The sequence below is a fragment of the Harpia harpyja genome, chromosome 6 (assembly GCF_026419915.1).
Source record: "Harpia harpyja isolate bHarHar1 chromosome 6, bHarHar1 primary haplotype, whole genome shotgun sequence".
NCBI lineage: Eukaryota > Metazoa > Chordata > Aves > Accipitriformes > Accipitridae > Harpia > Harpia harpyja.
Window position 1 is genome coordinate 10,366,754 of NC_068945.1, and position 54,949 is coordinate 10,421,702.

At 43.6% G+C, this 54,949-nt stretch overlaps 1 protein-coding gene and 2 long non-coding RNA genes across 3 annotated transcripts; all 3 read right to left on the reverse strand.

Annotated features, from left to right (window-relative positions):
- Positions 1–432: 432 nt before the first annotated feature.
- LDHB (lactate dehydrogenase B) lies at positions 433–12,381 on the reverse strand. Its single transcript, XM_052788797.1, has 8 exons — positions 12,252–12,381; positions 11,211–11,342; positions 7,052–7,169; positions 6,357–6,530; positions 3,978–4,151; positions 2,575–2,692; positions 1,558–1,681; positions 433–783 (listed from the first exon to the last, which is right to left on the reverse strand). Exons 2-8 carry the CDS (start codon positions 11,334–11,336, stop codon positions 616–618), a joined length of 1,002 nt encoding a protein of 333 aa, XP_052644757.1. The 5' UTR covers positions 11,337–11,342; positions 12,252–12,381; the 3' UTR covers positions 433–615.
- A 444-nt stretch (positions 12,382–12,825) lies between these two features.
- LOC128142630 (uncharacterized) lies at positions 12,826–28,861 on the reverse strand. Its single transcript, XR_008235460.1, has 5 exons — positions 28,588–28,861; positions 26,948–27,075; positions 16,586–16,661; positions 16,306–16,483; positions 12,826–15,068 (listed from the first exon to the last, which is right to left on the reverse strand). It is a non-coding gene; the product is annotated as an uncharacterized LOC128142630 (long non-coding RNA).
- Positions 28,862–36,972: 8,111 nt separating this feature from the next.
- LOC128142631 (uncharacterized) lies at positions 36,973–41,774 on the reverse strand. The gene is made up of 2 exons (XR_008235461.1): positions 40,579–41,774; positions 36,973–37,860 (listed from the first exon to the last, which is right to left on the reverse strand). It is a non-coding gene; the product is annotated as an uncharacterized LOC128142631 (long non-coding RNA).
- Between the last annotated feature and the right edge of the window lie 13,175 nt (positions 41,775–54,949).

The following is a 54,949-nucleotide window of genomic DNA, read 5'->3' on the forward strand; positions in this document are numbered from 1 at the left end:
ATGAAAACTAGATACCAATAACAGGCAAAGAATTGAATCCAGAAGAGAGAAGGATCTACAGAACCCTTTTTCTAGGCCAGTGGCATACAGAATCTTAATGCTGGCATATTTTTGGCAGGCGGCCCAGAGGCAGATCCCCATTCCATTTCCTCTACCCATCAGTAAAAAATAGCAAGTACTGTATCAGAAAGAAGTCTGGGAATGAGCAACACTTAGTCAGCATCTGGATTGAAACTAAGTCATACAATCTTACTGGAAGCCTTTTTTGTATTAGTGAAATCCCACCACAGGCAATTACTACATTGTTTGTAACCTTTTAAAAGGACATGTGCATCTATGCTTCCATGTAGTCTGTGGCAAACATTAAAGGAGAATGCTAGACTAAGCTAGATAAATTAAATACTGAAAATAAGTCACTAGGACAACAAAACATGCCTGAAAGTTGCTTTATTTGTTCATAAGGTCTGTGCGTTACAGCAAGCGTAAGTTTAGCTACTGTGGACAAAGCTCAGTCTGGAAGAGCATTAATGTTAACCGTAGAGATGTATAGTGAGTAGAGCCCACATTTGCACACAACACGCTGTTTTTCTATGGCTGGAATCTAACATTCATGAATTACAGATCTTTGAGATCTTTCTGGATGTTCCACAATGTATCCGCACTCTTCTTCAGCTGAGCCACCTCATCATCCTTCAGCTTTTGGTTGATGACACTTGTCAATCCAGAGGCACTTAGGACAGCAGGAAGGCTCAAGAAGACATCATTCTCAATGCCATACATGCCCTGCCACAAACAAAACAGATCACTCGGACATGAACCCATCACCCTAGCTGTGCTTTTAGTTTACATAGTAGGAAGCCTTCTGAGAGTAGAGCTCAAGACTATCATTTCACAACCTGCAGAAAATTTTCAGTCACAATGTATTTGAGAAAATAAAAAGTACAGAGCTGTTCTGGACCAAGTGATTGGCAATACTGAGATGACTGATTTCAGAAACCCCACCTCCAAACCCCTCACTTTTATTTATATACAGCAAGTAGCTGACAAAATTCAAAAACATAGGATATGGGCAGGTTTTTTCCTATATAGAGGGAGCAGTAAGTTCAGCCTACTCAGAGTCCTTGATGCACCAGAGGTTATACAGCTGGTACAGACTACATGCAGCCAGTTACACCAGCAATAAAAGGACACAGCTCTCTTCCCTAGCACCTTTGCTAGGCACTAGTTCATGGAATCACAGCTGGGCCTCCATAAAGTTTTCCATTTTTGCACTGAAACTTCCTTTTAATGAATCTGCATGCCATGCATTGTAAACTTTACGCAAAAGGTAGTACAACATTGCATAGAGTAAAGAGAACTTAGTTTCAGCTCCATACTTGCAAGGAGTGTAGGCTAAGAGGTCATACTAGAAAAAAATTGCAATAGTAAGCTCCCATTTTAAATTCAAGGTAGTATTTTACAAAGCTTCCTTTGTTCAGCACCTTGCTAACTGAGACTATTTAACTTTTCCATAACAACAAAATGGACTAGAGCATCCAGTTAGCCACCACTTCTTACCTTTACCAGTGTTGAGACTGAGTGAACCCGGCACAAGTTCTTCAGCATGGTCTCACAGAGGTCAGCAACACTAAGGCCAATAGCCCAGTTTGTGTATCCCTTAAGTCTGATTACCTCATAGGCACTAAGGAAATATTGAAATACAGTTGCATTAAGATGTCTTCAAGACACTGTGTGAATGCTAAGTCTTAAGGTGAGTGAATGTTTCCCATTGAAAAAAATCTGAAACACCTGTGACATTGTAAGTTTTGGAATTAAAACATCAAAGTAAGAGAGTTACATATTTCAGCATTAGAGAATAAAGTCTACAGTATCCCACATGTGCAACAAAGAAGCCCTATTGTTCTCCCAGGATTAGCTGAAAAGAAATATAGTTTCCATCTATGAACAGGTTTTAGTGTTAAGTAGAAAAACAGACACCTACAACTGAAGTTCTCTATTCAAGTCAGTGGCACAATCATTCTGAGTGCATTTGGAATAGGTAAACAGAGTCAAAGCCATGCATTACCTACACACACACCCTAATTTTTTTAACCAACATCTGTGTACACTTTATACCAGTATAGTCCTTGTTTCACAAGTGAGACAAGTGATTTAGCAACATGTATAATTACCTCTAGACAAGTTTCCCTAAATTAATGAACAAGTTTTCCCAAATCAACTCCAATGCTCTGCTCACAGAAACATACTACCTTTTCTTAGAGTCTTGTGCCCTTTGAACAAAGTTAACCATTTAAGAAGCTACTTGTGAGAAAGCAAGTGCACACAGCTCTAAGCACTGCAGTACTAAAGTGGGTATGTTATGCAATAGCTTGTCTCGCTGCAGGATAATAAAGCTTACCAACTGAAATCCCACATCTTGGTGTTTAAGCCAGCAGTTCCACTTACTCATGCAACCCTCTAAATAAAAGGGCATGAAAGCTGCAGCAGAATGGACAGGCAGTGAGAAGGAGGCAGCGTGCAGACTAGCTATTTTCAGCATCACATATATCGACCTTATTCCTCAAGTCATTGTACCTTTCAACCACTTGCTTGTGGAGATCCTTCCAGTTCTCACCATCTTTGTCACTTCCCATAGCAGGATTCAGCTCCTGGAGAGGAACACCTGCCACATTAACTCCGCTCCAAACAGCCACTGTAACAGAGAGAGGACGTAAGTTTCCATAGCACTTAGCAACTCCCCCTCCACTTTTCCTATCCAAGATAACTGGAAACAAAGTACTAATAGCCAGAACTACAATAATGTTTGAGGCAGATGTAAAGTTTTCATTTAACTACAGTTAATTCTGAGAACTCTGGGGGACAAATATGAGACTACTTCAACAAGTCAATCACAACACATGAACAACAGAAGTTTCAGTCCTTGGAGGGTGTAGACAGCTACTTTTGAAGTCAGAAACCTCAAGTTCTAGCAAAAGGGCACATCTTAGCTGTTCAACCTTTTAAAAATAATTTTACTCAAAAATTGCAGCAAGTATGTATTTGCTGTCCCACTGATCAGTATTAGAGTTAGCCTTCAAGAATTATACTCTTATTTCCCTAACAGGGTAGCAATATGCAAACTTAGAATATCAAGAGAGGAATTTGCACATCTCCATATGGGAAGCTTACAGGCAGACTCACTCTCAGCTCCTGTGAAATAACTAGGAATTCTTAGTTACTTCAAGCAAAAGCAACTGTAACACTGAAGCAAGATGAACTCTGTGTATGCTCAGCCAAGCTCTGCTTTCATTACAATGTAGGGCTGGCTTCAGTAAATACTGTTGTTGATCAGACACTGTACTTTGATCAAATGCAATGGGACATTGAAGGGGTGGCTCCCTTAGAAATACACAGCACTAAAATATAAAACAGTACGAATCTACATAGATATTCTGCTGCATCATTTCAGACTTGAAATAAGTGAACTGAATTAAGGCAAATAAGCTTCTTTGATTTCACATGGGTTTAAAACCGTCTTCTCTTTTAAATAGCATGGAGAAAAGTCACAAAAAGGGATAATTTTGTTAGCCTGAATCTGTATTCCTAGCTTTTTCTACTACTTGCAACAAGCTCTGTCATTGACCTAACAAGAGCTAATACTGCTTTCAGAGGAAAGCTGTGCTACAGGCTATGTTATGATACTCCAAAAACCGAGGATAAACAAAAATAGTAAGCTGTAGCCTTCAGGACACAACTTTAGCCAACAAAATTGGCCTTTTCAGTTCAGGGTTTAATCATACAGCCACAATCACTTTTATTAAAAATGTGTAGCCACATTTCCTGGACTTGTCTCAACTCTAATCTTCATAAAAATACAGCAAAGTACTAGTTACTTGAGCTCAGCTGCATCTGTTCTTTCAGATTTTTGTAACACCCTTTAGGCCTCAACCTCTAACACTGTATTGCTTATTCCCAGGGAGGTCAGAACTGCTTCTTACCACTAGAATCACCATGTTCTCCCAAGATCCAGCCATGGCAGCTGGTTGGGTGGATACCAAGTCTCTCAGCCATCAGATAGCGAAATCTAGCTGTGTCTAGATTGCAGCCACTTCCAATCACACGGTGTTTTGGCAGGCCACTCAGCTTCCATGTGACATAGGTTAATATATCCACTGAAAAGAAAAACACACACAGTAAATGAGACAATTCACATACACCAAGAATGCTGCAACAATTACTTTACTGCAAGTAAGAGGGCAATCAGGACAACTCAAAACACAGTTACGCTCATTGGTCGAAGTATTTTAGGTCTGACTGTTTGGGGGATTAAAATGAATACACTGCTTGAAATTTAGGACCCATCAAGCTACTGTTCAAAGAAAATTGAGGAAGGTCTTTGGAGATTAGTATCCTACCAGCTAAAGTTGGAGGCACTTTGTCACAGCTAAACCCCTGGGGCATCCAGAATTGAGACTGAACTCATGTGGCTAAAAGATCCAAGCAATTTCCTGAAGTCATGTTACCTTCCACTTTATCATCACAATAAGAGGTAAAGCAATTCACAGTGAAACGTGTTTGAGATTTACATACTCTATTTCTAGTTGGTAACTACTGCAGTTTAATTTCTTGAACAGTCCTGCATTAAGCAGTTTCTACATTGATTGCCTCTGTAGCATGAAAAGCCAGATAAGCAATATGCTTTAGCTGCATGTGGCTCTAAAACTAGTTTTAGAAAAACACAAACCTAGGTTGGGTCAGAGAGAGAGGGGGATGTGAGCAAAGAGAAAAACCTCTAATCCACAGCTCAAAGCAACAATAATAAACAGGCTGCAATAATTAATTATGGCTCAAAAAACTCTTGAAAGCCAGACAGTTCTCAGGAGGGAGTATATTTGTGTATATAGATCTGAAATACAACATTTGCTCTACTCAAGCACCAACAGCATGTCATCTCAGTAGCATTCACACCTTGCTGTTACAAGTGGCATGCTGATCAGGCATACATAGCTTCCCTATAGCTTGTTGGGGCAGTTCCTGCCAGGATCACAATAATCTGTACAGACTACAGAGCACCTCCCTATCAAACAGTTACAATTGCTCCAGACAGTCTGGCTTTCAAGTCAGGTGCAGAGACACACATGCAGACTTTGAGCTCTGCTTTGTAATCCCATCATTCACCTACAGTAGGGTCTTCCACAGGACAGGCTGTGGATAGTGCTATCTGAGCTAGAGCCCAGACAGATCTGGGGAAGTTAAACAGGGAAGGACATCAAGGTCACACATGCAGTGGACACCCCAGAAGTCCCTTCTAATGGGCTCACAATAACTTCCACTATATAAAACTAGTGGACAAAACTCCACACATTTTGAGAAAACAAAGCATTATAAAAATAGTTCTGAAAAAGCAACATGCAATTCTGCTCCTGCAGCTGCTCTACCAGAAAGAATTCTATAGTTTGAATTCAGCCTTGCTAGAACAAGAACAATTTGATCTTTGGCTCAGTTGGATATTTAGATAAGTGTTTAAAATTGCCATAAGTTATTGTACTTGCACAGTAGCCACTGCTCAGTAGACTAGTGTTCAGTAGTACTAATTGTACACCAGCTAATTACTCAACCACCAGCTGAATTGCTAGCTTTACATGCACCATTTTGACTCTGCCAAGTTATCTTTAAAAGCAGCATCACTTCATTGCTAGCGTTCTGTAGTAATGGCTTTACTCAGATGTTGAATCAAGCAAAGACAGCCCTACAGAGACACCCTACAAAGCATATGAGGATGTTTACAGTCAGCTTTAGACATCCAAATATCCAAGCTGTCCCAGTGCTGACATGCTTGCAAGTGAGTACAGAAATATGCGTAATCATTTATAACTAAGTCTTCTCTAATCTAACTGAACTATGAAGTACAGTTAACCTTTCCCCCACCATAGGCTTCAGCATGCAAACTCTTTTTCCTTATAATACAGCCAGGACTATAGGGTAAGTTCTTAATCCTTAAAAATAGGCCATATCACATCCAGACACAAAAGAAAGTTATAATTTACAAACAATTTAAAAGCAAAACAGATGTCTCCTTTAGAGACAAAAATTTTAAACTACCTACTGCTTAAGCCAAAGTATGTATGTAAAGAACTGAAGTATTTACCATGAGGTATGCTTCTAAAACACAGACACCATGAGAAGTTCTGAATAGAGAGCATCGGAAAATACAGAATATGTGTTTGTATTCTGCTGTTAGCAACTACCTGGCAGATGTCCACACAAAGCTATTAATTTTCTTTCAACATTCAATGTGTACTTGAGAAGACTGATAAAATAAAACACTAGTTCTCTGACAAATAGAATTTAAGTGTTCTAGGAAAAGATTGCCTTACCTGGGTTGGAAACCACCAGAATGGTGCAGTTGGGGCTGTATTTGATGATCTGAGGAATGATGAATTTGAAGACATTCACATTCCTCTGAACCAGGTTGAGACGACTCTCCCCCTCTTGCTGACGAACTCCTGCAGTTACTACCACAATCTTGGAGTTGGCTGTGACAGCATAGTCTACAACAGAGCATGGGGGAGAAAATATAGAATGTGTTAAATAGTTATCACTAATTTCAACAGCATTGTGTTCATACAGGTATTATGAGTAGCTTCTCCACTGTGCACACATTCAAATGCAAAAAACATGAGACATCAATATTAAAGCCAGCACCATCTCTTAACATTGTCCTGGTATATCAGTACATGCGTCTTAAGAGTACATTCAACCCCTCTGAATCTCATTTCTACTATCCAAATAACAATACTATTTCTTCTACATCAGAGGTATTAGAGTTTCATTAAAATCAATTTTAGTCAAGCAGCTCAAAACTGTAAAGTGGCCATTAGAAATGTAAGAGAAAGCCCAGACTGAGAGCCACTCCCATTGTTATGGTGTTCATCCGAACTCTCATCCCAGTTCATATACTTTAACTTTTCAATGCCAAACCCTTGGAGTTCTTTAGCATTACACAACTAATGCTCCACTATTAAGCAAACTCACAGAATATCAGTATTAAGTAAAAGAAACTGAGGTTCACCTTTGTCTGCCACAATCTTATGAGTATGAAGGAACAAGCTCCCATGCTGTAGATCCATCATTTCTCCTTTTAGTTTGTCTTCCAAAACATCAACCAGAGCAAGCTCATCACAAAGACCCTGAAAACAACAAAATTTGAAGGAGTCAATGAAGCAGTTAACTTGCATTTTAAAGTTACCCCTGAGTTGAGCTATATTATATTTTAAAGTAACATGTTACACATCCGAAAGCCTCTCTTCTCCAAAGGTAAACCAGCAGGACCGCACTATCTCGGTGTTCTGATATATCTCACAGTAACACAGCCAGAGGCTACTACACCACAGGTTCATGAAACTCATTCAGACTTTCCAGAAAAGGTATTATTTGTGGGGAGTTTGAGGGCAGGCACAGCTAAACCTTTGATAACAAAGCACTTAATGATGTAGTTATTATCTTAAGAAAAAAGTTGCATCTTTCAGAGTTGTAACAAACCTTCTAAATCTATCCAGCAAATAGGCCTGTTTTAAATATTTAAATACCTAAAAGAACACACCTCAATTATCAAATAATTATTCTCTTATACCATTCCTTCAACCAGTTCATTTCACAAAAATATAGAATAGGAACAGACTCATTTTTCTCAATACTAAAAACAGTATCAAGAGAAAACAGATTCTTTACCTAATTTTTCTCTACTAGAGCTGCTACGTTATATTTACTTTGCAGAACAGATTTAGCCATGTATGCTTGTTGTCCAGCCAGGTTAAGTTGGGATCTAATGCCATATAGTCTCAGAACAGGAAAACAGTGAAATACAGGGGTGGAGGAAAAAGGCATTCTGCTCTAATGCAAGATTTTACTGCCTTTTGACATAAGTGTTTACTACCCTTGTAAATTTTACTATACTTAAAGGCTTACCATTCAGTAAATTCTACTGAGATTCAAATTACTTTTATTTTCCTAGGTATCTACACCATAGTTAAGCCATTCTTATGCTATTGAAAATATTACTGCAAGCGAGCTTCGTTTACTTTTATATAAAAGGTAATGATCATTATTTCACATGGAAATATTAATTATTAGCATCAACTAAACTACTTTAAACATGCAACAATACACACCATTTTCCTGTGGAAAGATGTATTTAGCAGCAGGCTTATTAAATTTTTTCATTTCATAGTTTAAAATAATGTCAAGAGTTTACTTCTTTTCTGCATTGCTTCCTTTCACAGCTGATTTGATCAACTGCTGAAGGAAAACCTTAAGAATCTCTGCTCTCAAAATAGTCTGCAGGGTGAAAATTAAAGTCTCAGTTATTTAAACATTATGAAGAAGTATCCTTTACTGAAGTCACTGGTGTTAAACTAAGAAGTTACTGTAATCAGAATTTGAAAAAAGAATGCGTTCACATGTGTGATTATGGATAGATTTATACACTCACAGTCTGACAGTATGGGACTTTCAGCCTAGACCTTGCAACCAGTATTCACCAGACTCAGCAAGTTCAAGGAGCCAGTTCTCACTGAAACAGAAGAGCACCTGGAATATCTCCAGTGACTAATTTCATGAATTTGCATTTGTGTTGCCTAGAGGAGAATTCAGCTCATTATTAGCACACACAGGAATGAAGTCTACACAATCACCAAATGCAGCTTAAAATATTCTCATTGAAAACAGCTGACTTGTGACTGTGGGGATGTTTCCATTTCTAAAACAGTATGGCAACATCAGTGACTTGTCTCTAACAGAGGGAGCTAAAAATAACCAACATGGACATTTTAGTGTCATTCAGATTTATACATTAAATACTACACCAGTAAACTGAAATTAGTATTATCCAACCGTTTTAATTTTATAAAATTTAAAGCCATTTAAAACTCAACTGCATCTACATAGTAAAGTATAGGAAAATAAGTAAAAAATTTTATGCCATGGTTTAACAAAAAGATATCTTGGGGAGCCAACCATCTTGCGCTAGTCAAAACCACATTGTATTGGTCAACAGCCAGCTGAATACAAGCCAGCAGTGTGCCCAGGTGGCCAAGGCGGCCAACGGCATCCTGGCCTGTATCAGAAATAGTGTGGCCAGCAGGAGCAGGGAAGTGATCATCCCTTTGTACTCTGTCACTGGCGAGGCCGCACCTCAAGTACCATGTTCAGTTTTGGGCCCCTCACAAGACAGACATGGAGGTGCTGGAGCGTGTCCAAAGAAGAGCAACAAAGCTGGTGAAGGGCCTGGAGCACAAGTCTTATGAGGAGCGGCTGAGGGAACTGGGGTTGTTTAGCCTGGAGAAAAGGAGGCTGAGGGGAGACCTTATCGCTCTCTACAACTACCTGAAAGGAGGTTGTAGCAAGGTGGGGGTCAGTCTCTCCTCCCAAGTAAGAAGCAACAGGACAAGAGGAAATGGCCTCAAGTTGCACTGGGGAGGTTTAGATTGGATATTAGGAAAAATTTATTCACCAAAAGGTCTGTCAAGTGTTGTAACAGGCTGCCCAGGGAAGTGGTTGAGTCACCATCCCTGGAGGTATTTAAAAGACATGTAGATATTGTGCTTAGGGACGTGGTTTAGTGGTGGACTTCACAGTGCTAGGTTAACAGTTGGACTTCGTGATCTTAAAGGTCTTTTCCAACCTAAACAATTCTATGATTCTAATTCAGTGACAAGAATCAGATGGTTTTGTTACAGAAGTGTTTTATACTGCTGCTTATACTTGTGAGAGTAAGAGAGCAGAAGCCTGGTTGAAATAAACTCCACCATGCCATAATCCCAGCTTGAAAAATTTAAAACCAGTTTTTACTCTGGGTTTGGTGCATAGAACTCATTAACAGTAAAACTTTGTGCCTAGATTTCTGAAAGCACAATTTGATCCTGCTTAGAGAAGTGTATTAAACAGATGAATGCTAGATTGTCATGACATTTGTGGTAACTTCACCTGGCTCCCTCACTGCCAGCCTTACAGGTTACAGTACTCCTTCAAAATAATGAGTTCAGACCATGAGAGGCAAACACTTGCTTAAAAAATTTAAATATAAAGCCCCACAATGAACTGTTATCATTTTTCCATTAAATTTCCCCTTCAGTTATATAGTTTTAAAAACTATTTGTTACTTTCAGATCAGTACTGTGGTCTTTTCTTACTATCAGTTTTTCCTTGCTCACAAGGCTCATGAATATCAGCAAGCAAAAACCCTTAGAAGTTTTTTTTAATTATTAAAACCCCAGCACTTTAAAAACATGCATCCTCAAGGTAATAGGTAGAATAAGATTATCTCCAAATAAAATACAGCTGGTTTAGTAGTACATGCAAGATTTTTGATCTCACTGTGAGCTACCTGATTTAGTATCTGCCCCTGCAAGTGGATAGGGCATATCTGTTAATGTCGTCTTTTAAAAAAAGATCTGCAGCTCCCACTTGTCTTTTAAAAAACAGCAGGAGAGGAATCAAATTTAACTAATTCACAATATTCTCCAAAAACAAAGTGCAAAGTACAGGAGATCCTTATTGCATAATAAGCCTTTGCTCAAAGACTGCAACATGAAATTTGCCAAAACCCCCAGAAACCAGTAACAGGAAAAGTCAGAATAACCTCAAGTCCAGCCCTCTATTTTTAGTTTCTGGAAAACTACCTAAACCTCTCTGAAAACAATAAAGTCATATAACCAAGCAGTAAGAGCTTAAGAGAAATAAAGCAGCCTACTGAAGGGGATAGCAGTATTTTCAGTTATTACAGCACATGCACATTAAAAGAGTAAAAAGCAAACACACATAGTTCTGATTCTTATCCTGTATTTTACATGGATTTCTGCTCTGTCTACATTCTTTGCCCAGCAGAGCTCTCCCACCAAGCAAACTCCAGCTTTGTTGTGGAAGAATAAGAAAATTGAAGAGAGAAAGAAAAGTTTGGCAGGGGCTTTAGAGCCATTGCTCACTACGTTCTCCTAGCAGCTCGCAAAATAACTCTACCTAACAAGAGATTTATTGCTAGGCACAGATGGAAAGGTGAGAGAACAAGGAGAAACTGAATGGGGCGGTCAGCCTTGCATGAACAATGTAGGTCACTGCTTACTTACGTGAACTGCAAATGATTCATTCCTGTACTAACCTACCAAATTTACCACCATTTGCTAAGACAAACAGGCAGTGCAGAACCTGCATAGCACATTGACCTTGAGCCGTACCTTTCCAAGGATGCTGATAGCACAGGCCATCCCAACCTGTCCAACCCCCACAACAGTTATCTTGTTGTTCGGGACCACGGCTCCTGCAGCAACGGGCGTCATCAGCTTCTCCTTGAGAGTAGCCATGGTGTTCTGCAACGAGAGGCAGAAAGCTTTGGTCCAAAGCAAGCCAGGGGGAACCAAAACGCACGCTCTGAACTGAAGCGGTCGTCTGCCGCAGACGGAAGCTTGCCGATGGAAGTGCTGCGAGGGACTGCTGATGGGGGTTTATGTAAGGCAGCACAGGGGCACGCTGCCCATGCTCGCAGGACTCCTTCCACCCCACGGCTTACCAGCCCACCCGTGCACCCACCCCTCTTCGGCCACAGGGCTCCGGCTCCCATCCCTCCCTGCTGCGCTCGCTGGTGCCCAGTGGGGGGGGCTGAGGGGGGCAGACGCTATTTTGGCGGCACATAACAGAAGATCCTTCTTCTCGCAGAGCTTCCAGAGCCTCCCCGCAGAAGGCAGAAATACCTTCTGCGTCAATGGCTCTTTGGCATCCACCCCCCTCCAAACGCCCCTCAGGGCTCCGGGCTGTGGGACCGGTAATAAAAGCACGAACCAGTTTGGGAGCCGTAAGCCCGCTGGGATTTCCCCGGCTCGTTTCCATTCAGCCCCGAGGCTCCCTTCGCTCAACCCACGGGCCCCTGCGCGGTGCCTCCGACCTTCCCCTTCCCGCACATCCCTCCCTCCCGCCCCCGCCCCGCCAGCCGCAGACCGGCACCGGCACACGAGGTCACCCGGCGGGTTTCTGCGCACGGCCGGGGGCCGCCATCCCACCCAAATCCCGGGGAGCCACAGCCTGGCTCCGGCCACCGGCCGGCGCATCCCACCGCTGCCGGGACCGACCGCCGACGCCCCCCCGCCTCGGACACCATTCGGCCGCCAACGCGGGGACGCTCGGCCCCGGCGGGACCGAGCCGCCGGGATATGGGCTGGGCGACCCTCCGGCACACACACACCCCCGGCCCGGCCCGCCAGCTCCGCTCTCCCCGTACCCACCAGCAAGGCTCAGAGCGGCGAGAGGCAAGAGAAGCGCTGCCGCTCTCCTCCGGGGCTCGGGCAATGAGGGCTCCGCAGCGGAAGGGGCGGGCGCGGCGGGCAGGGCCGGGCCGCCCCCCGCCGCGCCCTCCGGGGCGTTCCCCGGCGGCACTGGGGAGGCGGCGGCCGCCGCCGCGCTCAATCCCCGCCAAGGACGGAGGCTGAAGGGGGCCGCCGGCCCGCCCTCGCCCCCCCCCCCCCCCCCGCTTTCCCAGCTCCTCGCCGCCCCGGTCCCCCCCCCTCCTCCGCGGCAGGGCCGTGCGGCTGTTGCCGCCCGCGGCGGGGGCCGGCCCGGCTGACCCCTCGCGTCGCTGCGCTGCGGGCCGCCTGGCGGGGGAGGGGAGCGCTGGCTCGTCCCGCTGGTTTTGTGCTGACGGCGGGAGGGCGCGCAGAGGGGGGAAGGGGTGCTGTGGGGAGGGGAGGCGGTCCGCCGTCAGCCGGCGAGGGGCCGGGTGGGCGTCCCCGCCGGGCGCTGCGCAAGTGGTGGCCGTCGGAGGGGCTGACGGTCTCCCGAGCATCTCCCAGTCCGCCTTCGCAATCGGCTAGCGAGGTGGGGAAGCGTCGTCGGTGCTCCACAGGGCCGGAGACTGGGCTGGAAGGAACGCGCAGAGGAATCGCTGCAAGAAGCTGCGCAAAAAGAATTTTTACGTGACCTTCTTCCGGGGCAAGGTCGCTCAGGTTGTGGTCTCTGATTTTCATGCTTTCTGATTTTTGCCCTGCAGCTGACTTCGGCTGGGTGTTTTGTGGCTGAACAAATCCCGATGGGACAATGGCACGCCTGGAGTCACACGCGGATGCATGCTTTGGCGGGAAGGAGGAGTGTAGCCTGATGCAGAGCCACAACCGCTCTTCCTCCGTCTGCTTCGGCCCCAGCCGTATCACACTCTCTCTGACTATTTCGCCATGTCCCAGTAGAGCATCACTTTAAAACGGTAGTATGGAGGACCTCGGGAATGAGCCCCTGGAGCGTGAATGGAGTTTTGTGCCTTGTTAAAGTAATAAGCACATCCGTCACCATAAGTAACAGTAAAGACCAGATGATACGACACACCTTTTCTCTGACCTATGGAACAGATCAACTGAAAATTCAGGTATACGATTTGCCACTGTTGCTGAGCGAAGGAAGAAGGAAGTGATTTGTTTAAATTCCTGCGGGACCAACCCATGCAAAATAAGAAAGAATAGCAAAGAATATTTTCTCCTAATGCCGTAACATTACTTCTTTCTGGCTGTAAAGGAAGAAAGTAGAGGCAAAATACTGAATTGTACACATTTAGTTTCACTAGGGAAGAAAAGAAAGCTTTAGGTTTCTTGTCATACATGATTAACTCTCTCTCACAAGGGGGAAAACAGAACGGTAGATTCCAGAGTCCTCCCCAATAAGTCACTGGGTTAAACGTGACTAGGCAGAGAGCCCAGCCCTTGCCGTGTAAGTCTGTGGTTACCTTTTTTTCTGTTGTTGTGGCCAGTTTAAGGTTTTATTGATTTTTTTGCCATCTATTTTGCCAGGCTAGTAATAACTGGATTAATTCCCTCTGGCTCACCAAGCAGCCAAACAAACGCTGGTGCCAGCATGAGAGAGGTGGTGAGCACAAGTGGTGAGGAAAGGGTAAAAGCTGCTTTTCTGGGCAGCAGTACAGATTCATGCTGGCTTTAAGTGACTATCTAACCATGACCTACTTTGCTGCTTTACATTGTTTGACATTGCAAAGGGTCCCCTGGAGGGAAAGGAATGAGTTAAGCCATCCACATGGCATTTCAGGTAGCGACTTGCTATAAGCAAATAAATTCAAGACTTTGGTAACTACAGCTGAAATGGGAGCTAGAGGTAAATAATAATTACACAATGAAATGTAAGGGTAAGAAAGTCTATCCTGTGTAATCAAAACAGGAACATGCACAGCTGAACTTCAAGAAAATAAGGGGGAGGGGAGAAGAAAACGTACAGGAGAGGTTAGGGAAGGATCAGAGTAAGGTATTTTCATTTCTGAACCAGAACCAAGGGGCTGTGCTTGTCCCACCAGCGCCTGTTGGGAGGAACATTCGCTGCTGCATTATGTCTTCTTTGGACAGGATCCTTCTCTCTCCTTATGAGCATTCAACAATCAATTATCATAGTAGCATTTGTAATAAATGGGGAGGAAAATGCCACTTCCCTATTTGCAAGATCTTAAAGCCTTTAAAGGCAGACTGGACCATGTACCACATCTTACAACAGCTCTCCTAGGCCCCCTTTTAGATCAGGCTTCATTTTGTTCGCAGTGTTAAAAGCACAGGGTATTTAATCCCCTCCCTGAACCGCTTGCAATCTAAATAGACAAGGCAGGTGCAAAACGGCAGAAGAAAGGTTATTCCCTCTTCCTGCTCTTAGTTATTTACTTATTTATTGTTCCAGACGATGGAGGATTGAGGCACAGGTAGGTGAAGAGATCTCCCCAAGGTCACACGGGAAGTCTCCTTGTGACAGGTCACAGTTTCAAAGTTCAACTCTAGTTCGGCAACGTTGGCATTTTTGATGAAGCGCAGTTTTCCAGAAAAACAAACCCTTGTGTTAAGGGACACAGTCTAAATAAATTTGCCTGATAACCTTCATACAATTACAACATTTTTGTGTGTGTACATTTTAATCACATTTAACTTTTGGTTTGTATACAAAGTCTGTAATTAGGTAAGTCTGAGATACTCTGCTACTTGCATCTGTCCCATCATCTTCCCAAAACACATTAAAGTAGATAGGATTTCCTTGCTGTTTCTTTTTTTCCCAAACTGCAGTTAAACCTGATTAGAAACAGAGATCTAGCTTGAAAAACTCTCTTAATGGAACTCTTGCCCACAGCAAAATGTTGATGGTCTGATGGTCATGGTTTGATGGTGGCTGTAGTCCTAAGGTAGTAAACATCATGAAGAATACAACCTAGGAGGGAAGGAACCCATTACACCGCAAGAACATGGGATATAGGCCTGGTGGCAGGAGAACGTAAGGTAAAAGGTGATCTTCTGTCACTGCGTTAGACCTGGTAGATCAGGTCATCAGGCTGTGGGATGGATATGCTCTAAGCGTGATTTCACATGGCTGTAATGGAAAAAAAGAATTAGTTGTCCAGCTTTGCAAAATACAGAGAACCGAATTCATCCACTGGAAATCACGAAGTGCTGACACGTGCAGTGCTGGCGGGTGCTGAATTAAAATTCTGGTCCACCTATATTTTAATTCTGTGCTTATTCATCTGGATTTTCCATTCAAAGGGAAAATACATCACACAATAAAGAAAAATTGTCTTGGAGTGGCAGTTTTGCAAGCTTCTTTTACCCCAGTTTTATTTGAAGGAATGGTTCCTTATTTTTGGCAGTGGGCCTAGTTTCTGTTTAATTTTTGCTTAAAGATTATACAGTGTTATACAGATAACACATTCATAATAAAGTGCTTTATAATGTAGTTAATAAAACAAGACAAATATACACCACTTGCATGAGTGTGCAAGTTCGCACAGTGATCGCCCGCAGTTAAGTTCCTCGTGTTAGTGGAAGAGGTAATAGGATGGAGACCTTTTCCTCTTTAAATGAAACTTTCTTTTTAACTCATCATAATAGCCCACATTTTCAAAATAATCTTGATTTACCCTCTATTTTGGGGCACTTGTGTGCGTAGGTACCCCCAATACCTTCAACTGCTTGCACAGGCATGCAGAAGCTGAACAAGAAAGCGTATCTGGGGAGCCATGGCAAGTGAACACATGGGGCTTCTTCCTGCAAACCTGCATCATGGTGGAGTGGAGTCTGTGTTTAGTGTCTGAGACTATAGTGCAAAAGGAGTGAAATGTGATGATCTCATTTAATGAATTTCTTTGATGTCAGAGGAAACAAATGGTTATAAAATTTTGCAGTTAGGTAAGTAATAGCACTCAGTTTGTAGCAACTAAACTGCATTGATAGCTCTGGCTCATTAAAAAGTTCAGGAGAAACAACAGCTGTGAAATAAAGTGATAAGACAGAAATGGGGCAATACAGTACTTACATGGTATGCACATCTGGCTCTGGCAAAGGACCTGGCTTGGGAAGGACCTTCCCTCCCTCCCGTGCCCTCAGTGACTCTTCATATCCTTGCACTATGGTTCCCTCTTCTCTCCACTCTGCCAGTGTAAGTGTTGGGAAGGCCTCATAGGATCTCTGTCATCATCTTGGTGAAATATAATCTCAAAGGAAAAAAGGAAAGAACATCCTAAACCATTTTTGTCAAAGATCCTTTATAATTTCATCTTTAAAATATCAAAGAAATATTTTGAAACATTTCCTACTTTGTTACAATCCAGTCTGTACACCATCCATGGATAAATAGAAGTCTGTCTTCCACAAGGATCATTCAGCCAATGCCTTCCAAATGCAAGCAAAAATACGTAGAATTGAAAGTTTGTATGACATACAGTGATGTTTATCTGTAGATGAATTTCCATACAATAAGGACAATTTCTTTTCTCTGAACTGGTTAACTGTTCAGAAAGTTCAGTAGTCCTAAGATGTTTAGGTATGGATTTTGTTCATTGTATGTCTGAAGAAGTGAATATGGCTTTGTCAGCCTAACGCCTCTCCAGACACATGAGTGCAAGGCCATGTTCATGCTGAAGTTTTTTACATTAGTGCAGTCATCCCCTGTAATGACATACTGTAGTGTATTTGCCTGAAGAGTGATGTGTGCCACTGCAATTTATCATGGTACAAAGATTTTTATAGTACTGCTGTTAGTATAATTACTATATTACACTAGGTTTTCCAGTAGTGCTTCATGTAGAAGCACGTGTAAAGTCTTCAATGACTTCTGAAGTAGTTCCACAACGGCAGGAGTGATTACTTTTTTAGGAGCTCATTCCAGGTTTCCTCGTATGCATGTCATACTTGGAGATGGTACTATACTATTTGAATCCCCCATGTCTGGACATTGTTTAAACTGAGTTTTGCTAACGAACAGATTCATCTCTCCCACTCCCTTCCACCTAGCCATTCACTTACATGATCCCACAATTTACCTTGTTAAAAATTATCGTAATTCTGAAGACAGACTGAATGCATTTTTGCCTGTTTTACAGAAACGCACTTCTGCCCATGCTCTCTAGTACAGTCACAGGCTTCCAGCCGCTGCCTTTGAAGCAGATTGTTGATGTTAAGGGTCAAGGCTGATCGACCGCTCTCCTCTTTGGGAAGCATCCATTGATATCTTAACTAACCTTTGCCGTATTGCACTCTGGACCCATACCGCTCTGCAGTTCACAGAGCAAGCTTTGTGGAAAATACTGTGAACACAACTGAGCTTCCAGTGAGCATTATTTAACACATTTCCCAGTACTGAGGAATGTTTGGCTCCATCACTACAGCCAAGTCCTGTGTGAAGGCTAGGAAGGACACACTTTGCACTGAACCCACTGGGGACTCATGGTGGTACAGATTTGTTGACGGAAGTCGGCAGAAAGCAATCAGGCAATGTGGGGGAGCATCCTACTCTTAATGGTGTTGGCTTTATGGGGAGGGGGAAGAGAAATGTTGGCAGATGCAGTGTGTCAGTATATATCTGAGTCCTGGGGAGACTCCTGGAGTGTCCTCAGACACAGCTTATTTCACCTGACCAGTATATATCCTGAGAGGGGGCAAGTGGCAACAGCACAGGGGCTGCTCCCTGTAGACAGCATGGTAGCTTAGCACTCCCTGTCAGCCTGGCAGACTTGGTCATGAAGGTATGCAAGTATCTATGCCAGGCTGATCTCATTGAAACATTTTCTGTATTTCAAACTAAGGAGTTTTCAAAATCTGAAAATAAAACTCATTGCCTTTAAAATCACACATGATGGCATGCTGAGAAGAAGGGCTATGCTGTGAGTCCAGAGTGCCCCTTGACTCTGCTAATCTGTTCCTGTGGTTAGCAGGTTTTGCAGGGGGAAAAAATGATTGCTGAAAGAGGGGACAGACGCAAGTCCCACACAAAGTGAATGGGGTTACATTTTCCAGTAGTGGTCCTAGAGGGTGATACACAAAGATCAAGTAAGACATCCATGGACACATTTTGAGTCTTCTCCTTCACACATATCCCAGTTATTCAACCAATCAAGCTTCCACTTTGGTTTGTAATGCTGTAGGCAAAGCAAAGTGACCCATGAGCTTTAGGACGACTGTAACAAAAATCTTTGAATTGGGTTTAACAGGTGCCCACTTATAATTTCTGTGATTCTTTTTAATTATTGTGAGGAGCTGTTGTTTTGTTTAGCCCACACCATTACTGTAAACTGAAAGAAGAGCCAGTGAAATGCTTTATGGCTAGAATTCAGTAATGTGACCTGGAGGATTTCAATGCAAACTCATTGCTCCGAAGCTGGGTCAAACCAGCAGAGATCAGAAGATGTTGCTTTCTGACTGTCTGGCTCCATCTAAGTACCATTATTTTTTATATTGATACCCCTCTCTTCTAAGCAAAGAAACCAAGACATAGAAACTGTTCCTCAGTTCTGCAAGTCAACCCCAAAGCAAGTTTAAGATGTAGCTCATTTTCTGATTGCTCATGCCACCTCCTCTAGGCACCCCCCACCCACCACAGACATCCACTGCTCTCTTCACGTAACACAGACTCCCAGCTTTGCCCTTCTGACTCACACCTAAGCGAGATGCCCACAGAAGAGAGGACTTGAGCCCCTCCTGTTATGGTGAGTGAATAAATGGAGCCTTCTAGGGGGCCTACTCCCAAATGCTAGTTCTTGCCCGGGGAAGCTATTTTCATCCCCCCACCACAGTCAGCAGAAACTCTCCTCCAGAAGCATTCTAAAGCATAGTAGGAGATGCTGGCTTCGGAAGCTAAACCAGCTTCTGATGGTTTTGCCCCATGTTGGCAGCTTCCAGTTCTGCATCGCTGTTTGCTGCTGTCTTATCTGTATTGCTGCAATTGCGCTGGCTCGAAAGCAAATCCCTGTTTTCAGGGAAATCATTTCTATTAGCATGTTATCCAGCCCCATGACAGTGACCGCAGCATGAGAACAGGAGTGGGAAACTACAGTGTGGGCGTAGGGACTCCTTTAAGCCACTTTAAGCCACCATTAAAGCTCTCCGTTTACATAGCAGCCAAGGGTGAAGTTACCCAGCAGAGCTGAGTCAAAGGATCGGCTCAGCACTGTGGGAATGGGCAAGTCTCAAAGTGCTGCCCTCCACCCCTGCTCATCCCTCACACCCACCAGCTTTGATGCTTCTCTAATCTCTTCCTGAGCCAGTTCAGCTCACTAAATCAGCTGAAGACTGTCACTTTTCTTGCCTTGAAGTAGTCTTCTGTTCATTAGCCAACTGACTGGGTTCAGTGAAGTGCCCAGCAAACTCCAGAGACAGCTCAAGAAGGGCCAGGATGAGCAGGCACAAGGAGAGTCCCTTCCCTTTGTTGTGGCTGAGAAACACTAAATCAGCTCTCTGCCTCTCCTGAAACTTCCACCTAAATTAAGCTCGTGCTCTGAGTTGCCTGCTAGAGAAGCTTACATTTCCGCAGGCTACAGAAGGAGCTGCGGATGGGGATTAGCTTCACTCAGCTAAATTTAGTCTATGTGCATACCTCTTCCTGTACCTGGTGGTGTAATTCCAACACTTCTTATTATTGATAGCTCATGGACATAAACTATCGTTAATTGTCTTGAATAGCATAATCAGCCCCAGCAGTGATAGCTAACACCAGCTAGATAAGCACGACATTTTTTTCCTTGGCACGTGCCAGAGATTTACTGTGCGCATTTAGCTTGTACTCTTGAAATCTCCGTATCGTTGTAAACTTACTAGCTAATGCTGAGACATATGCATGTGGGCAGCAGGAGATTTGGTAGGTTCAGAAAGTCACAACCTCCCTGTAATTTATTGATTTGCTTTTTAGCACCTTAAGAAAAGTAGGTAGAAATTTACCCTGCCTGGATTTTAGTTTTATTGATTGGGATTGGAATAGTAATTAAAATTAATAGATTTAAACAGTACACGTTAGTTGGCAGGGGGTTTTGGTTTACAAAGGTGCAACTAGAAGTGATTTATTTTGAAAGTTTAAAAAAACAGGGAAGCATTTTGCATGAAAGCCATTCTGAAAGCAGGTAAAAACTGTATTTTGTGTGACCATGAGTTGTCTTATCCTTTTATAACTTTACTGTGACTGCTCTGCCTGCTTGGGCTGGTTCTGGGCCTGAAAGATGGAGGCCCTTATCCTAGCTATTCTGAAAAGTTCATAGAACAGAAGACAAAAAATTAGTGAACATTATGTAGTAGGTATCAACCCCCCTATTTTCCCAAATCATCCCTTTAGTTACAGATTGGCAGTCTACTGACTGCTGTCTTTAGTGATTGTCATATTTATTTATTTCTACATCAGTGAGTAGATTAAAAGCCCTTAAAACTGTGATGTCCTAAACTTATTGTTTACTTTTCCTCAGTACAGCTGATGCACCTTGTAGTCACTCACTTTTGCAAAGCTATTCCTGATTGAAATTATTGAATATGTGATGCTGCTAAATGTATTTCAAATTGTATTGTATCTGCCTGTATTATTTCACAAATGATGTTTGATATCATTGCAGCTGTTGTATCTACTTGGGGATGTGGTGCTTACCTTTCAAATCAAATAAATACACAAAACTGATTACATTCCACTTTCTCTTTAGTGGTTTCATCATTGTACAAAACATAATTAAATTGTCTTGCCATATGATAGGAAGTATACTAAGAGGACATTTATAGCCCTGCATCCCTGGTTGTTGATTCATGTCATAAAGGAACTTGACATCTGTCTCTGTTTGTACAAGGTAATGGTTTGCTCATTGTGGTGAGTTCTAAATAGCAACTGAATGAGCTGTGTGAGCATGGATGATTATCTTCATCAATTGCTTATTGCTGTTACTCTTTGCATTAACCCTCTCCTTCTAGTTCCATCCATGCTAAGACTTCATCAATGCTAGAAAGGATTTGGCAGTGCAGTTAGACTTTGAAAGTATGCCAGCCAGTGCTCTTGGTGGAGGCTCATCTTGTAGAGCAAGATCCTGTTTCTGGGACAGTTTATGTCACCTCTGCATATAAAACATGCTGTTTCAACCAAACCACCTTTGATATCTAGCATGTGCGTGGGTATGTGTAGTTAGAGAACAGTTATACTATAGCATAATTACATGATTCCATATAGTCAGTGCTACTGGTACAGTGTAGCATTCTGACAAGCTTCAAATTGATGTTGCTGTAGCAGCAGCACTTCTAAGAATAAACCAGAGCTCTGCTTTATTTTTGGTGTAGTAAATGACAAAAAATACAGTTGTGACTTCTGGGCTACTTCCCAGTTGCCTTTTAATGTACCATTTGTGAACTGTATTATTCTCTAAATATCAATTATAAGATGTTAGCTATTGAAGGAATGCAGAAAAAAATACACAGAAAGAGCCCATCCCTCTTCCGCTTGTTTTTGCCATGAAAAATGCCTGTGGGCACTGGGCTTGGGCAACCTTTGCTTCCATGGATGGCTGATTGGTGAAGGAAAGCACCTCATTGAAGGATCTGTCTGGCATGAGACTGACACCGTGATTCTGAAATTGGACATGACAGAGGCCATCCTGGCTTGCTCAGTAGTGAACTGTTGATATAGGGAATTTAATTGGAGAACACACAGATCTTTACAGACATTAGTGGCAGAATACCAGCACCTGACACTTGATCCTGAGGGCAATTTGACTAATCCTAAAATACAGGCTAAGAGGATGAAGTGCTTGTAGGGGAGCGTACCTCTCACTAGGATTGTAAAGGGTTCTGGTCAGCTGGCTTAAAAAACTTCTCAAGGGGGGAAATGTAGGAGACATGAATACACACTTTAATGATGGGATTTTTTCTCATCTACCTTTAGATAAACAGAGCATAGGCTTATAGTTGTCTAGTCACCTTACAGTGAAAGGAAAAAGAGAAGTTATTTTGAGTCATCTGTTCTAATCCAGATGTCTGTTACAGGGAAAAATGCGTTGAATCCTAGAAGTGCATTTTCCTTCCCTTCACTCTAAAAGTGGGCTGAATCATTGGGGGAAAATGAAAAAGATTAATTTGCAGTCTGATCAGTGACACAAGAAAAGTGGGTAGGGGCACGTAGCAGGGGAAAAGGAAGAGGTGGGGTCACCATTTTAGTACTAGCCCTTCTTAGCTCAGTGTAAGCCAGTCATGAAGCTGCACCTTCAGAGCGAGGTGAAGGTCATTCATTCCAGCTGAGCGCCGGGCTGCAGAGGATGGCAGGCATGTGCTCCTATTGTGCCCCTGCCAGTTTCAAAGGACACTTATTTTAGCCAAAACAACTGCCAAGGTCAAGTGACTGCCTGTGTATTTATAGCAGCAGGGTAATGCCATTAAGCAGCATTAAGTGCCCAGACTAACAAAGGAAAATGAGCAGGTCTACAAATACCATCTCCAGCTCGGGTTCCCTCTGCTGTTCATGTGCTGGAAGTCTGCTTTACAGCTGTAATGAATTCTGTCACAATCCTGTTAGCGGACATAAAAAAATGAAATCAGATTGGGTTACTGTATGAATGAGATGCAGTGGACCCCTGCAAAGAGTGTTCTGTAAAACTGGGGTTGGCCAGTACTTAGGGAACTGATGGCACTTCAGGATGCAAAATGGTACTAGTGCTATCATCAGAGAAATAGAAAAAGAGAAAATCTAAGTGCTTCTGGCTGTTAAGGGCCTCATAGGTACTGGTTCTGGGAGTTTAACGCTATTTAGACCAGTGTGCTTCTTCACTAATAAAATGTCTTAGAAGGTAACATTTGGTATTGCAAAAGGTTATGGGTATTTCTATCTCAAGCAGCAAGGTAATAGCAACACCTCTTAAATAAGCAGTTGTGAAGTATTTGTGTCAGGAGCCACTGAGGGTGTCTAATTTTTTAACTAATCATGTCTGTATCTCTGATGTTTACACTGTGCTGCCCTCACTGACGCTAGTATAACCCTCACCTACCTATTTCAGGCATCTGTCTGGGTCAGGAAATAAAGGTTGCTTTCCTTCTAACTGAGTTTCTTACAAGCCCTTTATTGCTGCCACTCCCACTCAGAGTGTGCAGAGTCTCCCGATTACTCTCATCCCTTTCCAACAGGTCTGAAGATTGAAAAACATAGTGGAGATGGCCCAGCTTATACTGATCTATGGTGTATTAGGTTTGTGTGGCAAGGTTTTGGTAGCAGGGGGGCTACAGGGGTGGCTTCTGTGAGAAGCTGCTAGAAGCTTCCCCTGTGTCCAACAGAGCCAATGCCAGCCGGCTCCAAGTCTGACCCGCTGCTGGCCAAGACCGAGCCCATCAGGGACAGTGGTAGTGCCTCTGGGAGAACAGATTTAAGAAGGGAAAAAAGGGTGCTATGGCACAGAAACGGCAGCCGGAGAGAGGAGTGAGAATATGTGAGAGAAACAACCCTGCAGACACCCAGATCAGTGCAGAAGAAGGGGGAGGAGATGCTCCAGGTGCCGGAGCAGAGATTTCCCTGCAGCCCGTGGGGAAGACTGTGGTGAGGCAGGCTGTCCCCCTGCGGCCCCATGGAGGTCCACGATGGAGCAGATATCCACCTGCAGCCCGTGGAGGACCCCACGCCAGAGCTGGTGGGTGCCTGAAGGAGGCTGTGACCCTGTGGGAAGCCCATGCTGGAGCAGGCTCCTGGCAGGACCTGCAGACCCATAGAGAGAGGAGCCCACGCTGGAGCAGATTTGCTGGCAGGACTTGTGACCCCACGGGGGACCCACGCTGGAGCAGTCTGTGCCTGAAGGACTCCAGCCTGTGGAAAGGGCCCACGCTGGAGCAGTTCGTGAAGGACTGCAGCCCGTGGGAAGGACCCACGTTGGAGAAGTTCGTGGAGGACTGTCTCCCGTGGGAGGGACCCCATGCTGGAGTAGGGGAAGAGTGTGAGGAGTCCTGCCCCTGAAGAGGAAGGAGTGGCAGAGACAGTGTGATGAACTGACCGTAACCCCCATTCCCCATCCCCCTGTGCCACTGGGGGGGAGGAGGCAGAGAAATTGGGAGTAAAGTTAAGCCTGGGAAGAAGGGAGGGGTAGGGGGGAGGTATTTTAAGATTTAGTTTTTATTTTCTTATTATCCTTCTCTGATTTTGATTGGTAATAAATTAAACTAATTTCCCCAAGTCAGGTCTGGTTTGCCTCTGACGGTAATTAGTGAATGATCTCTCCCTGTCCTTATCTCGATCCACGAGCCTTTCGTTATATTTTCTCTCCCCTGTCCAGCTGAGGAGGGGAGTGATAGAGCGGCTTTGGTGGGCACCTGGCATCCAGCCAGAGTCAACCCACTACATATGGTTTCCTTCAGGTGGAAATTAAGATCGGAGCCATACAGTTGGATGGCTTTCTTGGCATCTATCTTCGATGACAGCTTTCTGGCTTGTGCTCTGGAGGGAGAAATTTGTTAGGTAGCTAGCTCAGGAAGTGCCAGGGTAATGTTTATTCTCCTGATTGGTATCTTTTGCTCTACACTCTACTTGGAGCTTCAGCCTAAAAGTCAGTGGAAACTGCAACTGGAGCAAAAAGTGTTACTGCTTTTATGGAGGTTTAAATATTTTGGGGGGGAATGCCTCTGAGTAGTTGGTGTGGCATTTTATGCTCTGGAATCACACAATCTGATTCAGATTTCCAGGCACAATCATAGCACAAGCACTATTATGTCACGGTGTCTCACAGCGTGTTGCATCTGTCTCTACCCTGCCTATCTTGGCTGCCCCTTTGCTTCAGCAACGTTGCCTCCTCCAAAGTTATGTTTCAGCCTTATTCTCAGCAAAATCTACTCTGTCCTGAATTCCATGTCTGGGCAATATTTGTGTGCTGTGTACACCCAGCTCCAAAGTATTTGTAATGATCACATCTCAGCTGATAATTTCTTTTAATGGTCTTTTCTATTATCCAGTTACTCTTTTGACCATGGAGCAGATTTTTCTTTCAATCACAGTGTCAGTAATCTATATGAAAGATCTGTTGTCTTTAATGATACAGCAGTATCCAGACTTAAGTTCCCTTTGGACCGATCTTTCATTTTCCTCTTGGCTCCAAACATTTTTCTTAGCATATGTAAGTACTCTCTGAAAACCATTTTTTTTTTATTGTGTCCATCCACTAGGTGCAGAAGAACATAAACCCAGAAAAAAATTGTTTTACAAACTTTGTGGTCGAAAAGCACAAACTTACAGTTGGAGCTTGAGATCTCTTATGGAGGGAATACAGCATTTTACAGCAAACATGTAAACCAACAGCAAATAGATGGCTCCAGATAGGATTAGCCATCTGGGAGACAGCAGTATCAAGAGACACTATAAAAGGGGCTGTAAAGGTTATGTCAAGGCCCAAGGATTTATAATTTACATGTAATTGGATTTGCTGCCAAATGAGGAGGAAAGTGAGACTGCTATCATGAAGCAAAGAATCAGAACCTCTAAGGAACTTAATGCATAATTAGCACTGTGAGTGACAGCCTCTGTTATTATTGCCACTGCATTTCTTGTTATAGCAAGACAGACAAATAAATAAGGGAAGGGGTGGGTGGTAATCATAGAATCAGAGCACAGACAAAGCTGAGAGAGCATGCTAGAGGTTGTACGGGTGTCAAACTTACCAGAATGACTGAGACAGCAGCTTACAAACACCACCAACAAAATCATAAACTAGGCAATTTATGAGAGCCAAATTAGGGATAGCCACAGAAGAGAAAGAAACACCACAAATGAACAAAGGAGATCTGCACTTTTCCTGAGTGCTAGGACTCAGTCTGCTCAGAGATTGCTAGCAAGTCCCTTCACTTCTCCAAGACACACTTCTGCACCTGCACTCCTTGTAAAGCACTTTGAGACTTGCAGAAAACAAGCAGGCTGCTGTAATGAATGGATTTTTAAGGACTGCCATACTGGGTCAGACCAATAGGTCATTTAGTCCAGTATCCTGACACCTGTTTTAGCGAAAAAGGAATACAAGAAGCAAGACAAATGCTGAGAGAAGTTACTTCTGGTATGTCCTCCTTACTTCCAGCAACCAGTGGTTTAGGGATAGACTTTGCTGCTCAATCTGTCATTTGTTGGAATTCACAATGTTAAAGTCTTAACAACACCCTGGCAAGGAGTGCCTGGAGTGACACCAGTGGTAGGAGGGAACAGTAGTTAAACCTTGGGGACATCTGGCCACAGTTGTTTCAGAATGAGCTCTGGTACAAAACCCCAGGGCTAAACCGGCCATGTTCAGAGCACTTTAGTTCTGGAGTCCCAGCATGGAAAGCGCCTGGGACATTCGATCCAAGCTTATTCCTCAGTAGAAAAATTTTCAGCTCATGGCTATGTCTGCTTTGTAGTAGTTTTACATTACAGGTAAAGAGAGTTGTGTAAATCATGTTTGTTTTAACTTTTCTTAACAAGGCATCTCCCATAACGCACATTTGGAATTAACGATTAGGCAAAGCCAAAAGCCCTGCTGTGGTACTATGACTGGAGGTGATCATCTCTGGCATTTAAAAGTGCTCACTAACACAAGCAAGCAATACCACCACCTGCGTAGCCTAGCCCTTCTGGAAGGTAAATCGTCTTCCTTGGCTCACATGACCCCTGGCAAGGACAAAGGTCCCGTTTCTGCAACCTTGTTGTCTCAAGGGCTTGTAAATGTCTTTACCTTGGGTAGCATCTTCTCCTTATTTAGTTCCATTTACCTCAATGGGATTGCTTGAGGTAAAGTAGTCAGGGCTGACAGGGCATCGTAAGCTGGCCAAAACAAGAGAGTCTTTTGACCACCCGTGGAAGCTGACAATGTGGAGAGGAAATATTAATGTTGGCAGTGCTTATTATAGTTTTTCCTTAAAACGAATACAAAGAAATTTCTTTAACAGATAAAAAACATTTCATATCTAGTCACACTTACGTTTACTTCTTTAAAGCAGTTACAGTATTGTTTAGACAGGTATTTGCTTGTTTTCACTGTTAAAATAACTTGTCCCTCGAGCAGAATGTCAGATATCTACATTTTGCCAGGGGCCATTCATTTAGATATTCTGCCAGTCGGGCTGAAGTAGGCTCTGAGGCATTTAAGCAAGGAAAGTCAAAAGTAAAAGCAACTGCAGAAAGCTGTGCTTTTCCTCTTCGGGGTCTGGATTCACTGAATCCAGTGAAAGGATTTTAAAGCAGCATCCCAGGAAGGAATATAAATGATCAACAGTGTCTAGAAGAGAGCACTGTCTATTCCTGTACTGTGTTAGTAAAACAGAGTATCCATAAAGGATTAGTAATCCAGAAATATGTAACCCCAATTATTAAGTGCTTACAACTGACATTTCTTTTTAATAGATTGTTCACGTACACAGCCACGCAGGAGCCTTACATAGACTCAGCCTTTTGTAACTGCATCTTTTTCAGGACAGAATGAGAGCCTAAAATATACATGAAAGACAGTAGTAGAGGAAAAAAGATAAAGCATAGAATTTGATCAGGTTTAACCCCGTACACATAAACCATCTCCCAGTTAGATCTGCTGGAGTCAGATTTGTTTCTCCCCCTGTAGAAAGAGAAAGGTGGGCAAAAAAAATTATATATATTTTAAATTTTCTTCTTGAAATTTCTGTTTCCTTCTTCACATAGTTACACACAGATTTTTCTATGAAAGCAAATAGTTAGAGAAAGGTTAGATTAAAATTTTACCAGAATCCTTAACTCAGCACACAAAATCTGAAGTGCCTTTGTGTTTCCCCAAGGTCTGTAGTGAGTTTGCTTAGCTGTTCCTCTCTGCTTTGGGAACAAGGGCTCCTACCCAGAAACATCACCACTCTTTATGCTTGTTGACTCCAGTTATACTGGAGATAATCTTTATCTCCAGCACTTAAGGGACGGCTGTAACTGCTATACTTATTGGAGTCAACAGAAAACCAGTGCTGAAGCTGTTTGCCCAAAGGCCTCACTCCTCCAGCGAACAGGGCAGGGCACCAACCCCCTCGTGCCAGCCCTCTGGACCAGAGCTGAGGAGACACAAAGTTCCAGTACTTTCTTCCTGCTCTCCTCGGATTCTTGGTTTATTTTCCACCTTGTTTCCTAAAAGGTAACACAGCACCAAACCTGATCATTTTTACAGGCTCTGCCTGTGTGTGACTGCTGCTCTGTTCTCTCCTGAGAACTACTGAGTAACTCCTGGGCAATTTCAGCAACGCATGAGAGAGGAGATGGGTTCTCAAAACCACTAACTTTCTACATGCTCAGCAAAAGAAGACCAGGAGAGGAGAGAATTTTTTCATGCTTTCTTGCTAAGTGGAAAGTTAATGAGCTTACTTTTTTCCTAGATGTTAAAGAATCCATATGATAGGGACATTTTGGAAAACAGACATCGTTCCTTCTGCAGTCTGTAGCATTGTTCAACATGCACAGTCATCAGAACAAGCTGGAATGAAAGAATCAGCAGATTTTGTCACTCATGTCACTGCAGGACAGCAATGCTGCCATCACAGGTCTGGGACAAAGAGTTAGGTGTGGGCCGGCACTCACACAAAGGCAAAAGCATGCAGTGGAAGCAGAAACTGGGTAGCTGGGAAATACAAAGGAGACTGTGAAAAAAAAAATACTAATTTGTTAATTAGTCAAAACAGCATTGCCCACACAGCTTGTTTTCTTTGTTCTTTAGCCAGGGGAGGGCTCTGATGAAACAGGACAGGCAATTGTGTAATGTCAGTGCTGCACAGAAGGGTGGTCAGGGCAATGGTAAAACAAAACCTTGAGGACAAGAACCAAGAGGTAGGGCTGATTTGTGAAGACATATCACCAATTAGTGCACCGGCAGCGGTGGCTAGAGACCAAGTGATTTTGAAAGAGAAGTACAAGTGCTCTAAGAGAAATGACACCGAAAGAGCTGGCGATAGGGGATGTGCCTCCATCGCTGACACATGTGCCGATACAGACCATTGCTCACTGGGCTCGGTTCCTGCTGAATTCAGTGCCCCCTCCAAGACAGCTTCCTCCTAGCTGCTCCCTCTGCCAGCTAACACTCTCCACTGGTTGAACCAGTGCGTCTCTCTTTTTCAGACTAAGCCAAATCTTCTTTTGTTTCTGCCTGTCAAACTCATTCCCATTTTTTTCTCATCTGCTGGATAAGATGAATCCACTCACACACAGCCTGACAAAGCTAAAAAAGCTTCTAAGGCTGGCAAAACGGTCGTCTGTGAAGCAGCCACCCATGCGTTCTGCAGTAGGGGCCTCTGCATTTGTCAGTTTTGTATGCAAGAGGTTCAGCAACCAAGAAGCGCACAGCACAGGCAGCTGAAGAGATGAATGGCTGAAGCTAATGGGGAACATGGGCAGATGGTAATTACTAGATGTGCTTGGGACGTGCGGGTATCAGTTTGGATGGATTTCTGTTTGCATCATTTCTACTCTCATTAAATCTCGATAGGCTTTTTCTTCCCCCATGTATTCAAAACCAGCGTGATGACAAAACTAGAAAGTATCATGCAGCTGCATTTGCAAGAATAAACAAGGGGTCATGTAACTCGCACTGTTTCTCAGGACCGACCTAGCATAGGTTTTGCTGCCAGTTACTCTCCTGCTCCCTTAAAAAATCATCACCCCGAGGGGTTTTTGCTCTTCCTGAGAAGGAAAATTTCCACTTTGCATTTCAATGAAAGGCATTCAGTCTCCTTTCCCCGCCCCCAGACCGTTTCCTGTGCAAACCCTCTGACTTTCATTTTCTTTTTGAAGCAGCTGAATTTGCATTTCACTGAGCCCTCTCAAGCATCTTCTTTCTCAGCATGTGAGAGAGGGCTGGGCCGGGGGACGTGCTGGGCTGCACATCTGGCTCCTGGAGTTGCCTAAGGCAGCCAGGACCGAGTCCCTTGCAGCGCGACCCCCGGCACAGCAGCGATGTCAGCTTTTCTCCCAGCCTGTGGCTCCCTGCGCCAGAACAGCCACTCTTTTCCACGCAGGCTGTGTATGTGCGTGTTTGGATGGAGGCGGGTGGTCACATAGTGGGATACAGCCTGTGACACCGGCCTGTGTGAGATAACCTCATATGGAGAATTAGTGCTTGCAGGGCACGGTGGTTTGCCGTATGGAGGAGACAGCGCTCGGAGCTTTTTAACGTTCACACCACCTAACCCCATTTAGGATGTAGGGATCCCAGAACAACTGGACTACCTGACAGACCTGAGCCTGAATGTGATGGCCTCCAGCAGGAACATATATTTAGCAAGGTGAATTCCGACTAGCATCCTTGCTTCATGTTTTCACACTGACACACCATCCATCTGCGTGCAGTGGATAGGCAGATTTGCTATCCCTCATTCAGCTCTAAGATGGATTGGCTTCCAGAAGTAAATTGGAAAAGAAATAGCTTCTGTCCTTGGGCATGGTGAGGTTTGGTGAGGTGAAATCTTGTCCATCTTGAGGGTGGTAGACACAATTTTTTACTCATCAACTTTATGTTCAGTAAGTGCGCGTCTATGATGGATGTACAAACCAAATGTGAAAGATGGCCTTTGTTATTTGAGCACTTTAATTAGAAAGTCTTTTTTTTCAGACATCTGTACCTCACAAGGAAATACTGCAAGTTTTTGCATTATTGATTTTCAAAATGAGTTCTTTATCTTAATGCGGATGAAACAAAAGAGCTAATAGTGTGAGAGTGTATTTTAAATTTTGGCTGTTTATTTCTATGGCTCGGTTCCTGATCAGAAAGCCAGATGGCCTGGAGAGGCTGGTAAATGAGATACAGAGTCTTTTATCTTTAAATCAGCAAGTGGCCAAATTCAATTAGTTACCATCCCAGACCTACAGCTATCCTTTTCAATAAGAATAGGTGGTCCCTGCCTATGTTACTAAACTAGAGGTCAGTGTTCAGCTGTCAGGGGCTTGTTCTGATTTGTGCAGTGCACAGACATGATAAAGAAGCCGACATGGGAAAGCAGAATAAAATCTAAGTAGCAAGAGACAGAATTAATTCCACTACTCAGTAACATCACATCATGTGTGTTTCACTTACGTAGTGGTAAAGGCCTAGAAAAATAATTTTAAAGTGATTTCTGGGATCAGCTGTAAGGGTGGACTACTGCATTCTGAGATGGCTATACTGCGCAGGGATGAACAGCCTAGAAATCTGTAGCCAGTTGACAGCTCTGGTTAAAATATGTTAATAAAGGCATTTATCAAGATCCACGCAATGAGGACTGTGCTTCAAGAAAAAACAAGTTGTTCCACGAATGGGAGAAGTAATAGGTTTCACTTCTAATGGCTCTGTCATCTGTAGATTCTCTGAGGTCTAGTACATGGTGAGTTAATCAGCCTTTCCATCGCTCGGGGCATTACAGGGTCTCTCTTCTCTACCCAGTCCCTGTCTCATGAAGCTTCTGGGAACCTCCTCTCTCTCTTTTCTATCAAGATGGTTGAAATTGGCCAAGCAGTTCAACATTTATGGAAGGAGGAGTAAGGAAAAGATTAAAACAGGATAGGATAGACAGCGTGATCCTCGTTAGTCTTCCTTCCCTGAAGAAACAAGCTGAAAAGCCTCATCAGTGGAATTTAAAGCTGGACACTCCAATTACCATTTTAGGGTTTATTTTGCAGTGCTTTGCTGTTTATGCTGTGATGCTTGTAAACACTGGCAAAAAAACCCCAACAACCCCAAACCCCACTGGTTTTAAGCTGAAGCAACTTGAGCTTTTTATTTAATATGTCTGGCTGGCACATGCTGGCATTGTGAAAATTTTATTCATAATTTATATTTGTCCCTTGATGGTTTTATCTTTACTCCCTTTGATTTTGATGTTGTTGTGCCAATTCCAGGTAGAAGGTTAAGCCTGACAAGTGTCCAAAAATAATTGGGAGGATCAACACCATAGCAATCCGGTTTGCATCAGAGCAGCAACAGATGATACCTTCTGAGTAACCCATTTGACATCATTAGGAATAATAGACTTGCCTCGCCCTAGGGGAGATGCTGTTAGACACTAGCCCGGTACCAGCACCCGCGCCAGGAGGAATGGGTGAGAATCTGTTTTGGAAGCAGATGTGGGCTAAGGTGAATGGCAAAGGTGTAAGTTCAGATGTGGGCAGTGCTTAGGGAGGTGTAGATCTAGGATTCCTGTGCAGCCGACTGCTGAGGCAGATTTGCTTTGGTCTGTGGACTGATGCTACATTTGAAGTCTGGATGGTGTTGTTGCCCTCCCTCTGTTCCCTCTTCCCAGCATCTGAAGGTGGTTAGCTCTTTAGTTATAAGTCAGGCTAGATTTGAGAGGAAGGGCTGTATAAAGCAACGCTGTGTACCTGACAGAGCCTGGAGATAACCAAGATGAACTCAGCAAAGCCCTTCTACCCGTTTGTCTCCGCAAACCATCCAAGCTGCCCCGGGGGACAGCCTACGCCTGTGAGCAGACCCACATGCAGAGCGGCGTTTGAGTCAGGGCCAGAAAACCTCCCAGTATGAACCGTCCCACCATCAGCAGTGTGACACCCACCTTTAATACAGGAGAGAGAGTATGGGGTTGGCAGCCAGCTTTTTTCCAATAAGGGGACTGTAAACATGATACAAGACAAGCCCCGGAGATACAATCACACGTGGTGATGAACGAAGTTCTGTAATCAGGCGGTGGTTACCGATGGCCTGTTGCTGTGGCTTGAGCGCGCCTGTGTATTATCTGGCAGGGCTGTCCCCCTTCGCAGCCTCCCCGTTGTTTCCCTACGGGCTTTCGCGTGCTCCTGCAAAAGTGCAGGAATCCTTCTCCTCTGAGACTGCAGAAGGATTCAACCCTCTAAATCAGGTTATTCCAGCCAGGCTGTTGTTCAGCATTCCTTAGTAGACAATGTTTGATGTTATGGAGTAAAAAAAACCACCAAAGAAACCACTTAATATCCAATATTATTGAAGCCAGACATTTTGGGAAGGAATATTTTTTGTTAGTCCCCGGTACTCTGCCTGAAGTTAGAGCTGGGCTGGGAACAGCGTGTGGTTTGAATGCCAGATGGAGCAACGCTGGACGTATTGCCTGGACCTTGTTTACATTTGGCCACTAAGCCTGACTCAGTGCTTTTCAAAACGTTTGTTATACACTCCGCGAGTAACATCCTTCGATTTCCTGGTAGGGCGTGTTTTTCATATTCCGGCCTTTTTGATTCACTTTTCACTTAAAATGTATTTCACGACAATTTTTGTTAAATTTAATACAGTGAGGGCCGGAAGGTAAAAAAGAGAATACGGAAAGTACGACTGGTTCTGTTAGTAGGTAAAATATTTTCTGTGCGCACAGATAGAGCAGGCTTTATTCATTTTAACTCAACCAAGCTTAGTTTAAGGACTCCAGCTTCTCCAGCATTAAGAGGGGCAGCACGGAGGCCCTCACCGGTGAGGAGGTGACTGGGCTGAGCGGTGTAAAGCACAGGGTGCAAGGCTCTTCTTGGAGAGGCCGCTTGTTTCTCTGGCTGTACTGCTTGATTAGAGATGCTAACAGCAGCTTCTCCTATTACAGAGATCCTCTCCCAGGAGGGAATTAGGGTTTCCATAGTGTGCAAAACAAGGCCGAGCTGCTTAATAGTCTCATTGTTCTGCTCACACTCAGCAAAAGGGCAATTCCGGGCTGAGGAAAGCTGGGGTAGAAATCCCATAGGAAAGATTTACCTTCCGCAGCTTCCACTTCAGCTTTGTTGCTCTGTGAGTTGTGGCTATTTCAAATCACAGAGCTAACCCTGGGCTGAACCTTGGGAGACGAACCTCAAATTTTAATTTGGCTTTGTAGTGGTGTGCAACGGTACGTCAGAAGCTGAAATGGCAATAGGTCCACAAGTTGTATTCCTGGCTTTAAAAAAAATGTTTCACCCCAACAACTGAAGCAGCTGTGGATGCTCATTCTGCTATGTGTTTTTGTGCTCTGATGCTGTGCAGAATCACAGTACAGCAGAGTCTTTGGTAGAATGTCTGAGGATTTCTTTTCTCACCCTCCAGTATCTAATATCTGAGCTAAAAAAGAGCAATATTGTTATCTGGGACCAAAAGCAGGCTGTTCTGAGAGGCAAAAGCAGTGCTCATGTTTTGCAAACTTATACAAGAAATGTAACGTTTCCATACAAAGATGCACACACCAGGCAAGTAAAATGAAAAAAAACCCACAAAACCAAACCAGGCCTGTTTTTATAATGGAAGTGTATAACTTTCACAATAGAGATGTATGATGTTTAGAAATCTGTAACTTTTTAGGGAGAAGGTTGGAAAGCACCCACTTGAGTGTGCTGTGCATTATTATATACTCTTTCATGTCAATAACCTGAATTGTCATTGCACATTTAATTAACAGAGTGAAAGTCCTATTTTGCAGATAATTGGGATATATATGTTAAATAGGTAAAGAGCCTTGTTTAGGCTACATGCTTCTTTTTTCTCAGTGAAGAATTAGTTTAACACTTCAATCTCCTATTCATGCATTATAAAGGCTGGAAGCACAGATGGTACAAAAAGGAATTGTAGGAGATTATGAATGGTTCTTACTCTTTACTGAAAACACTCAATTTACTTTGTTATTTCAGGAAAAAATGCATGTTAAAGCATGGTGTAAAGTGCTAATATTTTTACATATGTTTTTAAGCTTTTTGAAGTACTTTTTAATTTTCAGGTTCCAAAAGCAAAGATCCTATTTTGTCTCATCTTTTTTTTTCTTTAGCCTTAATGAAGTCTTGCATTTCTATAGCCTGCATTTAAGATTTGACTCTGTTATCCTTATTCACATCATGTTGTACCTTACACCAAGACCTTGATAAATTACCACTCAAGTCATGTATTTTGATTTCAGCAGATTTTGGACTAAGCTCCTGGAATATTTGCATACTAGGCAGACAGTGCAGAATTAGGTTCTTATCAAAGTAGCATACTGTTACCATTTTCCAAACGGGAAGATGCAATGTGATAGTTTGAGAACCAGGGTAGGAAGTAAATGGAAAAGGCAGACCTTGCCTACAGCACAAATATGTCTAGAGCACCTCTTGCTGAAGTTTCTTAGAGATCATTTGTGTTCATAGTGTGTTATTTTGATTCCTATTGCTGCAGCTTTCTAATTGTGCCATCATAAATTAATGATTTACCCATACAATGGCCATATGTTTTACTTGCCTTAGAATATATCTTAGAAAATCTCCCTGAAAATTCTGCTTGTGACTGTAATTATTTGATAGAGGATGAAGCTTACTCTGATTATAGACCACACAGAACCTTTGCCCAAAGTGCAGACAATGAAATGTAGACGTAAGTTGTTGCTCTGGTGGTTTTAATAGTTGATATTTGTTGGGCGGAAGCAAGAGAAACTTTCTGAGTTGGGAGAAAATCCATGGGACGCTCCCGATTAAAGCCCCCCACAGTATATTAGCTGACTTCTATAAAGCATTATGTCACTTTAAACAGTTTATATGCTGTTAGAGAGTGATAAACACGTCCCTGTGTTTAACTTAGTATTCCTGGAAGGCCCTTCGCAAGTTGCAAAATATCCTAACTGTTACTGGGAACTTTTATACCTTAGTTAAGACAAAGCGCGTTTAGTTGCTGGCTTCCACGTACAAAGACAAGAAAACTGTGAGAACGGAAATTTCAGTTTAAGGAGCTGGTTGAAAAATTCGGATTCTGGAGTAGGAAAGCAGGCTGTTGGAGAGCACGAGGAGGTAGGCCAGGCTTCAGCGGGAAAAGAAGGGGGCAAGTAACTTCAGAAGCAGGGATGTGGCCGCTGTGTCATAAAGACTGATTTTGAGGCTTTTCAAGCCTAAGGCCATAGCGCTGCAAGTTCAGTGCAGTGGCAGGGGGGGACAGCCCTGCCCAGAAGTGCCCTCAGCTCCTCAGTCCCTCTGCCAGCCCCTCATTCTCCCCTGTTCCTGCGGGGTGGGTGTCTCCAGGCAGGAATCTGCCTTATCTCTTGCCCCAGCAATCCCCTCTCCTGTCTGTCCCCAATTAATGGGCAGTCGGTGGCAGTGCTGCTTTCTGGGCCAGCATCTTTAACCTTTTCCTTTGCTGCGAGCTGCACACCCCAGTGGAGGCAGGCGGGGCAATGGCAATGGCCATAAAACCACACAACATATGAAAATGTTGACTTAGTTTGGAAGGAGAAGCAGCAATAAGAAAGGAGATCAGTAAGAACTGCGAGAGCAAAGAACCCCGGGAGTCCTTTACTTGGTGGGACAATGCTCTCTGTTAGTTTTATGTTTTGTTTCTAATTTAAGAAGGGGTTTGTGTGTTAATTATAAACTGGAATTTAAATCGTACTTTGTGCACATGTGAAACAATGTGGATTTTAAAGAAAAGAAAGAGCGTTCATCTCGTATAAGCTGTCTGATGCCATCCAAAGCAATTCAATAGTTGGTCATGACTTGTATTAATGCCTGTTAACCCCAGCTCTTTTGTAAAATACAGATGGTGAAGCTCCCCTTCCTGCTTTTTGAAGCAAAAAGGGTATTAGCAAAGCAATAGGGAGCACATCAGCAAATGAAGCCTTACAAAACCAGACCGTATTTTTCTGTCAATGCACCAAACAGGAACCTGGCATCTTTATGTATGTCCTCCTGCAAAGGTTAGAAGAAAGGGAAACAGGCTGTTTATCAAAACCTCTTGTATCTGCTAGCAGTAGATTGTTTTGCCCTTCAGAGGCAGATAATTAAAGCACCGCTAACCTGGGGGCTGTTTAGTACCCTTGACCACCCAAGAGGTGTGGCAGACATTTTATTAAGCAAGATACACAAATGCATCCTTCTCACAATCTCAAAGTGGCTTTGCAGGTAAGAGAGGTCTTGGAAAGACATACACTTGCTAATGATTCCCTCATCAAATAAAAATCCGTACCAGTCGCATGGCTTTGTTTATTCAATGGTTGAATATTAGCTAAGCTACAGAGAGGAAAGAGTGACTGTCTAGACCAGCAGTCCTTGGTCCAAACTCTTGTCCCCCTTGAACCCTCCTTCTCTCCCCAGGCAGCCAAGGAAAACTCTGGTGACAATTTCACCCCACCATTGCTTTGGCTAACATCAAGGGAAGAAACCATGGGAAGGTTTGAGGGTTGTCACTTGGAGCTGCTCCTGGGTGGGGAGACTGCTGGGTGCATGTTGGGAGGGGAGAGATCTGATACACTGAGGGGCCTCTTCCTGCAGAACAAATGTGTGCTATGTTTGACAGCATATGCTGTAAGACTTCAAATCTGAGGTTTAGCAACATGGCATGGGATGAAGAACCGTTGCCTCTTGCCTGTCTCGGTTCATATTCCACTGACTTGAAGGGTTATGCCCTATCCTGCCTCTTCCCTTACTCCCAGTTTCTTAACAGAGAAAATAGCAATCAGTCAATTTAGTTTTAAATACGTGAAGGATGGATGAAAGGCTATGACTGAACATTCCAGACCACAGAGAATATTTTTCCTCGTATTACTTATTTGTTGGTAATTACTAACCCTTTTCATTTAAGGGCTTTCCAGTCACATGGACACTTTGCATTCATTAAAACAGTATTTTCTGCTGCCATTAGCTTTTTCATTCTCCATGAGTGGATGCCTTTCTGCTGCTTTCCGCACTCATATGAACAGTCTTTGAAGCATCCTGGATGCCCTAAAAAAAAAAAAAAAGCCCCTGAAAAGTCCTCTTTTGGTTTCCTTATATATCTTCTGTTGTCCCTTAAACTGCACTGCTACTGTGTTAAGAGCTGAGTTAGAATAAAGGAGTCAGAGGGGCTCACTAACAACACACAGCTGTTCCCCTTCACCTCAGAGAGACTTGCACCAGCCTTTGGTCTCCTCCTGAGGGAAGGGGAGGAGAGGGGTTCCCCTCTCCCTGTCTCTTGGCTCTGCTTCTTTTATTTACTGCAGATTTAATGCCACTGGTTGGCTTATTTCAGCTGTGCATTCATGGCTGCGCATACTAATCACTCTTGATTTTCACTTCCCGATACTGAGACAGACACTGTAGGTTATGCTGAGCGTTTTGGGCTCTGTTGTGGGTGGTGTGGTAGCAGGAAATCCTTCGTTCGGCGTCTCTCAAGTGCAGGAGCTACACGTCCAGAGCTCCAGGAGAAGCACATCTATCCAGAGGCCTGGGCTCTCCTGGTGAGCTGCAGTCGTGGTATTCATGTTTCAGGCTGCTGTGGAGCTGGAGAAGTGACCGATCGGTTCTCACTGCAGACTGTCATTTCCCCTCCCTGAAATGAGTACCAAATGAGCAATTAATCTGAAATTTCCTTTCTTGCAGATTTTTCTTTCATATTGACGCTGGTTTCAGAAGTGTGATCAGTTCCAGCTCAGGCTTCTGTTTCACTCATGGTTAAACTTGTCATTTCCTTGCCATTTTCTGAAAACTTTGTTCGTAACTTCTCCACATTATCTTCCAGTAGCTGTTGTCTTTTAATTGTCATAATCTCTGCCCACCAGTGTCCTAATGACACTCACGGTATAAAGCTATTCAGAATAATTATGGTATTGGGAGAGAAAGGAGTGTTGTTCCTATTTCTGCCTTTGCTACTGGCAAGTACGGTGACCTTGTCCTTGGAAGCTTGTCTTTGCGTTTCCTCCTCCATGACGTGTTGGTCTTGAGGGTATAAATCGCAAGGAAGTAACTCCAGTGGCCTGTCAAATCCAGCCCAGCCCGGGCTTTCTGCCAGGGCACTGTGCCTTTTCTTATCAGCACTTTGCAAGCAGATTCAGGAGGTGTGAGAGCCGTGGGGCTGCTGCTGCTGCTGCTGTGAGGATGTCTTCGTCTCCTCCCGAGAGCAGCTGCAGCAGGGAAGGTGCCAGCTTGGCCTTTCTGGTTCAGTAAGAACCGTTTTGGGTGTGACCATCGTCAGTTCTGCAGGAGTTTTAAAAGCAGTCAGCAAAGCATTTTTCCTTCTATAAACTGCTTTAGCTCCAGCCATGAGCTATGAAATTAGCTCCAGGAAAGATTTGCACCAAAAGCCATTATCAAAATATCAGCTCAGCGTTACCCATGCCAGTAAAAGTACAACGGGGCAAGTGGTAAGAATTTAAAAGATTGAAAAGAGGAATGCTTTTATTTTAGCCAGCCACTTTACACTGGTTTGGTTTCCTTATGTCATCATCTAATACATCATACATTGCTCTGGCATGATGTCCGTATAGAGACACATAATTCCATTGGTGCTACTCAAAATGGGAGAGCAGATGTTGTAGTATTAGACTGTCTTGTATTAGCTGAGTTTGTAAGTTGCAAAGAAGACTGAAGCATATCACGGTGAGCACCTCTTTACAGGTGTGACTGCAATGGCTTTAACTGAGTGGTATGTCTAACCAAAACAGATTAACTAGGGCCTTACATGAAGTTCACACACTGAGCTGGAGATGCAGACACTAGGAATGTATTCCTTACAAAGGTATTGGCCCCAGCTTGTCCCATCTGAGTTATGAATTGTTCCTTGGAGGAGCTTCTCTCTCTTCATTGCCTGTGCTCCTAATTGGGCATCTCAATTGTGGGGCCACAAATCTGGGTCTTTTTGCCCCAGATACCTACCTGTCTTCTAATCCTTGATGTACCTTGAGCCTTCTGTAACAATCTGCCTCCAACAAAGTACTTTTTGGTTCTCCTTAGGGAGCACTAGCCACTTTCAACTCTTCTTAATTGTTTTCCTGAATAAATCTCTCTAGTAGTCTTTTCTTTTTAGCTGGTTTGTGACTTGTGAGTGTTGCCACTGAGTTTGTTATCAAAGGCTCTATTCTGATGTTCCTAATGGCATTTGTGATGGAAAATACATGCTTAGCCTTCCTGTTATGCTGCAATCCTAAGGATGATGAGATCTGACAGCAGGTATCCGGATATAACCAGAGCAGAGGTCTCCAATCTTTTCCAGCATTTTTCCCATGGCACAGACTGCATTTAAGCTTTCAGTGAATTGATTTTAAGAGCCAAGATCTCATTTGTAAACTGACTCATCTCCATTCAATGAAAATAAAGGACATGCTGAACTCTATGGAGCTATGTTTATTCTCTTACGTGACCAACAAGGGAGTAATTGTGTTTGGAGTGAAATCAAAGACGAGGTGCATAAAGCTTTGTCCTCACATGAAAAAGAGTCCAGGTACTCCGAGAGCCAATGATGCCAACTCTTGTGATTTAACCACAAGTTTCAGGATATAAATAGGAATACGTATACATATAATTTTTCTTAAAGTCTGTGGCACCTGAGATTGTGTGACTATATGAGAAAATCATCTCTTCTAACTTAAAGTTTGAGGAAAGAAAAGAATCCAACTGTATTCTAAAGAAGCCAAGCCTGAAGGCAAGTAGTAGTTCAATGTTTAAAATTAAGAGGCAAAGACTTACTGTGAATTTTTCACAGCAGAGTGAGAATGGAGCAATCCACCCAAACTTTCATCCTGGGTCACAGTAGTGGAAATAGCTGCCATTCCTGTAAGAGAGCTGTTGCTTTTGCTATTTCTATTTGCTATTGCCCCAGGTATCCCCACGCTGGCAGAGGCACCCTGCACCTCACACCTCGCAGTGGTTCTTTCCCACTTGTCAAGCTGGCAGCTGCATCCTCATCATGTGCAGACAAGATTTAAGAGAAAGAAAATGCTTCAGAAGTTTATTCTTGGTCCTCAAGGAGCTCTTGTGTACGTGGGAGGGGATTTCCAGCAGCGCTTCCGGGAGCTTTGGGTATCTTCAGTTTGTGGAGTGAATTCAGCTCTGCCTGGATTTGTGGATAAGGTGGGAATTCAGGGGAGGGCGGTCATGCAGGAGCAGAGGAGCAGGCTGCAGGGGCAGTGTGACAAGCCAGATAGCAAGGACAGGGAAAGAGAACAGCCTGTGGATAAAGACAAGAGAGCGACATTTTCAGAAGCATGTCATTTGACTGCTAGCAGGCTCAGTGTGACAGTGCCTGAGAATTTCGGACCTGATCTGGTAACAGGATCGACAGCCTTAAGCTCAGCTCTGGGACTGCCCGTAAGACTTGCAGGAAGAGATAAGTGGGTCCCTGAGTGCCAGCAGTCAGGACGGGGGAAGTCGCTGGGAGTATCTCTGGGGTGTGCCAAATCCCCCCGCTCCTCGGGACTGCCCGTGCTTGCTCCGGGGACCCCTGCTTTCAGCCAGGGCTCTCAGCCTCGATGCAAATTTTGGTCTTCGTGCAAGAGTTCAAATCCCTCTGTGAGTTGTGGAATATGAAGATGCCAAACATTTCTTCAGTGAACTTTTAAGATAAAATACTAACACATGTTTTGGCGCAGGCACTCCAATCTTGCTTCCTCCTTCCTATATCCAGCGAGTGCCCTAATCAGCAGCCCCAGGGACCGGTCTTTCTCCCTCTCTGCTTTCTCTCTCTCTCTCTCAAATGCCAGAGACACAGCACGACTCAGATTTCATTCAAACTCTCCGAACACAACTCATGTGCTCACTACTTTAAAAATTTTGATAAATGTGTAGCTGGCATTTGTTACAAGCAGAGCTGCAGTTAATACAGACATTTTCCTGCTGGGGGTATGGGAGGCTTCAATTTAAATCAGAACATTGCTTTTCTTACATACTGTCTGTTGCAGAACTGTTCAGACTTCCCAAGTTGCAAAGTTTTCATGGTAAATAGCCAATTTATGAAGCAGAATTATGTTTCTTTGTCTTCTTAATTGGCATGTTCTAACCCACTACAGTCGAACTGGTCTGTTACGAAACCAACCTACTAAACAGTGAATGGCTTTGCATAATTACTCAGAAAGAGTATTTTGTGAAATGTTAAGAATTTACTTCCCCCATCTACCAGTATATATGTGTATGTATGTACATTTTCCTTTTAAAGTATTAAGTGTTTATACACATACAACAAATTTAAAGAGCACAGAGAACAGCGTACTCACAGAAATGTGGCACATTGACACATATCTGTTGTGTATTAGTCTGATGCAGAAACTCATTTCAGTCCTAGTGAATTTTATCATCATTTTATCATACAAAGAAAGGCTAATTCTGATCTTCTGTATGCCAGCTACTTACAATAAAGGTATGCTAAATTAAATAACAAGTTAACCTTCTGCAGTCTCTTGGTGTTATTAGAATGGCATTTCAATAAGCGAAGGAGGCTCTGCCTGACTGAGGCACTGCTCGCTGAGCACAGCCTTGCACTTGGGACCTTTGAGACACATCCCTGATTTCTGTCATCAGTCGGACACAGGGCAGGGGGGAGCCAGTCAGCGGGGCACTCGCAATAAGGCCAGTGGCTGAGAGTTTGCTTTCTTGAAGAGGCTTGATGTGGATTCGGGTGGGCTTTGTGCCTAGCTTAACATCTCCTTTGTGTAGCAGAAAAAAAAAGGAGATGCTAAGTGCTGGGATAAACTGAAGAGCTCTTTCTGATGAGTCGTTCTGATGCAACGTGATGCAACGTGTGGTACTTTTTAAAAGGATGCTGCTGTTCTCAGGGGACTGCTCAACAGGACCCAAAGACATGTTTTCATTCAAAACTTAAGAAAACTTAATTTTGCATCTGCTTCCAAAAATGCTCAAGCTCAGACCAAGAGTGAGAAAGCAGAAAAATTGTGGTGTTTTTTTTTTTTTTAATCCTCCTAGAAAGTGTCAAACACCTAAGGAAATGTTAATGATATCAGCTCTAACCGGCTTGTGTTGAAAAGCATCCCCTGCGCACCCTGCCTCTGCCCGAGCATACACTGTTCTGCAGCTCAAGCAGGCAGCCAGTATTCAGCAACTACAAGCTGTCTCCTTTTGAGGGAAAGAGAGATGACAGAGTCAAATATTTATTTGATACAGTTCTAATCGATTATAGAGACCATATAGCAAAGGCCTCTTTGGCTGGGCACAGGAGAAGCTGGGGAGAAAGATACTATTTTTTCCCTCACTGTTTTGAACCTTATTTTAAAAGTCTCCCAGGTCATCCAGCAAGTGTCCACCTAGTATTTTTGCTGTCTCCTGTGGCTTTTCTATTGTTTCCCCTCTGTTGGTCAAAGACTGTCTAACTGCTTGTAGTTTCATTCACCCTGAACAGCAGCCATGTGTTGTGCCCCCCAGCTTCAATGCGAGATGCCCAGCTCACCAAGGAGCATTCAGAGAAACATAGCATTCCCCCTTCCCATTCCCCTTTTGTATCTGACCCTGGCAGGACTTTCTTGCAGGGATGCCAGCAAATGCTTGGAAAACAGTTAAGACCACAGGGTGACATAACTTGTACTGTCTGATGCCGTCTCCTTGTTTCCTTCTATTTTCCATTCCACCTGCATCCATGTGTTGCCTCCTGTCTGAGATAACAAGCTGCCTGGGCCACCACGATCTTTGTTCTGCCTGTGGATGGTTCTTGATGCAGCGGGGTCCTGATCTGTGTGGGGTCTTTTAAGTGCTCTGGGCATACACGGAAATAACAGTGGGAATATTTAAGATCCACTTTGGGCCAGGTGAGCCATCAGAGTGGCCACTTCTGACTTTTTCAGAGTGGAAGGTTACTCTCTCATTCAGGCACCTGCTGCTGCTATGTACAGCCCATTACTGCTGATAAAGCCTCCGTGCGCAAACGTGTCAGATTGCCACTCCAAAGAGGGCATGTGCCTTATACAGCTAGCTGTTCTGAGGTATAGTAAGCAACCATTGGCATGTCATTACGCAGAAATTACTGCTTCCAGAGCCAAGCTGTTGTGCAGGTCCTAGCTCTGCTGGTAGGCAGGGGTGACACTTTCCTACTGGCTTTCAGTCAAGTGTCTTGGAGTGCTTTACAAACAGAGATTACTTGTGCTTCACAGCACCTCCTGAGGCACATAATATTACCTATTGCCAGATAAGCAATGACACAAAAAGGAAAAAAAATTAGCTGGTGCTAGTAGCTGCCCAACCCAGAATAGGAAATGCCTGGTTTTCACTGCTGGGCTGAATTTGTTTGGGTTGGGGCTGCTCACCACATCTATGGTGTCCGGAAACAGAGGGACCACAAATGAGCAGCTGTTTCTGCAAGAGCTAGGGGGTCTCGCCTTGTTCTACCTAAAGTAAATTACCCACTGCAAAAAGAGCCCAAACCACTTGCTGAGGTCCCAGCCTCCACCGAGCTTCTGGACTGTCCCTGGATGTGATGTTCTCATAGCTCCACGTGGGTGCTGGGACATCTGTTACAATTTATTTCTGTAGCAACAAAGCTAGGGCAATTTCCAGCAAATAAGAAAAAGGAAAAAAAAATATGTCTTGTAAACTTTTAGGATGACTGTCAAAAAATAATAAGATACATATAACTTATTTACATTCCTTTACAGGAAATTTTTTGTTAACATTTCAGGTGATAGCAATAGATAAGGAAAGGCTCAGATGAGAAAGGTAATGGGCTGAAAGCTTGTCTGGAAACTCGTATGAACAATGAAGTGGGTGAACACAAGGTTATTTCCATAGTTACATGGAGAATTATATGTAAACCAAAGCTGGACAACCTTCATCTCATGATATTTACAGCAGGATCAGACGCTTCGATCTACCCGGACTCCAGGAGGGTCATTTTAGCTTGATGCCATTTTGTGACTGGCTTAGTGTCTAGGAGAGTCTTGTTCAGAGCAGATTTTGTGGGCCTGGATGGAGCAGGACAACTTGCTTCCTCAGGGAGGGCAACCTCATCCGTGGTCGTGCCAGAGGCTCCTGTCCTTTCAGTATCCTCCTTTCCATACACTGGTGGGTCATCCCCTTCCTCCTACAGCTATGCACACATTGCAAGAAGGGTTCAGGAAATGTCTTAAGCAACGCTGTCTCCCCAGAAGCGTTTGGACCAGTTTTGCCTCACAAAACACCCTAGAGGCTTACAGCTTACAACAGCAGTGCCTGGAGATGTCCTGCTCTTCCCTGGAGTGTGGAGAGGTATATCGGATAAGCACAAGTCCAACTGTTTGCAGCCCTATCTCCTTTGTAGCAAACACAAGAAAAATCTAGCCCAGAGGCAGCCATCAGTTGAAGCTGACTGCTACCCACTCTGACTTCAAAGGTGGTAATTTTGGAAGACGGCATAAGGCTTTGCAATACAATATTCAGATGAGGATTTGGCAAAGCATCGTTCTTCTCTCTGTCACAATCTATTCATCTCCCAGATGGCAAGACATTTACCTACTAAAAAAAGAGATAAGCTGCAGATTTTTTTCTCTGTCTGCTCATTCTGGATTTTTTTGGGGGGGGGAAAAACCCAACAAAACACCACAGAAGATAACATAATATTTCTAAACTGCTTTGGATTGGCCTCTGTTCAGTCCCTCAGTCCTTCGCACAGCCAGGTAATGGTACCTGTGAACATGAGGGATGGCTTTACTTGGTCTGAATACCATAATCACAAACAGACTGGGGCATTCACAGCAAATTTAACTGCTCAGACCTGAGGAACGCACATGCTTTATAACAATTCAGTCACCCATGTGCTGAAAGAAAACAAAATTAATTACCCACATGGCTGATTGCACAGTATAAATAGCAAAGGGCAAATGTTGTAAAAAAAAATTGCTGAAGTATATATACCATTGGTGTGGTACTATCAGCATAGAAATGCTTACAAAGTTAGTTATCTTACAAACAGATTTAAGGACAAAAGCTTTGGATTAATTGCTGCTGCAATTAGCTGCATCAGGCAAATGCAACATTAATCATAAAGGTAAAGCACAACAGGAGTCAAATAGTTTTGGGGGAAAAAAAAGCCGTGCCTTTCAATTTGATGGGACTATTTTACTAACAGCAAAGATCCTGATCCCTTATGGATCTTCTGTTTAGCAGTATACAATTGATATGGAATATCTGCAAAAAATACTTGAGAGGCAGAAAATACATAGTAGTAGAATAAGCAGATTCCAGAAAAGGTTTCTAGTTCTATTTTTGTTTGCTTTCCTGTTTTGTCCTCTATTCTGCACCCTCAGTTGCGTAAGAGTTACTCAGAAACAATAACAAGACAATGCTCTCTAACACTTCAAGTGATCATGTAATATACTGAGGGGGAAATGCAGCAGTAATTCAATCCTGTATTTTAAACAGCCGACACTGAGCAATCATCTTGTCCTGTGCCCCTTCCCCACCACCTGCATGGGCTAAGCAAAAGTATACAACTGATGTGAAAGTCAAGTTACTGTCCTGGAGTTATAAAATGACAGAGAAGGAAGAGAAAAGGGGAATCCACTTAAGATGAAGCCATTGCCAACCCACACAAGGGGATACAGATTTTTGTAGAAAACCCTTTTTTATTTTCCTTTCTTTTGAATTATCCAAATACCAAAGACAGCCCCAGCTTTCATTTTGAAGAGGCAGTTTCTAGCCTCAGAGTCACTCCCTCCCTCTGCAAGGGAAAGGAAACAAAACTAACAAATGCCCAGATAAATCTTACCAAGATTCAAACCAAGGGAAATAACAGAAAACAGCCTTAGCAAAATTGCACTATTTCAAGAACAGCAGACTGCTTAATGACTTCAAACACCAGGAGATGATCACGCTACCAAGATTAAAAATAAAAAGTCCCTCTAGGTTGTTGTAGGCCAACTTACAGCATCTTCCCTGCTCATATACCAGTTGTTCCATAACCCTACAGAAAACATTCCCCATCCTTATTTTCCTTAAAAATAAAACCTCCTTTTATAGCAAGCCTGCGCATCCTCTGGGATCACTCAGCTGCCTGCAGTTCTGCAAGGCTGCTGCTTAAATTTGGGTGCCCTGAGAAGAAATCCCTTTAAAAAGAAAAAATTCCCATAAAACAAGTGGTTAGAAAAAAGGCAAGGGTATAAAAGTTTGACTCATAAGTGCTTTACCTTATTGGTCTGTGCTATAGTTAGAAAGGAAGATAGGAGGTTTTAGAGAGGCTAGCTCTTAAAAATAGGCAGGAGAGTGGGCTTGAACATTGTCTGACAGCACAGCTCTGCAGAGAGCTTGCAGCATGAGCATTGCAAGTGCACTGCCATCTCCTTTATTCCCCATCTCCATATATTCCTTTCACAGTTCAACAGATTTATTTTCTTTCTTCTAAAGAAAGCATTTCCAAGGCATTTTCAAGTTAGGTGCACAAATGAAGAAGCAGGCAAAGTAAAACTTACGGAAGGGACTACTGTTGGGTCTGTGCACAGTCAGCCTGTGGGGTTCTGCTTTTTGATACCACAATGTTTAAACAAGGTCAGGATGCAAGAGGAGGTTGAAAAGGACTTGGCATATTTGACTGATATCTACCTTTACACTATACCAGATAAAGGGTTATGAGAAATATGTGTTCTTATTTGTATGAATGAGTCATTTTCTAACTGCCTCAGATTAGTAAGAAACTTCTTCAACTGACATGTGTCTTCAAAGTCACCTTTTTTTATATTTCTGCAATGTTTAGCAATGACTGCCTTCAGAGAAAGCCTTCAGGAAAATCGGTTTTCAAACTGGGATCTGTGGCTCTACGTCTGGATGTGGACATATGTATGTGGGTGTATCAACAACTCAAAAAAGCAAGCACAGGAAGGCTGTTTGGTTGGCTTATTCACAGAAAAGGGTCAATACTTTCACTGGCTCTTTTTACTGGTTTGCATATGGAAAAGGTTTGGAAGTTGCAAGGGCTCTATGCCAATCTGATCTTCCTTTAGTGTTCCCAGGTGGGCCAGGATTTTAGAAAAAAAATTGGAAAGTCAATTCATTTGTGGAAAGGTCCCCTAGGAATAAAGCCAGAGCAGGAAGAGCTAATGGAGATGTACACAGAGAGCTGGCAGCATAGTGCCTTCGTATTCTGCCCATCAGATGTTTGGTGCTGAGCTCAAGGGTTTTAAGGTACCTTTCATTCCTAGCCAGGCATCTGAGATCTGCACAGTGCCAATTCATAATCACGTTTTTCCTCTGATGCCAATTTCTCCCATGGTGCCAATCCATAAGCACACGTGCTTCCCGTGAGGGGTACTCAGGCTGTTGAGGAACTTCAGAAAGAGAGTCATGTGTGAAAGGCAAAGATGAAACAAAAAACAAGTATTGCACTTACATAGGAAATTTACATCAACTTTTGCTTTCCTCTTGATTGGCGTATTCACAGCTTGGAAGTATTCAACACAAAAGTAGTGCAAATGAATTGATCGTAATCCCCTGCATACCATGGGAGGCCTCTTGTATATTTTAATGCTGACACCAGAAATACTCTGTGGAGCACCACTTTGCCCACTAGGCTTGCGGTGAGTGCTACTCTCTTTTATTAAATTACCTGGGGAAAAAAAGTTTTCAGGCATCAGGGCTTCAACAACAATTTCTGGGTTAAATGCATGTTAAGCACTCTCTCTTTGGGGTTTGTGTGCTTTATATAATTAACAGACACAGTTACCTGAAACACAGACAGCCAAGGCAGTTACATAGAAAAGGTGTGAAACAATTCCTAAAAGCAAATATCAATTTACAGTGGTTCATAATAAAATATTCACTTCCACCACTTGGTGTTCATGGCAGATGAGAGGTAGCCGGTGTTACCAGGAGCATTTCCCCTCTTTGACTTACTCTCTTTGCCCAAGGGGGCCATGAATAACAAAAGCAAGTGAGAAATAATAACCAAGCAATACTAGGTTCCCCTGCTTTATACACGTATAGTCATGTGTGAATGCCAGTGTTCTTAGAAAGAACAGCCATTCCCCAAATGTTTGTGTGAAAAACAGAATCAAAGTGTAATTTGTGTTGGAAGGGACCTCTGGAACTCCTCTAGTCCAGCCTCCTGCCTAGCCCAGGGTGACTTTTGCAGTTAAAGAGGATGCTCATGACCATGTCCAGACAAATTCTGAACAGCTCCAAGGATGGAGATTCCACAGCCTCTCTGGGCACTTCCAAGAGCCTGACTCTGCCTTCTCACACATGAAGTAGCGGAGGATGCAGACAGATCTCCCCACAGATGTCTACAGGCTGAACAAACCCAGCTCCCTCAGCCTCTCCTCGTACACGGTATGCTCCAGGCCCCTAACTGTCTTGGTGTCCCTCCACTGGTCTCCAGCCAGTTGGCCAATGGCTTGTCAATCCATTTACATCAAACAGGAGGAGTGCAAACCTGGCCACAGGTCTGGATCATTCAGAGCAGGTGTATGAAGCTTTGTGGTCAAGAGAGGATTAACCTTCCTGCAAATGTCTCAGGTGCCCCCATTTGAGGTGTTACAGGTGCTGTACTCAGCTGGCTGCATTCAGACAGCCCTGCTACATCTATATGGTCACACCTGGGCATTCACAGGATCTAAACTGATTTTAAGTTGTGCCTCTGCTATGCATATTGCATGAGGAGGTTGTGGTTGGAGGTGTAGCATTCATGTCCCCATCTAAACTTGGGGTGGGACCTACAATTGTGTTTTAGGTCAAAGATAGTTTGAATAGTGATAATCTCACAAACTTCCTTTGCACTGACCAAATTAAAAAACCCAGTCTCGTCCTTGTTAAAACCAATGGGCAGATATGCTTACGCCAGGCTCAGCTAAAGCACTTGGCGAAGCACAAAGGCTGCAGGCAATAGAGACCCATCCCTAGGTACACAGTGCAGAAGAGCTAAGTCCTGTTTGCTGTGGGTTTTCTCTGTTGCAGAGGTGCAGAGCTGCTCTGCAGCTTGTGCTGGCGCTTGAGGCAGAAGCATGGCATCGGTCAGCCTGACAGCACTGCACACAAAAATAAGGCCTTGGGCCCTGAGCTTCCTGGAATTAAGTAAGGGAGACATTCCCCAATGTAGGATAAAGACACTATATGCCTACATACCTATTTTGAAATGAACAAGTTTATGTCAAAGAATAAATATTTCATGCTACACTGTCAGACTACCCCAGCAAAAAAACAATTACTCCCATGATACTTTGTCTTTGACTCCTTTTAATATTTAGACATAAGATCACCAGACCAAAAACATCTGGAAAGATGAGGAAAAGGTTTGTGCCATTACAAGGCATCATATTTTCAAAACTATTTCTAGACTCAATCTGTATAAGCAATACAATTTAGTTTGCATTTTACGACTGTTATTGCACAGTGCTTTGAGACTGGGTTTGGGTTTTCTTGGGGAAGAGGGAGAAAGGATTGAATATTTTGAACATGGCTTCCAGAAAGGAGGAAGGAGAGTACCATACTTGGGAAAATGGCTCCAGGCAGGGAGAGAAACCCTCTTATCAGTGAAGTCCAGATCGATGGTGCCATGCTTCTGTAGATATCACAGAGCAATCTTAAACTCCAGACCTGGGCTTCTCATTTAATTTGCACAACAAAGGTATGGTTTGCATTCTCCGTGTCGTTATACCGGTGGGAAAGGGAGAGCTGCTTACACAGTAATGAATAATCCCACCCCCTGGCCGACCTGCCTGAATTGCACAGAAAATCTTCTCGCCCCATTTAAAAGGATGTCAGCCCCATCTGTGCTCACCGCGGCTAATTTGCGTCCTTGAAGGGTGGCCGTTCCGGCTCCAGGGATGCCCAGGCCTTTCCTCTTTAATTTAGATGATAGTAGAGAGGAACAGCTGGTACTTAATGAGGTGTGCGCTGACCTCTGGTGGTAAAATCCCCACATAAACCTGCATCTTCTTCAGGCTGGAAACCTGTTTTTCTCTTACGCGGAGGTGACGGCAAACCAGCAGGACAGGGAGCAGAGGGCTGGACAGAAATTTCTGCTCCGAACAATCCCTAAAAAGTGGGACTGATAATTTGTTTGTGGAAGGCCAGCCAGCCACTATGAAGAAAAATACAATGAGCAGTTGTAGATGTAGTAATTCCCCCACCAAACCTTTATTTTGCTTTTATAGTCCTTATAGTGATGGATTATAATGATGTCACCTACAATAAAATACAACTGTGGATGTAATTATTGGAGATATTGAATTATAGGAGCTCTCGGTCAATGCCTTCATCATCAGTTGAAGTGACTGCTGCTTCATTGACTTTTTTCCTGCCAACAGCTTCACTGCGAGACATTTTGAGATGAAGGAATAAAGGAGCAACCTAGTGTCTTTCACAGAGGGACTGCTCTTAGCCATGGCTATGTCAGTCTCTGATATGACACAGGGCAGCAGCATGTGAATGAACCAGGTTTCAAGGAAGCAAGTGTCTGTGCCCTGTCAACATATTCATCTCATGCTCTGCACCAGCGCTCATCTCCTGGTCAGTGTGAGCCTGACTTCAGGTCTCCATCTCTGAATTTTTATTTACTTGTCCGTATGTATATACAGGTTATATTTAAATTATATAATTATTTTTTAATTTGTTATAAAATCATTAATTTAATATTTAATATTGTAAAGAAATCGGGGCGTGAGCAGGTTCATGGAACAGGAGAGGTAAGGGTGCTTCCCCTGGGATTTCTTGGTACCAAGTTCCCAGTCAGAGGAGCGGATGCCTCTGCTGCGGGCTGTGCTGGGCGAGGGCATGGTGCAGGGCCAGCACACCCCTCAGCTCCCTTTGCTCCTGTGAGGAGCTGCTGTGGCAGGCATGGCTGGTCAGGGGCTGCTGGGAGGCGCAGTCCAAGCAGGCCAGCATTGAGGACAGGACATCACGGGGAGCAGCACAGCATCCCATCCCCTGCCCGCGTTCCCAGGTCTCTGGAGAAGCCGAGCCCATAGGCAGAGGCCAGGGTAAAAGGGCTGTCTAAACCAGAGACCAGGTGGGCTGTCTATCCCAACTCTGGTCTGGGTAGTGAACATTACCAGATTTTACCAGGGTGTGACAATAGTCACATACAATATCAAATGCCATTCTTTGGCATCCTTGACACCAGGTCACTCCACTGCACAGGACACTACAGCCCCTCACTTTCCAGCTGCAGGTGTAGGAGCTTGTGCAGCAGCACTCCTGCTAGATCCAGGTCTGCTTCAGCCTATGATCAGAACCCGCTCTTCCACAGATCTGCACAAATCTGTGCAAAATTGACTGCATTAAAATGGCTAATCCGGCTCCAGAATGATCTGGGATAACATTTAACGAGGTGGATAGTTGCCGAGTATGCATAGGCAATATACAGGTATTGCCTAGTTTATCTTAGTCATATTCTATTAATTTTGTCCACAGATGTATCAGCTTATATGAGTTTCTCGCTAAGGTCAGAACACTTCTTGTCAGAAGTAGTCAAAGCCACAGGATTTTCCTGCTTCTGGGCAGTAGAGTGCCCTCACCATTTCCTCGGTTCATAGTGGTGGGAAGACATCCTCTGTTCATGGGCACATCTTAAAGCCAGTCTCCGCTGGTATCGTTCTTCCTCTGATGGTTCTTCCAGGAGCTTGTTCCTATTGGCTTCAGTCGTGCTGGTGAGATAAGTGTCAGTGCTCTTCCTCCAGGTCTTAAGGTCCTGGACCCTAAGAAGGCTGGCAGTTTCTGTGCTGCTGAAAGCTGACCATGGTACTATAACCACTGACCATGCTTATTTAATGGACTTCATTATTTGTTATGTCTTTTTCTCAAACTTCCCAGTAATCCTCAGTGAAGCTGTTTTCAGGCTTTACCTGCCCATGTTTGTTGCCCTGTGTTTGAAGCTATGCAGGCTTCTTCTCTAAACAAAGTGTAGACTTAACACCTACCTGGAGGGGATCTGAGAAGTCTGCTGGAAAACTGAAAAATAAACATTTCCCACAAACCTATTCTTTGGCTGCATACTGCATGCTCTTTAATCCTAACTCTTTTTCTGGGGTCCTGCTGCGTCCCAGCCCGGTGGATGGGCTATGCTGTACTTGGTTTCCTAAAAGTTACTGGGAGTGCTGGAAGGATGCTGATAATAAGTGAGGTCAGGACAGTTTCTAGGAGAGTCAGGACTGTGGCCAGCTTCCTCTGTATGGAGAAAATGATCTGTTTGCTGGGGTTTCCACATGAGTTGGCCTTCAGTCTTCGAGACTCCATTCATTTTCATCAAGGGTGTGCTGGCTACTGAAAACCACCATGAAGGGACAGACATTAAACGGTAACGGCTGTGGAAGTTCGTGCATTATCAGTTGGCTTCTTAACAGCTTCAACTTGAAATGGTTCAAAAGATGCTTTAAAGTGATTTACTGAGACCTTGTCAGCACCCTGAATCGTTAAGAACAAGTTAAAAGCAGCATAAGTGGAAAAACGAGCGAGCCTTTTGCACCCACACCGAAGAGCCACGAATGTAAAGAAAGGTCATGTAAATTATGTGCACGTAGCCTTTTGCTGAAGTCGGTTTTAGGCTGCCGAGGGCACCGCTAGGTGGTGGTCACAACGCAACGGCGTCCCCGGGGCTCTCCTCCGAGGAAAGGACGGGCTCTTGCAGGTGCTCCTGACACCGCCCGGCCAGTTCGTTAGGTGACGCTGAAACACCCGTCAGGCTCCAGCGGTGAAACGGAACCCACCGGCTCATAGTCCAGCCGGGGGAAAGAATGTGCCGCCCCCAGAAAGAGCCGCAGCCGGCCCCGCTACGGGCACTGGAGACAGAGTAGATAGTGCTCATTGCAGAGCAGCTGACTCTGAAGCAAAGGGGTTGTTTCCCTTGCTCGCTGCAGATTTACTTTTTAAATGCCTTCTGTATTTAAAGGCTGGAAGATTTAGATCTATGGTTAAATTCCCGCTTTTGCACTAGTACCCACTTCTGCATGAGCACCCAGGTGTTGCAAGATTCATGCTGCAGCAGCTTCAGCTGGTGTGAGGTTTAAAATGTGAAAGCCCAACCAAATTCCTTTTTTTTCTTTAAATGAAATTAAATAAAAAATATTATAGAGGATAAGATAGTGATGTCTTTTACTGTTTGCTTGAGTATTTCTTTGCCCGCAGCTTTGGGCCATAAGATTGTTGCTAGGCATTGGTTCAGTTCCAGTGGAAGAAAATTTAAGCTAATGAATGTTCAAATGTATCTTGACCGATCCCCTGTTCTTGCATTCCCCAACAGTTAAGGTTTTTCAAACAGAAAACTCACCAAATCAAGAAAATGAATCTGTATTCATTAGACCAATGTCCAAATATTATACTGCACGAATATTTTCTTCACCTTTGCAGCCAAGTCCTTGCACAGGCAGCACGCTAACAACTATAGTGCAACCAAGATTTACATACACAAAAAATTATACTGGGATGTAAAATTTGAATTCCCTCTTTCTCTAAATTAGCATATATACCTGCTGGTGTAAGCACTTCAGCTGGTGTAACTACTTACGCGTTCATTCCACTTAACAGTGAATTTGATGTTGTAGCTAAAAGGATATGAAAATAAAGGGACTTACACTGATATATGCTTAATTGTAATCTGTGATGAAGACTTAGCTGATTATTGCACTTACAAAACAAGTCCCAGTTAAAGAACCGCTTCCATATTCCGCAATCTTTACTACTCCAGTTCTTAAATTTATGAAGTCTTCTGAGACTCACTTGGTAAGGTGAGTGCATTTCTCCACAATATAAAAGCGATATTCTATTTTATGGTGTCAGATAAAATATCCGACAAAAGAAATAAACTTATATAACAAATACAGTTTTAAAAAGTAGGAGGCTTTTTTCCCAGTTTGAGGCAAATTGTTCCATGCCCCATGCACTTCATATTTTTGTAATCGTAGGATATGTTGCATTAATATTCAATTGTTTCATTATCATGAATCTTACGTTACTGTGTGGGCAATGATTACTCAATGTTGTGATTTATTGGACCCAGGTGGCCTGCTACCACAACTAATCACCAACTAGACAAAAGTTATATGCTAGGAAAATAGCAGTCTTCTCAGGTGTTCCCTTCTTGCCCTTTTCCTCCATTTTTTCTCCAGCCTGGTTCCAGTGAAACCAAGCTTCAAAAAAATGACCGTAAGTCAGGGCTGAG

Coding starts and splice junctions, on each gene's coding strand:
- LDHB (XM_052788797.1), bottom strand. CDS start 11,336: ATGGCTACTCTCAAGGAGAAGCTGATGACGCCCGTTGCTGCAGGAGCC. Junction 7,170..11,210: donor CTATCAGCATCCTTGGAAAG/GTACGGCTCAAG, acceptor TGTTGTTTTCAG/GGTCTTTGTGATGAGCTTGC. Junction 2,693..3,977: donor AGAACATGGTGATTCTAGTG/GTAAGAAGCAGT, acceptor TCTCTGTTACAG/TGGCTGTTTGGAGCGGAGTT.